The 60,948-nt window shown below is 42.7% G+C and overlaps 1 protein-coding gene and 3 non-coding genes across 53 annotated transcripts; all 4 read left to right on the top strand.

The window, feature by feature from the left end:
• Positions 1 to 2,372: 2,372 nt before the first annotated feature.
• Positions 2,373 to 31,307, top strand: KANSL2 (KAT8 regulatory NSL complex subunit 2). 50 transcript variants are annotated; one of them, XR_013401012.1, is made up of 13 exons: positions 2,373 to 2,432; positions 2,554 to 2,729; positions 2,984 to 3,243; positions 4,809 to 4,987; positions 5,483 to 5,597; positions 12,740 to 12,903; positions 15,150 to 15,503; positions 16,639 to 16,735; positions 21,456 to 21,550; positions 23,806 to 24,059; positions 29,146 to 29,266; positions 29,653 to 29,772; positions 30,543 to 31,307. XR_013401012.1 is itself a non-coding variant. In XM_015151580.3 (11 exons), the coding sequence occupies exons 2-11, from the start codon at positions 2,607 to 2,609 to the stop codon at positions 30,672 to 30,674; spliced, it is 1,611 nt and encodes a 536-aa protein (XP_015007066.2). In that variant the 5' UTR covers positions 2,373 to 2,432; positions 2,554 to 2,606; the 3' UTR covers positions 30,675 to 31,307. The 50 variants fall into 50 exon arrangements, 13 of the variants coding, with proteins under 13 accessions (XP_015007066.2, XP_077810161.1, XP_077810157.1 ...); XR_013401010.1 differs by lacking the exon at positions 29,146 to 29,266 and adding an exon at positions 25,681 to 25,778; XR_013401007.1 differs by having other exon boundaries at positions 12,740 to 12,907; positions 15,154 to 15,503.
• Positions 16,833 to 16,969, top strand: LOC114671192 (small nucleolar RNA SNORA2/SNORA34 family). Its single transcript, XR_003721079.2, has one exon. It is a non-coding gene; the product is annotated as a small nucleolar RNA SNORA2/SNORA34 family (small nucleolar RNA).
• LOC114671193 (small nucleolar RNA SNORA2/SNORA34 family) lies at positions 27,616 to 27,750 on the top strand. Its single transcript, XR_003721080.1, has one exon. It is a non-coding gene; the product is annotated as a small nucleolar RNA SNORA2/SNORA34 family (small nucleolar RNA).
• On the top strand, positions 30,195 to 30,331 carry LOC114671194 (small nucleolar RNA SNORA2/SNORA34 family). The gene has a single exon (XR_003721081.1). It is a non-coding gene; the product is annotated as a small nucleolar RNA SNORA2/SNORA34 family (small nucleolar RNA).
• Positions 31,308 to 60,948: the final 29,641 nt, after the last annotated feature.

Below are 60,948 nucleotides of genomic sequence, written 5' to 3'. Positions count from 1 at the left end.
CACCTGTTGTCCCAGTTACTGGGGGGAGGCTGAGGAAGAAGAATCACTTGAACCCCGGAGGCGGAGGTTGCAGCGAGCGGAGATTATGCCACTGCACCCCAGCCTGGGCGACAGAGCAAGACTCGGTCACAAGAAAAAAAGAAAAAAAAAAAAAAAAAGGAAGTGGTTCTAAATAGTAATATTTTGTCTGTCTTGGACTTACAAGAAGGATTCTTTTTTCAACTAAGACCTTCAGTAAATTCATTAAAAGAAAGTCTTTGTTTCTTCCCCATCTATTCCTGTGTCTCTTCATATTGTTCACTACGGTAGTTTTAATGTTGCTTTTTGATATTACTACATTTGGTTGCAGATTCGGATTCCCAAGTTTTCTGTGACATGATTGCCTCTGGCTATTTTTTAATTATAGGGTGTTTGTAACAAAACATCTTTTTTGTACTCCTGAGGGTTGGTCTGTTTGCTTATGTATATAAATCATTGTTGTTAATATTATGTTTGTATTGCATCCATAATCCCAAACTATCCTAGAATGTTCACTCCAAGAGAGCAGGGTTATCTTCCTTGTTCTCTCCTGGCACTTAGGTGCTCAATAAATATTTGTTGAATGAATGAATTTCAAGCCTTCTGAGATCGAACTCCTGAGCTCAGGCGATCTTCCCACCTCAGCTTCTCGAAGTGCTGGGATTACAGGGGTGAACCATGACGCTCAGCCTGAGTGTTTTTCTTGAGGGCTGTAGAATCTTTATGCTCACTTCCACTGTGACTTATGCTCACTTGCTTATTAGGCATGGATAAAACATCTTTCTTAAACTGACAGCAGATAAGGGATGCTGGAAGGCAAAAAATGTCTAGAAGGGTTATGGGAAGAAAGCGAGGAATCATTTCTACAAGTGGCAGAGATGACAGAAAGATGCTTTGAAACTAAAAATCCTTAAAGGATGGTATGATTGGTATTGTGTCTGTCGTTATGATACCTGCATTATTTAGCATGGAATTTTAAAGACAGGGTACACAGTTATGAGAAGCAGCCCTAAACTAGAACAAATATTTCCTTATTCTCAGTCCAATGCTCTTTACTATATAAGCGGCAATAAGGGATGAAGGATGTTGAGTTCAAATTCGTCTTCTTTTCCCATTTACTAGCTATGTCCCATTCTGTTCCTCAGTCCTCTTATCTGTAAAATTGACATAATACTAACCTCTACCTCTTAGGGTTGCTTTGAAAAATTCAATGAATTTATATATGTAATTCCCAGAATCAGTAAACACCCAAAAAATGTTTCTCAGGGTTCTCCACACCAAATGTTCGGTACATGTATTGAACTGTTCACAAAAGAAAACTAAAGACGTTTTATATGCAAACAGTGATCCTGGCCGGGCGCGGTGGCTCACGCCTGTAATTCCAGCACTTTGGGAGGCCGAGGCGGGCGGATCACCTGAGGTCGGGAGTTCGAGACCAGCCTGACCAACATGGAGAAACCCCGTCTCTACTAAAAAATACAAAATTAGCCGGACGTGGTGGCACATGCCTATAATCCCAGCCACTAGGGAGGCTGAGGCAGGAGAATCGCTTGAACCTGGGAGGCGGAGGTTGCAGTGAGCCGAGATTGTGCCATTGCACTCCAGCCTGGGCAAAAAGAGTGAAACTCCATCTCAAAAACAAAACAAAAAACAAAAAACAAAAACAGTGATCCTCCAGCCTCTGTCTATGTCTGATTTAAAAAAAAAAATTTTATTTTTTTCGAGACGGAGTTTCGCTCTTGTTGCCCACGCTGGAGTGCAATGGCGCGATCTCGGCTCACCGCAATCTCCGCCTCCCGGATTCAAGCGATTCTCCTGCCTCAGCCTCCCGAGTAGCTGGGATTACAGGCATGCACCACCACGCCCTGCTAATTTCGTAGTTTTAGTAGAGACGGGGTTTCTCCATGTTGGTCAGGCTGGTCTCGAGCTCCCGACCTCCGGTGATCCGCCCGCCTCAGCCTCCCAAAGTGCTGGGATTACAGGCGTGAGCCACCGCGCCCGGCTTGTCTGATTTTATGCTAGCTGTGTACAGTGGTGAGGGAACAGCAGCCTAGGACCACAGACTGAGGGTTCAAAAGTAGCCGGAAAACGAGCCACGCTGCAAGTTGGAAAAATATGACTAGCTGGCAACCCGCCCCACAGCCCGCTCTCCGCCCCCTTCCCCAGCTCACTCTCCTCGGGGCGGAGTTGCTGACAGTCATAGCCACCCCAACCGCGCATTTTCTCAGCGCTCCGCCCTTCCAGACACGATAGGTAGTGGGCCTCGGCCAATGGCAACACCCCGTCATAGGCGCGGTAGCCAATCAGTAGCCAGGAGTCCGGAAAGGAGCGAGGCCAATCTAGGAGCCGCGGCCGCCACCAGAGTAGGGCTAGCGGCGCGGCAGAGCGCGGCGGAGCGCGGCGCAGCGCCTGAGGTAAGATGGCGGCGTTCCTTGCTCTAAGCTCTTGCAGTTGGGCTGCTATTTCGCCTTTTTTGTCAACTCAGAGCTGCTGTTTCGCCTCAAAGCAGTGTCAGAGTCAGTCTTCTTCCTACAGGCTTCAAGGAGCCAGGATCTCTGGTGACCGGAGTAGGACAAAATGGCGCTCGCATGGACTTCCGAGGCCGGGCCCAGTCGTGTGCTCTGAGGCAGGCCGGGACAAAGGCGGTGTGCAGGGAGGCAGCGTGGCCGTCGCGTGGGCCTGGCGTTGTCGCTTCCCTTCATGCTGCAGCTGTGCGAGTCCTGAAGATACATTCAGCGTGGTGGGGTTCGGGGTGGGGCCGGGCATGGAGGGACAAGCTAAAGAGAGGGAAAGCCACAAATGCCTGTGGAGACCTGGGGAGGGCGGCGGGCAGTTAGGGAGCGTACCTTACGGGGCCGACTTCTGCCTCTCTTTTGGAAACTGCCCGCGGCATCTGTCCAGATACGGTGGAGCAGGAATTTTCGGGAAGGGTAAAGGCTTTCTGATTTTTATTTTGACCCCGCAGGTTTTGGTTATGAACAGGATTCGGATTCACGTCCTGCCAACCAATCGGGGGAGGATCACTCCAGTGCCCAGGTCTCAGGAACCTCTGTCTTGTGCATTCACTCATCGTCCATGCTCTCAGCCTCGTCTGGAGGGGCAGGAGTTTTGCATTAAGCATATCCTTGAAGACAAGAATGCACCCTTCAAGCAGTGTAGTTATATATCGACGAAGAATGGAAAAAGATGTCCCAGTGCTGCCCCAAAGCCAGAGAAGAAAGATGGGTATGTATGTATAGATATATATGTCGTTTGTCTTAAAGCGAGGGGGTGTGTGATATGATGTGGGCTTCAGCATAGCTGCCGCGTTTGAGATCACGTCCTTGTAAATTTGGGGTTATGGTTGTATCCTTGGAAAATTGAAAAAACGGTGAAGACTGGAAGGACCCTTGAATTGGATTACTTAGTTCACCTCTTTGGTTCTTTTCCCTTATCTGTAGTAAAATAAAGGCATATTCTAAATTACTTTTTTTTTTTTTTTTTTTAAGAGAGATGGAGTCTTGCTGTTTTAACCAGGCTGGTCTCAAACTCCTGGCCTCAAGGTGTCCTCCCATCTCGGTCTCCCAGAGTGCTGGGATTACAGGCGTGAACCACCGTGCCCGACCCTAAAATTAATCTTTTTTTCTTTCTTTTTTTTTTTTTTTTTTTTTTGAGACAGAGTCTCCCTTTATTCCCCAGGCTGGAGTGCGGTGGTGATCTCGGCTCACTGCAACCTCCGCCTCCCAGGTTCAAGCGATTCTCCTGCCTCCCAAGTAGCTGGGACTTAAGGCGTGCGCCACCACGCCTGGCTAATTTTTGTACTTTTTAGTAGAGACGGGTTTTCACCATGTTGGCCAGGCTGATTTTGAACTCCTGACCTCAGGTGATCCATCCGCTTCGGCCCTCCAGAGTGTTGGGATTACTGGCGTGAGCCAGGGCACCCAGCCCCTAAAATTATTCTTAATGGAGGGATGTGTGGCTCTATTTGGCTGTCCATGAATTTTGTTAAATAACATGCAAAGTTGTATATGTGTGAATTCTTCTGTAAGAGGGTTCATAGTTTTCATCATGTATGCAAAGGTATCTATGCAAAAACATAACCTGACTAGATAATTTTGTACATATCTTGTAGTTTTAAAATTGTGTCCCTGGCTGGTCGCAGTGGCTCATGCCTGTAGTCCCAGTACTTTGGGAGGCCACAGCAGGAGGATCACTTGAGGCCAGGAGTTGGAGACCAACCCGAGCAATATAGTGAGACCACGTCTCTACAAAAGATTAAAAAATTCGCTGGGCATAATGTCTTGGGCATGTAGTCCCAGCTTCTTGGGTGTATCAAGAGATGGGAGGATCACTTGAGCCTGGGAGTTCCAGACCAGACTTGGCAACATAGACTTTGTTTCTACAAAAAACTAAAAAAAATTTGCCGGTACAGTGGTGCATGCCTATAGTTCTAGCTATTTTGAAGCTGAGGCAGGAGGATCACTTGAACCAAGCAGTTTAAGGCTACAGTGAGCTATGATTGCATGACTGCACTTTAGTCTGGGCAACAGAGCAAGACCCAATCCCTTGCCTCAGCCTCCTAAAGTGCTGGGATTACAGGGGTGAACCGCTTCATCCGGCCTGTTACTTTCCTTTAATAAAAAGTCAATGAGTTGACCTTGGGCCAGTTAAATTCCTCTGACTTGCATTTTTAGAAATGAATGTAATAATCATTTTAATTCCCTGAAAATGATTTAAAGATTAGGGACTATGAAAATTATTGAATGCTTTCAAGAAGGGACTTATAAAATATTAATGTTTTGTCTCTTTAGGGTGTCCTTCTGTGCTGAACATGTCCGTAGGAATGCCCTGGCACTTCATGCTCAAATGAAGAAGACCAACCCAGGGCCTATGGGTGAAACACTCCTGTGCCAGCTCAGCTCATATGCTAAGACAGAGCTGGGGTCTCAGACTCCAGAAAGTAGTCGCAGTGAAGCCAGCCGAATACTAGGTAAGGATCTTCTCTCCTGGAATGAAAAAGGAGGAAGAAAGTTAAGGGGGAACTGTTTTGGGTTAGCACAATGCCTTGAACTATTTGGCAATATTGTTAATTCATCAGGAATTTGTTGAGAATTCCGGGATTGCTTTGTTGTTTACCAATTCTTTTGAATTTGAAGTAGTGTTTGCCTAGGTTTACTCTCCTGAGTTGGTGACCATTTCTTTCATTGCTTTTTTAATGCTCAGCAGCTTTGTTACGTAATTTCAGGAAACAATAATTTTAAGTTGATTTTTCTGTTTAAGAGGGCATGGTGTACTCATTTGTGTTGTAAGTAATCATACTGGGTTGTATTTTGTTAAAGCGTTTTTATTTCCCAGTGCCTTTGTACAAAGTTTTTTTTTTTTTTTTTTTTAATTTCAAGGTTTGGGTTGATAAGTAATCTAGTTTTGTGTGGTGGAGTTACAGAGGTGGGAAGTCTTAATGGCTGCTCTCCCTTCCTTGCCTCAGATGAAGACAGCTGGAGTGATGGGGAGCAGGAACCCATTACTGTGGATCAGACATGGAGAGGTGACCCTGACAGTGAAGCTGATAGCATAGACAGTGATCAAGAAGATCCCTTAAAGTAAGTTGTAACTCCACATAAGGCATTTGAAATGTAGTTAGTATGTGGAATGTGGCGCTGCATGCTGTTAATAAATTAATAACCTAGGAGGGTTGAAGACAGCCATTTGTCAGCAGTAAGAGATTCTGTATATAAAAGCGGCATGGTTCGTTGTCATCTTGCTTCAAGGCAGGATGATTCTTTTTTAGAAGTCTTGTAATTTAGAAAAAGTTTGAACACCACATTCTACATATGAGAAAGTATAGGGGAGAAAACAGGAAATTTAGACATGGGAGTGTGGGAGGTGGATTGAGAAACGGTCACACCAGTTTAGAGAAGAGAAAATGGTTGTGAATGGGTACTTGGCCTAAAACTCAGAAATAATGTGATTGTAGTTGAATACTTCTGTAAAATGTTGTATTTATGGATTTACAAGTTTTTAAAAGTTTTATATTGTTTTAAATTGACAATTTTACATATTTATGGGGTACAGTGTGATGTTTGGATACTTGTAAACCTTGTGTCATGATCAAATCAGGGTAATTAGCATATTCATCACCTCAAACATTTAGTGTTTTTAGTGTGTGGATTTTTTTTAAAAAGAAGAAGGAAAGGGTATTCAAGAGTTTGGTTTTGTGCCTAAGAAAGAGAAACCGATTTAGAAACCCAAAAGTGATTATGTCTTAGTCAGTTTTATATCGTAGTAAGCTTCTGCTCTTCTCTTAACCCATCATCACCGTAGGAGTTATAGAAGCATAAAAACATTACCACTCTGAAGTCTCTTATTTCTGTGTCTCAAGGTCTGGGTTTAGTGTTTTAAAATTTTTGCCTGCTGACTTCTGTGTCTTAACACTTAGTACTGATAGTTTATGTAGAGGGACTGTAAATAGTGGAAGGGGTAATTTCTAGGTTGACTATTGGGCTTTTGTTCTTGGAATAGTATTTTCTTCATTACTTTAGATTCTTTGGTTTATAAGAAGTCATTTAGGGTTACATTTTGTCCTGTCCAACTACTAACCAGGCCTGACCCTGCTTAGCTTCTGATATCAGAGGAGGTTGGGCATACTCAGGATAGTATGGCCATATATTAAGTTTTCTGAGTAGAATAATTTCATCCATTTCTATTGAGTAATGTCACTGTGGTCAACTATTCAGGAAGTACTACTTTAGAAAGCCCATCTAAGTAGTTTGAAAGGGAATGTCTGTTCTCTTGCAGGATTCTCTCACAAATAGTAACCTAAACCAACATATTCATTTTTTTTTTTTTTTTTTGAGATGGAGCCTTGCACTGTCACCCAGGCTGGAGTGCAGTGGCACGATCTCAGCTCACTACAACTTCTGCCTTCCAGGTTCAAGTGATTCTCCTGCCTCAGCCTCCCAAGTAGCTGGGATTATAGGCACCCACCACCACACTCAGCTCATTTTTTGTAATTTTAGTAGAGATGGGGTTTCACATGTTGGCCAGGCTGGTCTTGAACCCCTGACCTCGTGATTCACCTGCCTCAGCCTCCCAAAGTGCTGGGATTACAGGCATGAGCCATCAGGCCCAGCTTCATTCCTTTTTTTTCCATTGTGGTTCTAGATGATCAAACTTGCTGCTTTGAAGAGATGTATGCTCTCTAGGGTTACAAAGGGAGTGTCATTTGGTGTGGTAAACACTCAGCTTAAGGTCGAGAAACTTGATTTTGTTGGTAATAATCTAGAGTGGATCAGTCTCTAGGAGGCGCATCCATGCTGATTTAACGTGCAAGAGACTGCTGTATAAACCAAAATACCAGGTAATTTTATGAGAAATATAAATGTGGAAAGGACTAGGCAGTTGATGTCACTCTCTCCTAGAAGAAACATGTTCAGAAGAGAAAATAAAGCCCCAAATATGGCCAACTATTAGGCAACTAAGTATAAGGCTTTTGTTAATTTTCCCAATGAGATTATTTTTTAAAAATAATTTAGGCCCACTAAATTTATGCGTTTTTAGGCGTGTAAATAGAGATGTTCAATGTTTTCTTATAATATGATTACATATTACTATCTTGTTATATTTAATAATATAGTAATTTAGTAGTATGTCCACTGAGTGAAATGCTTTTCATTAAGAATTTTCATCTTAGGGCACCGGTGTCTTTGTCATTCATAGTATCACTTTTTGAATCATCTAATAATTTAACCACATTTATCTTGAATTGCTTGTTACAGAAAAGACACCTTTTGTATTGTTTATGATGTTGCTAGAGACTTTATTCTAACTAGAATATTCTTGGCATAGATTTTTTAAACTTCCTGTTAGTATATATGTGATTTCTCTCAAAAGTAACCACTTACTTAATTGTTTTGTTAAAAGTAATCTTTTTTTTTTTTTTTTTTTTTTGAGACGGAGTCTCGCTCTGTCGCCCAGGCTGGAGTGCAGTGGCCGGATCTCAGCTCACTGCAAGCTCCGCCTCCTGGGTTCACGCCATTCTCCTGCCTCAGCCTCCCAAGTAGCTGGGACTACAGGCGCCCGCCACTTCGCCCGGCTAGTTTTTTGTATTTTTTAGTAGAGACGGGGTTTCACCGTGTTAGCCAGGATGGTCTCGATCTCCTGACGTCGTGATCCGCCCGTCTCGGCCTCCCAAAGTGCTGGGATTACAGGCTTGAGCCACCGCGCCCGGCCGTTAAAAGTAATCTTTAAGAGCTTGTTTATGGCCAGGCACAGTGACTTACGCATGTAATCCCGGCACTTTTTTTTTTGTTTGTTTTGATATAAGAGTTTCACTCTTGTCGCCCAGGCTGGAGTGCAATGGTGCGTTCTCAGCTCACTGCAACCTCTGCCTCCCGGGTTCAAATTATTTTCCTGCCTCAGCCTCCTGAGTAGCTGGGATTTCGGGTGCCTGCCACTATGCCCAGCTGATTTTTGTGTTTTTTAGTAGAGACAGGGTTTCTCCATGTTGGCAGGCTGGTCTCGAACTCCTGACCTGAGGTGATCCGCCCACTTTGGGAGGTCGAGGTGGTAGGATTGCCTGAGTCCAGGAGTTCGAGATCAGCCTCAACAACATAGGGAGACCCCGTCTCTACAAAATATTTAAAAATTAGCCATACATGGTAGTGCACGTGGTCTGTAGTCTTAGCTACTCAAGAGGCTCAGGTGGGAGGATCACTTGAGCCTGGGAGGTCGAGGCTCTGTGATCGTGCCACTGCATTCCAGCCTGGGCAGCAGAGGGAGACCCTATCTCACGCACACAGAAAAAATAAATAAAAGCTTATCTACAACATCTAATACTTAACGAAGTTTTATCCTAAAGGTAATTGTTAAGTCTTCATTTCCCTTTTTTAATAATAATTGTATCATATGACCTCTATAAACATCCAAAACTTGTTTGGCTGAAGGTTATTTCACATTATTGTCATCATTGTTTTCCAAATAAAGAAATTCGGAAAATGCCCTTTATAAGAGAGACTGTTTGGTAGAATGTAAGGTGAGACCCTGTTTTTTGAAGATGAATTTTAATAATAAAACCTTGACTTTCATTTGCACATACCAGAGCAAGGGGAATTAGTACATAATTTTAATGTCCAGCTCTGAAAGTCTGGCGCATTCATCTTTAAGTAAATGAGCCATCTGTTACATGAACCAGCAGGCATTCATTTAGTAGGTTGTTTACTGCCCCCACCAAATGATTTCTAATAGTAATGACTTCAGATTAATACATTTCAGTCGCAGGCTGTTGGTTAAATTCTCTTCTGACAGGGTGCAGTGAAATTAATTTTTTAAAACAATTTTTATTTTTCTCTTTCAGTATTCAAAAAGTGAATTTCATTTTAACAAACTCTACATTAAGTTAAGGCCTCAGTATTTTAGGTTAGAGACAGGTTAATGCAGGCATAACCCATTTTTCTGAAGATATAACTTAGTCACATTGTGAAACTGTTATATATTTATTCTTGAGACGGATTCTTGCTCTGTTGCCAGGCTGGAGCACAGTGGCACGATCTCAGCTCACTGCAACCTGTGCCTCCTGGGTTCAAGCAATTCTTCTGCCTCAGCCTCCCTAGTAGCTGGGACTACAGGCACATGCCGCCACGCCCAGCTGATTTTTTTTTTTTTTTTTTTTGTATTTTAGTAGAGACGGGATTTCACCATGTTTCCCAGGCTGGTCTCAAACTCCTGAGCTCAGGCAGTATGCCCGCCTCGGTCTCCCAAAGTGCTAGAATTACAGGCTTGAGCCACCACGCCCAGCCAACCGTTATGTATTTTTAAAGCCTTTTCACATTTTCTGATAGTCTGTTAGCTTTTGTCATTTCTGTTATTTGCTGGTTTAATTTATTTTTTATTTTATTTTATTTTATTTTTAATTTTTAATGTATTATTTTTATTTATTTAATTTGTTTATTTATTTTATTTATTTAATTTTTTAATTTTGGAGACAGAGTCTTGTTCTGTCGCACAGGCTAGAGTGCAGCGATCTTGGCTCACTGTAATCTCCGCCTTCCAGGGTTAAGTGATTCTCATGCCTCAGCCTCCTGAGTAGCTGGGATTATAGGCGCTTGCCGCCATACCTGATTAATTTTTGTATTTTTAGTAGAGAGGGGGTTTCGCCCTCTTGGCCAGGCTGGTCTCGAACTCCTGACCTCAAGTGATCCACCCACCTTGGCCTCGTAAAGTGCTGGGATTACAGGCGTGAGCTTCCACTCCCGGCCCTTTGCTGGTTTTATTAACCATGTTTTGATTTTTCTTAATTTCTGTTCACTTTTACTTCAGAATATAGTTAAGTACCTCTTACACACAGGTAATATTGGCTCTTGTTTATATTTAGAAGAAATTTTGGCAGAAATTACTTGCTTTCAGTCCTAAGGTTAATTTTATATGTTTATTCTATGTTTTTCAGTGACTTAACAAGCTAGTTTTTAAAAATAAAGCATAGGCTGGTCACAGTGGCTCACACCTGTAATCCTAGCACTTTGGGAGGCCTTGTCAGGTGGATTGCCTGAACTCAGGAGGAGTTTGAGACCAGCCTGCGCAACATGGTGAAACCCCATCTCTACTAAAAATACAAAAAATAAAAAAATTAGCCGAGCGTGGCAGCACACGCCTGCAATCCCAACCAACTACTGCGGAGGCTGAGGCACGAGAGTTGCTTGAACCTGGGAGGTGGAGGTTGCAGTGAGCCAACATTGTGCCACTTCAGTGAAGCCTGGGAAACAGAGCAAGACTCTTGCTTAAAAAAAAAAATAAATAAAAGTAATAAAATATAATTTTAGACTTAAAATTAGTGTATGTGTTTTGCCTTTTCAATAAAATTTTTACTCAAAGTATGAAACTTAAGGTATGTAGCTTGTTCTTTGTATTTATGTAATGATCAGACAAGATGAATGAAACAAAATTTTTAAAATTCAAAGTTATTCTCTTATTTATTTATTTTTTGAGACATGGTCTTGCTCTGTCACCCAGGTTGGAGTGCAGTGGCGCGATTTCAGCTCACTGCAGCCTCCCACTCCCAAGCTCAAATGATCCTTTCACCTCAGCCTCCTGAGTATCTGGGATTACAGCTATACACCACGGTGCCAAGCTAACTTTTATATTTTTTGTATTGTCAGGGTTTTACCATATTACAGCCCAGGCTGGTCTTGAACCCCCAGGCTCAAGCAATCTGCCTGCCTCAGCCTCCCAAAGTGCTATGATTACAGGCGTGAGCTACCACACCTGCCCTCATCTCTTAATTTTGGTTGCATAAATCAGAGCCAGGGAACAGTGTTCCACACATTAATCACTAGCATAATTTTTAGAAGTTTTTTTTTTTTTTTTTTTTTTTCCTTTTTTTGAGATGGAGTCTCACTGTCAACCAGGCTGGAATGCAGTGGCGCAATCCGAAAGTTCTTTTAGTTTATAATTGACAGCAAAGCTTAATCAAGTTGACATGGATACGTGCCAGATCTTTGGCAATTAAGGGTTAACCTAGGGTACTGAATTTTGAGAATATTGTCAAGAAAATTAGCTGAAGACAGTGTGTAGCCCATTTTGACTAGTTATTTGAGGGTCCATATGAGCTCCAATATAGGACTATATTTTTTAAAAAATCACAAGTTTTGGCCGCGCACAGTGGCTCATGCCTGTAATCCCAGCGCTTTGGAAGGCTGAGGCTGGAAGATGGATCTGAGGTCAGGAGTTAAGACCAGCCTGACCAACATGGAGAAACCCTGTCTCTACTTAAAATACAAAAATTAGCTGGGTGTGGTGGTAGGTGCCTGTAATGCCAGCTACTTGGGAGGCTGAGACAGGAGAATTGCTTGAACCTGGGAAGCGGAGATTGCAGTGAGCTAAGGTTGTTGTGCCACTGCACTGCAGCCTGGGAGACACAGCAAGACTCTGTCTCAAAAAAAAAAAATTATTTGATGTTGGTATCTTTAGTGTTTTAATTAAAATATATTGCCAGATGCAGTAGCTTATGCCTTTAATTCCAGCACTTTGTGAGGCTGAGGTGGGAGGTTCGCTTAAACCCAGGGGTTCAAGCCTGGACAACATGGTGTAATCCCATCTCTACAGAAAATACAAAAATTAGCCAAGTGGGGTGGTGCACACCTGTAATCCCAGTTACTTGGCAGGCTGACATGGGAGGATCGCTTGAGCCCAGCAAGCAGAGGTTGTAGTGAGCTGTGATCGATTGTACCACTGCACTCCATCCTGGATGACAAGAGTGAGACCCTATCTCGAAAAAAAAAAAAAAAATGTGTGTGTGTGTGTGTGTGTGTGTGTGTATATATATATATATATATATGAGAATATGTATATGTGAGAGATACACGTTAATGAATTTAACACTTTAAAGCTGTCCTGACTGGTTAAGTGATTTCATATCAAAACATTAAGAATGTAGGTTAATAAAAGTTTAAAGTGTTCCACATTTTCACTTTCTTTTCAATGTAATGCAAATAGCTGGAAAAAAATAAGACATTTCTCCTTCCCCCATTTTGGGAAATCACAGATTAGTGTTCTTTCTTGGAGATTTTCTCTCTTGTTTTATTTAGGAACAACTTGAATGGTACGATGTTTTGTGAAAACATTACTATTAAGGTGATTATCTCACCACTTGTTAAATAACAAACTTAGTCTGACATCTCTACTACTCTTTTAAACTTGGGTTTTATTATTATTGTTTTCTTATGCTTTGCTGAATTCTGTTTTATTCCAGACATGCTGGTGTCTACACGGCAGAAGAAGTGGCCCTGATTATGCGTGAGAAGCTAATTCGTTTGCAGTCTTTGTATATTGATCAGTTTAAACGACTTCAGCATCTGCTCAAGGAGAAGAAGCGCCGGTACTTACATAATCGCAAAGTGGAACATGAAGCTCTAGGCAAGTTTTATGCTAGTTCCAATAAGCTGTTGTGGGTTTAACTTGTGAATTTGCTAGTACAGTCATGTGTCGCTTAATGACGGGGATACATACGTTGTTAGGCGATTTTTGTCATTCAAACTTCATAGAGTAACGCTAACATAGGTGGTATAGCCTACAATGTACCTAGGCTGCAAACCTGTACAAGCATGTTACTGTACTGAATACTGTGAGCAGTTGTAATAGTGGTATTTGTGTACCTAAACACATCTAAACATAGAAAAGGTACAGTTAAATTATGGCATAAAAGATTTTAAAAATGGGAACTTAGCATGAATGGAGCTTGTGGGACCGGAAGTTATTTTGGGCGAGTGAGTGGTGAGTCGTGAGTCAACGGGAAGGCCTAGCACATTATTATTTACTACTGTAGACGTTGTAAGTCCTGTACACTTAAGATGTACTAAATTTATAAAAAAAATTTTTTTTTTCAATAATAAATTAACCTTAGCTTATTGTAACTTTTTTAGTTTATAAACTCTTTTTTTTTTTTTTTTTAAATTGAGACAGATGCGGAGTCTTACTCTGTTGCCCAGGCTGGAGTGCAAGTGGTATGATCTCAGCTCACTGCAACCTCTGCCTCCTAGGTTCAAGCAATTCTCCCACCTCAGCCTCCCGAGTAGCTGGGATTACAGGCACATTCCACCATGCCCGGCTAATTTTTTTATTTTTAGTAGAGATTGGGTTTTGCCATGTTGGCCAGGCTAGTCTCAGAACTCCTGACCTCAAGTGATCTGCCTACCTTGGCCTCCCAGAGTGCTAGGATTACAGGCATGAGCCACCGCGCCTGGCCTATAAGCTTTTTTTTTTTTTGAAGAGACAGAATCTTGCTGTGTCACTCAGGCTGGAGTGCAGTAGCGTGGTCCTTACTCACTGCAGCCTTCAACTCCTGGACTCAAGCTATCCTGCCTCAGCCTCCTGAGTAGCTAGGACTACAGATGCACCAGCACACTCAGCTAATTTTTAAATTTTTGTAGAGACAGGGTCTCGCTATGTTGCTCAGGTTAGTCTTGAACTCCTGGGCTCAAGTGATCTTCCTACCTCGGTTTTCCAAAGTGCTGGGATTGATTACAGGCATGAACCACTGCACCTGGCCTTTATAGACTTAAAAATTTTTTTTAGAAAAACTTCTGGACTCTGTAATAACACTTAGCTTAAAACACAAACACACTGTATAGCTGTACGAAAATATTTTTTTATATCCCTATAAGCTTTTCTAGTTTAATTAAAAAAAAAAAAACCTTTTAAACTTTTGTTAAAAACTAAGATGCAAACACGTACATTAGCCTAGGCCTACACGGGCCTAGTGTCACTGTCTTTTGCTTCCACATCTTGTCCCAGCGAAAGGTCTTCAGGGACAGTCTCATGCAGCGAGCTGTCATCTCATGATAACAGTGTCTTCTGCAATACTTTCTGAGAGACCTGCCTGAGGCTGTTTTACATTTAAATTTTTTTTTAAAAAATAAATAGAGTGGAGTACATTCTAAGGATAAATACAGTAAATACATAAACCAGTAACATAGTTGTTTATTATCAAGTATTATGTACTGTGCATAATTATATGTGCTAGATTTTTTTTTGTGTGTGTGATGTAGTCTTACTGTGTCACGGGGCTGGAGTGCAGTGGTGTGATCTCAGCTCACTGCAACCTCCACTTCCTGGGTTCAAGCAATTCTCCTACCTCAGCCTTCCGAGTAACTGGGACTACAGGCTTATGCCACCACGCCCAGCTAATTTTTGTGTTTTTAGTAGAGATGGGGTTTCACCATGTTGGCCAGGATAGTCTCAATCTCCTCATCTGGTGATCCACCCGCCTTGGGCTCCCAAAGTGCTGGGATTACAGGTGTGAGCCACCATGTCCAAACTGTGCTAGACTTTTATACAACTGGCAGTACAGTAGGTTTGGCTACCAGCATCGCCACAAATGTGTGGGTTGAACTATGATGTCACTAGGCAATAAGAATTTTTCAGTTTTGTTATAATCTTATGGGACCACTGTAGTATATATAGTCCATGATTGATTAAAAAGTGGTTTATGTAGTACATGACTATAATTAGATTTATTTCTGTCTTGGTACCTGGGGTGGGGGCTAATTTGCTTTTGAAACTGCCTATCTTATGCCCAAAGATTTTCCTGTTTACTTGTTTACTTGGAGAAGTAAATTTGATGGATTGCTTGGCAAATAACATCTTGACTCTTGTAACTCTAGGCAGTAGTCTCCTGACTGGCCCAGAGGGACTTTTGGCCAAAGAACGAGAGAACTTAAAGCGATTAAAATGTCTGCGTCGATACCGCCAGCGCTATGGAGTGGAAGCCTTACTGCATAGGCAGTTGAAGGAACGGAGAATGCTGGCCACAGATGGTGCCGCCCAACAGGTAATTTGTGTGTATACCTTTAAGGTATATATGTTCACTTTATTTATTGTTTTTATGTTTTTGAGATGGAGTCTCGCACTGTCACCTGAACTGGAGTGCAGTGGTGCAATCTCGGCTCACCGCAACCTCTACCTCCCAGTTTCAAGTGATTCTCCTGCCTCAGCCTCCCGAGCAGCTGGGATTACAGGTGCCCGCCACCACACGCCTGGCTAATTTTTTGTATTTTTAGTAGAGACAGGGTTTCACTATGTTGGCCAGGCTGGTCTCCTAATCCTTGATCTCGTGATCTACCCACCTTGGCCTCCCAAAGTTTTGGAATTGCAGACATGAGCCACTGTGCCTGGCCACGTTCGCATTATTTACAAAGTTAGCGTAATTGTCAAAACATTATGTCCAGTTTTTTTTTTTTTTTTTTGAGACAGAGTTTCACTCTTGTTGCCCAGGCTGGAGTGCAGTGGCGAGATCTTGGCTCACCGCAGCATCCACCTCCCGGGTTCAAGTGATTCTGCTGCCTCAGCTTCCCGAGTAGCTGGGATTACAGGCAGGCGCCACCATGTCTGGCAATTTTGTATTTTTAGTAGATACGAGGTTTCTCCATGTTTGTCAGGCTGGTCTCGAATTCCCTATGTCCAGTCCTGGATCTGAAATCTGACTTTTTGCACTTGGGTTGTAGTAAAAGCACTTAGCTTGAAGTCAGGAGACATGGATTCTAGTCTGAGTCCCCACTGACCAGCTCTGTGTCTGCACAGTTAACTTTTATGGGCCTCAGTATTCTCATTTGCATATTGAGTAGTTGGGAAGAGTTTCTAAGTCCTTTGGTTCAGATATTCTTCAGTTCAGAAATAAGCACAGGTTAAGCCTAAATTGCTTGGGAATCTTGTTTTAAAAGGTGGGAAGGTAGAGTAGGAGCAATTGAATGTAGGAAGTAAGGTTAATAGGAAGAAGGGTTAAGTGATCATTCTTAAATTTGTTTTTCAAACCCTTGGTCTCCGTTTCAGTAAGAGTAATTTTATTTGTTTCATTTGTTGAGATTCCACTTAAGGCTACAATTTCAAAGAGTTCTGTTGGTAAAAGACAAAATTTATCTTAATTAGGCTGTATCACACTTTTAGAATATGGAGAGGTGTATTTGGTATTAAGGTTGACTCCTTCTTTATACACTAGGTTTTAAAGTTTTTTGTCTTTTGCATAATATTGGTAAATCTGTTTTTGTTAAATGTTGAATTTTCTAGCCTTTAGGATGCGCTTTTCTTATATAACTATTTTCATCATAGTTTTATGTTCTTTCGTGGGTGTATTTTATCTGTCTTTTTCCATTTTAGGCCCATACCACTCGTTCCAGTCAGAGGTGCTTGGCCTTTGTGGATGATGTTCGTTGTTCCAATCAGTCTCTTCCAATGACCAGACACTGCCTTACCCGTATCTTTTTACTCTGCCTGTTAAGGCTGTGATTTGCTAGTTTGAAGACTAGTGGGAATCTCTGCTACTTTGCTTAATTGAAGGATTTTGTTTTCCTTTGGCCCTGAATCAAGGCCAGCAGTTTGCTGAAGCTGTTGGTTTCAAGCAGGAGCCTAAAGAATTGTCTTTCTGTGGTCTGTTGGCCATTTCATAAGTTCGGAAATGTAATGGTCAATTCATTAGAAAGAAACATGGGTCATTTTTCATAGATGTGGGCTAATATTTATTTATAGTCTTAATACTTGGGTTCCAAAATATCTGTAAAATATTTATAATTATCTCAAGGTTTCTGATTTAACTTGCTTATTAGAATCGTAATACTGTTAAATCTAATTATAAACTTAAAAAATTTGTGTGGGTTTTCCACCCCAATTGAAAGGATGATTTTGCACTGTGAACTTCTAGTATTATCCTTTTGTGTGGTTAGGGCCCTCACTTCTATATTTTATTTTATTTTTTATTTTTTGGAGATGGAGTTTTGCTCTTGTCTCCCAGGCTGGAGTACAATGGTGTGATCTCGGCTCACTGCAACCTCCGCCTCACTGCAACTTCTGCCTCCCAAGTTCAAGTGATTCTCCTGCCTCAGTGTCCCGAGTAGCTGGGATTACAGACACGTGCCACCGCAACCAGCTGATTTTTGTATTATTAGTAGAGTTGGGGTTTCACCATGTTGGCCAGGCTGGTTTCGAACTCCTGACCTCAGTCAATCCACCAGCCTTGGCTTCCCAAAATGCTGGGATTACAGCAGTGAGCCACCGTGTCCAGCTTTTATCTTTTTATTTTTGTTTTTTTGAGACAGGATTTTGCACTCTTACCCAGATTGGAGTGCAGTGGCTCAGTCCTAGCTCACTGCAGCCTTGAACTCCTAGGTCAAGCAATTCTCTCACCTCAGCCTTCTGAATAGCTAGGACTATGTATGTGTGCCACCATGCCTGGCTAATTATTTATTTTATTTTATTATTAATTATATTTTTTTGAGACAGTCTCACTCTGTTGCCCAGGCTGTAGTGCAGTGGTGTGATCTCGGCTCGCTGCAGCCTCCGCCTCCCAGGTTCAAGCAATTCTTGTGCGTCAGCCTCCTGAGTAGCTGGGATTACAGGTGTGTGCCACCGTGCCCAGCTGATTTTTGTATTTTTAGTAGAGATGGGGTTTCACCATGTTGGCCAGGTTGATCTCAAATTCTTGACCTCAAGTGATCTGCCTTCTTTGGCCTCCCAAAGTGTTGGGATTACAGGCGTGAGCCACTGCACCTGGCCTATTTTTTAAAAAAATTTTTTGTAGAGACAATTTTATGTTGCCCAGGCTGGGCTTAAGCAATCCTCCAGTCTTGTCCTCCCCAAATGCTGGGCTTACAGGCATAAGCCACTGTTCCTGGCCTTTAGAAACTTAAAAAAAAATACCTGACTCTTTAAAAAATTAAAAAAAAAATTTTTTTTGAGACAGATTCTCAGTCTGTTTCCCTGGTTGGGGTGCAGTGGCATGATGATGGCTCACTGCCATGATCTGCTGGACTTAAGCAATCTTCCCACGAACTCATTCACCAGAGTAGCTGGGATTATGGGCATGTGCTACTATGTCCAGCTAATTTTGTTTAATTTTTGTAGAGGGGATGTGTCACTATGTTGCCCAGGCGGGTCTCGAACTTCTGAGCTCATGTGATCTTCCCGCCTCAGCCTCCCAAAGTGCTAGGATTACAGGTGTGAGCCACCATGCCCAGTCTCTTGACTCTTTTGTAATAACACTTAGTCACTGTGCCTGGCCTCTAACTTGCATACTTCAAATTAGAAGTTTACTATTTCCAAAAATGAGATGCTTTTTTTTCTTTTTTCAATTAATTTGCCTTTGAACCATCGTAAATGTCTCTTGATTCTGTTAAAGGACTACATTTGGCATTGGGCCTTCAAACCTTTTTGAGTTGTTGATTGATTTGTGAAAATGCTTGTTATTGACATTGAGAAAAATTTCACAGTAAAAGCACTTGTTAATTAAATAGGATTGCTGGATTTCATTTGCTTGGCAAGAAATGCCAAATATTTGGAAATTAAAACTTATTTTCTTTAATAGGAAGAGGAGAAGGAGAACCTCCTCTTAGTCTTTTGACAGGAAGCTGAGTTTTTATTTTGCTTATTAAATATTTTACTAATTTATTAATTACAACATGTCTGATAAGATATTATTGTTCTTAATATATAGAATGCTTGTGCAAAGTAATGAAAAACTCTAAAGATAAATACTTACATCCTGGACAACACAGTGAGACCTCATCTCTAAAGATAAAAAGGAAGAAAGAAAAATTATCTGGGCATGATGGCATGTATCTGTAGTTCTGGCTACTTGGGAGGATTTTTTGAGCCTAGGAGTTTGAAGCTGCAGTGAGTTAGGATCATGCCACTGCATTCTACCCTGGGTGACAGAGCAAGACCCTGTCTCTTAAAAAAAGAAAAAAAAGGCTGGGCGAGGTGACTCACGCCTGTAATTCCAGCACTTTGGGAGGCCGAGACGGGTGGATCACCGATGTCAGGAGTTCAAGACCAGCCTGGCCAAGATGGTGAAACCCCATATCTACTAAAAATACAAAACAAAATTAGCCAGGCATGGTGACAGGTGCCTGTAATCCCAGCTACTTGGGAGGCTGAGGCAGAGAATTGCTTGAACCCAGGAGGCGGAGGTTGCAGTGAGTGGAGATCACGCCACTGCACTTGTCTGGGTGACAGAGTGAGACTCTGTCTCAAAAAAAAAAAAAAATAGGCTGGGTACAGTGGCTCACGCCTGTAATCCCAGCACTTTGGGAGGCTGAGGTGGGCAGATCATGAGGTCAGGAGGTCGAGACCATCCTGGCTAACATGGTGAAACCCCGCCTCTACGGAGAATACAAAAATTAGCCGGATGTGGTGGCGGGCGCCTGTAGTCCCAGCTACTCAGGAGGCTGAGGCAGGAGAATGACATGAACCCGGGAGGTGGAGCTTGCAGTGAGCTGAGATTTTGCGCCACTGCACTCCAGCCTGGGCGACAGAGTGAGACTGTGTTTCAAAAAAAAAATTTTGCCTAAAACATAATTGGGCAAATGCTATGGACAGATTTAAAAGAAGATAGAAAAGGCTAATAGGGCTGGGCAGAGTGGCTCTCACCTGTAATCCCAGCACTTTGGGAGGCTGAGGCGGGTGGATCACCTGAGGTCAGGGGTTTGAGACCAGCTTTGCCAATATGGTGAAACCCTGTCTCTACTAAATATACAAAAATTAGCTAGGCGTGGTGATGGGCGCCTGTAATTCCAGCTACTCGGGAGGCTGAGGCAGGGGAATCCCTTGAACCCGGGAGGCAGAAGTTGTGGTGAGCCGAGTTTGCGCCATTGCACTCCAGCCTGGGCGACAGAGCGAGACTCCGTCTCACGCAAAAAAACAAAAACAAAAACAAAAAAAACACTAATAGTTGACAAGTGTGTATCTTCACTATAAATACAGCTGGCCTTTGAACAATTCAGAGGGTTGGGGTGCTGACCCCCTACACAGTTGAAAATTTGTGTATAATTTTTGATTCCTCCAAAATTTAACTGCTGGTAGCCTTATGGCTTACTGTTGATCAGAAGCCTTAACAACATAGCTGCCTAAGACATATTTTATATGTCTTATATATTGTATTCTTAAAATAATCTAGGAAAAAGTGTTACTAAGAAAATCATAAGGAAGAGAAAATACATTTACTGTTTATTAAATGGAAGTGGATTATCATAGAGGTCCTTATTCTTGTGGTCTTTTTGTTAAATGGAGGGGGAAGTGTTATTGTCTGTGGGATGGCAGAGGCAGAAGAAAATGCACGTGGAAGTGGACCCGTGCAATTCAAACTTGTGTTGTTCAAAGGTTAACTCTAAATAGGAAATAAAACAAGGAAAATTTAAAATCTATAAAATTGTTATTTGTACATATATTTGTTTTAAAATTAAAAATACGCAGTTTTTCAAAAATGAGTCGGTGAATTTCAAAAGTAGGTGAGAGTATGGTGAAATGGATGGACCTTTCTAAATATTGCTAGTGGGAATATAAATTGATATAAGCTTTTTGGAAAGCAATTTGACAATAATTCATATTTCCTCATATGAAGATTTTTACTTCTGGGAATTTATTTTAAGGAGATAATCAAATGCAGACCAATATTTTTACATGAAATATTCTTCCAACTTGAGACAGCCTTAAAATTTTTAGAGCCGGAGAATAGGGAGATAAATTATGGCACAACATAGTGTGGAATATTTTCAGGCATTAAATATATTTAACAAAATTTGTGAATGACAGCAAAATGATAGTGACATTCCAGGATATGGAATTCTGTACTGTGTCTAAATTGCATGAAACCAAATACTGGGAGGGAACAATACAGAAATGTGATGGTTTGTGCATGGTGTGGTTATGAATGCCCTTTTTTCACTGTTCTTTTATTTTTTGGTTTTTTAAAGCGAGCTTGAATTACTTTTATAAGGGAAAAAACTCAGTTTACAGATACTAAGGACTATTTTAGATATTTCTTATAATACTGTACTCAAATAGCTTATTAAAATATAAATATAAAGCAAAATTGAAAATGTATTTGAAAAGAGAAGGGAAGTATTTTCTTTTCCTTTTATGCTCTTTCCTTTCCACTCCATAGTTGCCTAAGTCACTTACCCTTCCTTAAGTCCTTATCCCAGAGAAAGATGCGACTGCCATTGGTGACCTGTTAACTCTTTACTGTGGTCTAATGGAGACAGCACTCGACTGAAAGTGAAGGACCCAGACTCTAGTTGTAGGTTAACCATTCCCTTCTTTTTACCTCTTTTGCCCCATGTGAAAGGAAAGCGGGTGGAAGATGACGGGGGGAGTCCTTTTTAAGGATATTGTGGTATTAAATACATAAGAGACTTGTGAAAGTCCTTTGAATTCAAATGAAAAAAAGTTCTTGGCTGGTCATGGTAGCTTACGCCTGTAATCCTAGCACTTTGGGAGGCTGAGGCAGGCGGATCACCTGAGGTCAGGAGTTCGAGACGAGCCTGGCCAACATGGCAAAACCCTGTCTCTACTAGAAGTATAAAAATTAGCTGGGTGCCTGTAATCCCAGCTACTTGGGAGTCTGCGGCAGGAGAATCTCGAACCCAGGAGGCAGAGGTTGCAGTGAGCCAAGATCGCACCACTGCATTCTAGCCTGGGTGACAGAGCGAGACTTCTAAAAAAAGTTTGGTTGAAATATTTAATGGTAACATTTTAAATATTAATAATTTAAATAAGAGTGGGCTTCTTAAGCACATTAGATATTGCTTAGATTTTCTTAAGCGCATAGTGCAGATCTGATGATTCCCATTAGATTCATGTGTTTATTCATTTGATCATTCAATAAATACTCGTTTGCCTTGTACTATCTTCTGTTTCTTTAGAGTAGTGGTTTTCAGCTGGGGGCCATTTTGTTTTCCAGTTGGCAATGTGTGGAGAAATTTTTGGTTGTTATAATTCAGAGATGGAGGTGCTGCTGACAGCTAGTGGTTAGAGGCCAGGAATGCTGCTATACATCCTCGTCCAACAAAGATGTACCTGGCCCACAATGTTGGTAGTGCCACAGTTGTCACACCCTGCTTGAGAGTTTAGTTATTTCCAAGTATGCATTGAAAGAAATAGCTTTATTCTTTTTTTTTTTTTTTTTTTTTTTTTGAGACGGAGTCTCGCTCTGTTGCCCAGGCTGGAGTGCAGTGGCCGGATCTCAGCTCACTGCAAGCTCCGCCTCCCAGGTTCACGCCATTCTCCTGCCTCAGCCTCCCGAGTAGCTGGGACTACAGGCGCCCGCCACCTCGCCCGGCTAGTTTTTTGTATTTTTTAGTGGAGATGGGGTTTCACCATGTTAGCCCATGTTGGGATGGTCTCGATCTCCTGACCTCGTGATCCGCCCGTCTTGGCCTCCCAAAGTGCTGGGATTACAGGCTTGAGCCACCGCGCCCGGCCTAGAAATAGCTTTATTCAAGGAAGTTTATATGGTTTAAAAAATTACAAAGTATGTTAGATTTTTTTTTTAATTTAAAAAATTACCATAAAAGTTTTGAGTTGAAAATTATAATTCCATAATTCAGGTACTATCAGTTTATAGAAAAATTGTGTTTTCTGGTTAAAAATAAGTCAAATTTTAAAATAACATTTATTAATCTAGGAAAATAACCAGGTAGTTAAGATTTCAAGAAATGGTAGCACTTGCATAAAATGTGTTTTGTAGAGTAACTTGAATTTTATTGTATCTAATCATCTCGATTTTGATTCATTCTACAGTGCTTCTTTGCTAACTTGGAAATATAGCCCTTCTACCTTTAACAAAAGTTGTTAATAGAGTCCTTGGAGTGTTTCTGGAATACTTTTTTTTTGTTTTTTTCAATGGGCCTTCATAAGCAACATTTTCTTCTTTAGGATCATAAAAGGATTCTTCTGTACTACCACACTCCCCTAAAAAAAAAAAAAGCGTGAATATTTAATTTCTTGTCAGAATATGATACCTAGTGACTTTTACTAGAGCTCTGTTTCCCCCTATTCCAGTGGTGCTTTAAATGAATTTATCATGTAATCATCTTTGGAAACAAGGTCCAAGAAATTGTTGCAAACTTTGCCAGTCTGCTAAGGGAGCAGACACATTGTATCTCCTGGAAGGGCTGTTGAGGGGCATTTTCAAGGCTATTTGCATTTGCCACTACATGTTTCTTCTGAATAGGTATGTGTTCCTGGGAGTGTTACTGCTACTTACTTAAGGGAGAATGGGATTAGTGTCTAGTTTAAATGACCAGGATCCTGAAAAGGAGGTTGGGGACAAGTTTTAAATTACTGGTAGAGCTAGAATTTGATGCTAGTAAATGACATTTATTTTGAGAAGTAACTTTAAAAATTGCTAACTGCATTTGGTATTCTGTATCAAATGTAATTGTAATTTATCTTGTATAGTCCAGACCTTGAGTTTTATGTGGCAGACAATGTTATTTGTATTTTATGCTTTCGATAGATTGTGTTTTATTTCCCTTGACCATTTTTCTACAGATATTTGTCAGGATACGAATCAGGTTCTCTTCAAGTGCTGCCAGGGATCTGAAGAGGTACCCTGCAACAAACCTGTTCCTGTAAGCCTCTCTGAGGATCCCTGCTGCCCACTGCATTTCCAGTTGCCTCCTCAGATGTATAAGCCCGAGCAGGTACTGTCTGTGCCAGACGATCTGGAAGCCGGCCCCATGGATCTGTACTTGAGTGCTGCTGAGCTTCAGCCCACTGAGAGTTTACCTCTGGAGTTCAGTGATGTAAGTTAGAGAAGCTCTGCTCTGGGTCAGGCCCTTGAGACAAAGCCTTACTTATTAATGGTGAGAATAGGTTAGTCTTTGTGGTTAGGAAGATCGACAAAGTGATATATATGTATGGTTGTGTTTGTATGTTAGTGTATTCATTTGGAGAAATCTACCCTACCTAATTTTTTTTCCAGACTCTTTTCCCATACCTTTTTAGGGATACAATTTACATGCTATAAATTGCACTCTTTGAAAGTGTGTAATTGAGTGATTTTTAGCATATTCACAAAGTTAATGCAATTATCACCACTATCTAATTTCAGAAGGTTTTCACTGTCTCCAAAAGAAACTCAGTACCTATTATGACACTTCATTTTTTTCTCCCCCCAGCCCCTGGCCACCACGAATCTACTTTTTGTCTCTAAATTTGCTTATTTGGGACATTTCATATCAATGTAATAGTATATGTATCCTTTTGTGTCTGGCTTGTTTCACTTAGCATAATGTTTTCTAATGTTTTCAAGGTTTACCCATACTATGGTATGTATCAATACTTCATTCCTTTTTGTGACTGAATTAATATTCCATTGTTTGGAAATACCATCCTTTGAAAATCTATCAGTTGATGGATATATTTGTGCTGTTTCTACTTTCTGGCTGTTATGGAATATACTGTTAAGAACTTTTGAGATAGGGTTTCTGTCGGCATGAACCACCACGCCCAGCTTAGGTATCATTTTTGTAATTTTTTTTTTTTTTTTAATTGGGGTCTTGCTCTGTTGCTCAGGCTGGAGTGCAGTGGCATGATCATGGCTCACTGCAGCCTCGAACTCCTGGGCTTAAGTGATCCTCCTGCCTCAGCCTCCCAAGTAGCTGGGACTATAGGTTTATGCCACCATGCCCAGCCAGTTTTTTATTTTTTGCATAGATGAGGTCTCCCTATGTTGCCTAGACTGGTTTTCAACTCCTGGGCTCAAGTGATCCTCTTACCTTGGCCTCCCAAAGTGCTGGGATTACAAGCGTGAATCACTGTGCCCGGCCACTATAACTTGGCTTTTTTTTTAAAGACTGAATCTTGTTCTGTTGTTCAAGCTGGAGTGCAGTGGTGTGATCTCAGCTCACTGCAACCTCTGCCGCCAAGATTCAAGTGATTCTTGTGCTTCACCCTCTCGAGTAGCTGGGACTTTGGGTGCGTGCCAGCAGGACTTGCTAATTTTTGTATTTTTTGTAGAGACAGGGTTTCGCCATGTTGGCTAGGCTGGTCTCTTAACTCCTGGCCTCAAGTGATCCGCCCACCTTGGCCTCCCGAAGTGCTGGGATTATAGGCATGATTCACCATTCCTGGCCTATAACTGTTAATGATAACTTTGGTGATTTTACTTGTGGGAAGACCAGGCATCAGATATTAATATGAGTAAAAACACAGCTGTTCATTCTGGATATTTGCTTGCTTTCTGTGCTTTGATGCAAGGGTGGTTGGCAAGTAGTAACTTAACACCTTAATCTTACTACTTTTGAGTTCCTTCTCTCTCATTCTCTATTGGTGGTTTTGGAGATAGTAACAAAACGTGGATTCTCTTATTTTATCTTTATTGATTTATGTGTTTTTGAGATGGAATCTTGGTCTGTCGCCTAGACTGGAGTGCAGTGGCACGATCTTGGCTCACTGCAACCTTCACCTCCTGGGTTCAAGCAATTCTCCTGTTCCTGCCTCCCTAGTAGCTGGGATTACAGGTGTGTGCCACCATGTCTGCCTTATTTTTTTATTTTTCAGTAGAGATGGGATTTTGCCATGTTGGCCAGGCTGGTCTCGATCTCCTGACCTCAGGTGATCCACTCGCCTCAGCCTCCCCAAAGTGCTGGGATTACAGACATGAGACGCCGTGCCCGGCCGAAAACATGGATTCTCTTTATATCCTGATACTTCAGTTTTTAAAACACTCCTGTTTTAATAGGCATTTTTGCTGATTTTCTTATTTTAGGTTCCTTTTCCCAATTTATAATCTTATAAAAGACAACACTTTGTATATATGAGAAAAGCTTTTTCTGAAAACGTATCCATTCCATTATTATCTTGAGACTTGGATGTCTTTTGCTTCAGTATTTAAATAATTCCAAGCTAATTATTATTATTTTTTTTGACAGAGTCTGTCTCTGCTACCCAGGCTGGAGTGCAGTGGCGTGATCTCGGCTCACTGCAACCTCTGCCTCCTGGGTTCAAGTGATCCGGTCTAAGCCTTCCAAGTAGTTGGGATTACAGGCGCGCACCACCATGCCTGGCTAATTTTTGTATTTTTAGTAGAGACAGGGTTTTGCCATGTTGGCCAGGCTGGTCTCAAACTCCGGGCCTCAAGTGATTCTCCCACCTTGGCCTCCTAAAGTGCTAGGATTATAGGCATGAGCCACCACACCCATTCCAAGCGAATTATTTATATAAGAATTGCACGTGGGCCAGGCGTGGTGACTCACGCTTGTAATACCAGCACTTTGGGAGTCCGAGGCAGGTGGATCACCTGAGGTCAGGAGTTTGAGACTAGCCTGGCAAACATGGTGAAACTCCCTCTACAAAAAATACAAAAATTAGCTGGATGTGGTGGCACACACCTGTAATCGCAGCTACTGGGGAGGCTGAGGCAGGAGAATTGCTTGAACCTGGGAGATGGAGGTTGCAGTGAGCCAAGATCTTGCCATTGCACTCCAGCCTGGGTAACAAGAGCGAAACTGTGTCTCACCACACGCATATACACACAAAAATTGCACATGGTAAAAGAATGGGAGAAAACAGATTTATAGTCTTCATGGTGTGAGAACACTGGTTTCTGTGGGTACTACAGAAGTTTCCAACTCACCTGAAATGGATGGTAGGTTAGTGTATCCTATACCCTATGTTTCTGCTTAAATTGAGCAGCTTTATTTTATTGTTTTTTTTGAGACAGTCTTGCTCTGTCACCCAGGCTGGAGTGCAGTGGCGCAGTCTCGGCTCACTGCAACCTCTGCCTCCTGGGTTTAAGCAATTCTCCTGCCTCAGCCTGCTGAGTAGCTAGGACTACAGGTGCGTGCCACGACGCCTGGCTAATTTTTGTATTTTTAGTAGAGATGGGGTTTCACCATGTTGGCCAGGCTGGTAATTTTTTGTATTTTATTGGAGACGGGGTTTCACCATATTAGCCAGGATGGTTTCTTGACCTCGTGATCCTCCCGCCTCGGCCTCCCAAAGTGTTGGGATTACAGGCCTGAGCCACTGTGCCCGGCCTGAGCAACTTTAAGTAGATTTTTAAATTACATAAATTCTTTAATGTGAAGATGTTGTGATTCTCATTTTTGGTGATTAGCACACCAAAAAATGAGAAAGGATTGCAAATTCTTAGATTTATTTAAAAGCGTAGAACTAAGCTTCTCGTGAAGCTAGATGAATAGAAACATAGAGCGTCTATAAACTGGATTAGGTATAGAGGGGTACAGACCTCCTGGATATTTTTAACTCTTAGGAAAGAGGAGTTTAGCACCAGACTCTTGAAAAGCAGTGGCATGAAAGTTAGTTTGATATATTGTTTGAGCCTTTGTAATGCCTTAGGCCCTGAATCAAGACCAATGGTTTGCTGTAGCTGTTGGTTTCAAACAGGAGCTAAGAGTGATGTCTTCCTTGTGGTCTGTTGGCTATTCAGTATTCCAGTGCGAAGTGCCAATTCAGTTGGAAGAAACATAGTCTAGAATGTAATGTCATTTTTTTTTAACAAAGCAAAACTGTGTTAGCCTTAAGAACCAGGGAGTTGGCTGGACGTGGTGGCTCATGCCTGTAATCCCAGCACTTTGGGAGGCTGAGGCGGGTGGATCACTGGATCAGGAGATTGAAGGCCATCCTGGCTAACACGGTGAAACACCGTCTCTACTAAAAATACAAAAAATTAGCTGGGCGGCCGGGCGCGGTGGCTCAAGCCTGTAATCCCAGCACTTTGGGAGGCCGAGACGGGCGGATCACGAGGTCAGGAGATCGAGACCATCCTGGCTAACACAATGAAACCCCGTCTCTACTAAAAATACAAAAAAAAATTAGCCGGGCGAGGTGGCGGGCGCCTGTAGTCCCAGCTACTCGGGAGGCTGAGGCAGGAGAATGGCGTAAACCCGGGAGGCGGAGCTTGCAGTGAGCCGAGATAGCGCCACTGCACTCCAGCCTGGGCGACAGAGCGAGACTCCGTCTCAAAAAAAAAAAAAAAAAAAAAAAAAATTAGCTGGGCATGGTGGCACATGCCAGTAGTCCCAGCTACTCGAGAGGGCTGAGGCAGGAGAATCGCTTGAACCCAGGAGGCGGAGGTTGCAGTGAGCCGAGATCACGTTGCTGCACTCCAGCCTGGGTGACAGAGCGAGACTCTGTCTCAAAAAACAAAAAAACAAGAAAAAAAAACAGGTTGTTGCTCTGTGGGGATAGGGACTTAACCAAAATAATATTTCCTAGCCATTCAGAGGAACTGTGAGTTTTCTGTCATCCTTCCTTTCTTCCTACCTTCTCCCTTTCCCCTGTTGGGGCTTGTTTGCTTGTTTCGTGGCTGTTAGGATGTTAATCAGGCAATCTTGTATTGTCCAGCAGTATTTAATTTTAATATAGCATTGTTCATATTTAATCACTGGTGAACTTGCATGTTGATTACAGGTAGCCTCAGAGAGAATATGCTTTTTTAAAAAATATTTTTTTAATTGTAGTAAAACATACATAACAAAATTTTACTCTTTTAACCTATGTATGTATGTGTGTATGTAGGTGGGTAACTAGAGATGGGGTCTTGCTGTATCACCCAGGCTGGTCTTGAATTCCTGGCCTCAAGTGATCCTCCCACTTCGGCTTCCCAAAGTGTTGGGATCACAGGCATGAGCCACTGTACCTGGCCATTTTTAAGTGTACAAGTCAGTGGTGGTACGAACATTTACCATGTTATACAGCTATCAATGTTTTCTGTTTCAGAACTTTTTCATCAGTCCAAACAGAAACTTTGTATTTTTTAAACAGTAACTCTCTCCTTTCCCTTTCCCCTGTTCCCTACTATTCTCCGTTCCTACTTCGTGTTTCTGTGAATTTTCCTGGACATTTTTTTTCTTTCCGAGACAGGGTCTGACTCTGCCACCCAGGTTGGAGTGCAGAGGCTCAATCTCGGCTCACTGCAGCCACTGTGTTCCGGGCTCAAGGGATCTTCCCACCTCAGCAGCCTCTGGAGTAGCTGGGACTACAGGTGTGTGCTGCTGCGCCTGGCTGATTTTTGCAGTTTTTGTAGAGACAGGATTTCACCATGTTGCCCAGGCTGGTCTTGAACTCCTGGGCTCAAGCGATCTGCCTACCTCGGCCTCCCAAAGTGCTGGGATTACAGGTGTGGTGGCCAGAATTGTGTTTTTTAATCCACTATATTGGTCTATGTTTTACACTTGGCAGCAAAAGCTCTCAGTGCTCTTGGATCTTGTTTCATTTGTTGGACGTTCTGGTAAAATTTTTTTTTGATCAAAGGTAGGCTAGGGTTGAGGGAGACAGCAGAGTATTGCTTTAAAGTTTGCTGAAAAACATACCACCTTTATTATTGTTTCCCTTGGTATTGCTGATGGGCTTTTCTCTCTTGTTTTCTAGGACTTGGATGTTGTGGGTGATGGTATGCAGTGTCCTCCTTCACCTTTGCTTTTTGATCCTTCACTAACCCTTGAAGATCATTTAGTCAAAGAAATTGCTGAAGACCCAGTGGATATTTTGGCAAGTGAAGAACAATCCCACCTGTTTCCCGCATGTAGAGACCTGGCCAGGCAGAGGGTTCCCTGCTGGATAGCATGTACTCCTGGAGGGGAGTGGGGTGTCATCACTAGTATAAAGACGCTCCACATGTCTCTCGCTCATTGAATACCATATAAGCAAAGCACTTTTAAAAATGCCCTACTTTGCTCCTGTATACCCTTGTTGCTGTAGTTCTCCAGATAGACTCTTAGAACACCTAATGGCCCCTGATCCTCATATCCCAGAGTAGGACATAAATTTATTTAAATAAAAGCTTGAGATAAGGAATCTAGGTAAACTGTACCTTCTGAGGGAGAGTTCAGCACTGAAATTGTTCTCATTATAGAATGACCAGTAAAGTAGTGTGATTTGAGTTCTGTCTGTGAACCTTGGGTAGAATTCCAGTGGCCCTGACTGAAAACCAGCAGTTGTACTGTAGCTGTTGGTTTCAAGCAGAGGCCTAAAGGACTGTCTTCCTATGGTCTGTTGGCTGTTCTGGGACCTCAGCAGGGAATGGCTGTTTCATTTGGAAGAAACAACCTACAGCTCTCCAACCCATTGGAAGAGGCTCAGGAGTAGGCTCTTCCAAGGGACAGGGATAGCTAATATAGGGAGGAGCATCTGTCCAGAATTAATTAATTTCTGTTGTATTTTTCTTATTGCTAGTATAAATGGCCACTGATAAGTCAGATTCATACTTCAGACCACAGTGAATGAATTTCTAACTGAAGTGCCTTTATTTCTTTTAACAGGGCCAGATGCAGATGGCTGGAGATGGGTGCAGATCCCAGGGATCTCGAAATTCTGAGAAAGCCTCTGCACCATTGTCTCAGAGTGGATTGGCTACTGCAAATGGGAAGCCAGAACCCACTTCTATTAGTTGATAGTTTGGGGAACCATTTTACTTTGGTGGATTTAAATTTCTCATTCTTCAAAGAAATATTTCTGATCATCTCTCACAAAACACAGGCAACCCAGACTATCTTGTTTTTCTTCTGGATTGAGTATTATAGTCAAAAGTAAAGCCAAATTTTGAGGACATGGACCAATACTTCTTAAGAGTTGTGGGTTTCTTCCCACTCAGGGCAAGGAAGAGAGATAATCCCTATCAAAGCTTCTGGGATTATTTGGTACTATACCTAAAAGGAAAGTGACATCTTTGTAATGGGATTTCCAAAGTCATGGATAGAAATCCACTTAAGTAGCTAGGTGGGAGCTGTCTTTGTGAGTAGTGTCTTTTAGATACTGATGGCCCTAATATCTGGTTATCTCTATCTAAAGACCTGCAGTTTAACTTTTCTTCACCTCTACTTAATTGGGCAATCTTTAACCTGTTTCCGTGGTGAACTCTGGCTTTTATCCTCTGAGAAAACAGCCCACAGGACTGGGTCCTCCTTATCCATCTTGCTTTTAACCTATGTAAATTTCTGTGGTTGCTATCTTATGTAAAATATAGTACAAATTTATTGTATATAGTTTCTATTAAATGTTAAAGAAAATGTTATGAAAATATCAAACAGTCACCTGAATTGAATGCATGTTTTGTTTGAGAATATAGTCTCTCTTTCGCGGTTTTAGGGACCTGTCTCTGATGGGAAAGGGAAGTTGGGGCAGATAATACTTCCATCCCAGGAAAAAATAAATCTTCAGTAGCTCATTTTGGTTTTGCTTTTAAGGAAGAAGTAAATGAAAAGGGGCAGGACTTATTAAAGCCAATCAGTTCCAAATATCTTCTTTCTACCCTTCCACTCTGTGTCCCCTACTCCCACTCCCATTTCTCACGATTAATGCCAATGTCATCTCTGCTAGGTGTGGTGGCTTACACCTGTAATCCCAGCACTTTGGGAGGCTGAGATAGGTGGATCACTTGAGCTCAGTACTTCCAGACCAGTCTGGGCAACATGGTGAGACCCTGTGTCTATATTTTCAAATTTTAAATAATTATTTAAAAAAACAATAATGCTCATGCCATCTCAAAATTCTCTAATGGTAGGAATATACTTAAAACATAAGAGAAATTGGGCCTGATGCTGGATCACTAAGATAGTAAGGTATTGTCAAGATTGTTTTGACACTGAATCTTAGAGCAGGGTTAAAATAGAAGTTCAGTTGGGGTTGAGGTACCTACACTAGAAATTGTCTATTTCTGTACTGCATTATGACAAGGAGGGCAAAAAATTACTTTAAGAACTGAAATGGGCACAGAATGGCTTACAGTTACACCATCATCTTAACTTTAATCATTTACATTCAGAGCATGGTCAGAAGTAACTCATAAAAGGTCCATCAGATGAACCCCTAGGGAGATTGCCTTTACTAGGTCTTCCAGTGATACTGTTTTTAAGTTTGTAGTTCCCACTGCTTTTTTGATTCCCTAGTTTAGTACTTTTTTTTTTTGAGACAGAGTCTGGCTCTGTCGCCTAGACGGGAGTGCAGTGGCTCAATCTTGGCTCACTGCAACCTCCATCTCCTACATTCAAATGATCCTCCTGCCTCAGCCTCCTGAGTAGCTGGGATTACAGGCATGCGCCACCGTGCCTGGTTAAATTTTGTATTTTTAGTAGAGATGGGGTTTTGCTATGTTGGCTGGGCTGGTCTCGAACTCCTCACCTCAGGTGATCTGCCTGCCTCAGCCTCCCAAAGTGCTAGAATTATAGGTGTGAGCCACCATGCCCAGCCTAGTGTAGTGCATTTTATACTTTATCCACAAAGACAAACATTTTATTTATGTGTTTCTTTATATTTGAGATGGGATCTCACTATGTCACCTGGCCTGGAGAACAGTGTCATGATTATAGTTCATTACGGTCTTGAACTGGGCTCAAGCCATTCCCCTGCCTCTCAGCCTCTTAAATCTGGGACTTGTGTGCCATCATGCCTAGCTAAGACAAACGTTACTTACACGGCTATGAGCTTGAACACGACTGCTCAGATATCCTCCTCCTGGTTAAAAAAATGTAATTTACAGACCACTAGCATATATATCACCCAGCATGATTGCTAAAAAGTAAATTAATAGGCCCATCAACACTTTCTGGGGAATGAGGGCCGGGGAATCTACTCTTAGAACCTCAGAAATTCTGATAGCTACGCATGCTTGCAGACTCAGCTGTGGTAAGTTTTGGGAAGGCTATGTTTGGCTACCATTCTCCAAGGTTCTGGCTCTCATTAGGTGCAGAGAAAACAGGAAGATGGGATAGGAGGGGCCTCAGGCTGCACCATATTACTGAGAAAGTTTTGGCCTTGGTAATGGAGTCTCTAAACAAAGGTCTGTTAGAAGAAATGGCTTAATACCCTTGCTGTGCTCAGTCACTAGCAGCAACCTGAGGGAAGTGTGATATCTTGGTCAATCCAAAGGTGAGGATGCTGGAGGCTCTCAGTTAACTGCACTCTTGAAATCTGGGCGGCATACCTCCATGGCTACAGCTTTTTGTCAGATCCACTTCTCCCGTGCATGTTCATGATTCCTGGGGGCCTTTTAAAGGAGAAACTTAGGGGTACAAATTAGAACCCTCATAGCTACAGTTTGTCTTGGGGCTGCAACTGGTAATCATCTCCCCTCTCTACTATACATTCTAAATTCCCTCAGTTATTATGATGGTAGGTCTTGGTTTGCCTGGTGGTATGAACCTACCTTCTTTCCTGGAAAGTCTTGAGCCTTTGGTAATCATACCCTTCTCAGGCCAGGGTTGCTGCACGTGTTAATTTAGTTACAGTTGTGTGAGGGAGTACCAACTGTATAGGCAGAATAATCATCTCAAAGATGTCCACATCCTAATCCCTGGGATCTGTGAATATGCTATTGTAAAATGGCAAAAAGAACTTTAGATGTGGTCAAGGTTAAGGGTTTTGAGATGGAGAATAGCCTGGATTATCTGGGTGGGCCCAATATAATCATGAATCTTTAAAAGCAGAGAACCTTTCCCAGCTGTGTTGAGAAGCTATAGTGTGAGAAGGTTTCAATGACCTGTTTGTTCTGGATGTGTGCAAAGACTGGGGAGAGGTCTCTAGTTGTTAAGGATGACCCCTCTACCAAAACTGACAGCCAGCAAGGAACTGTCTTTTTTTTTTTTTTTTTTTTTTTTGAGACGGAGTCTCGCTCTGTCACCCAGGCTGGAGTGCAGTGGCCGGATCTCAGCTCACTGCAAGCTCCGCCTCCCGGGTTTACGCCATTCTCCTGCCTCAGCCTCCCGAGTAGCTGGGACTACAGGCGCCTGCCACCTCGCCCGGCTAAGTTTTTGTATTTTTAGTAGAGACGGGGTTTCACCGTGTTAGCCAGGATGGTCTCGATCTCCTGACCTCGTGATCCGCCCGTCTCGGCCTCCCAAAGTGCTGGGATTACAGGCTTAAGCCACCGCTCCCGGCCGGAACTGTCTTAGAAAACCTGCCTGCTTCACTCCTTTATGCTTCATGTGTGACTCCTGGTTTAGGCCCTCATCCTTTCTCTTGAGAAAGGCAGTCGTCTCCTAGTTGGTCTCTCAGCCTCAAGTCTTATACTCTTTCAATCCATACTGCAGCCAGAATGATCTTAAAAACTTTATCCTGTCTCTTCTTTTTTTTTTTTTTTTTGAGATGGAGTCTTGCTCTGTCGCCCAGGCTGGAGTGCAGTGGCCGGATCTCAGCTCACTGCAAGCCCCGCCTCCCGGGTTCACGCCATTCTCCTGCCTCAGCCTCCCGAGTAGCTGGGACTACAGGCGCCCGCCACCTCGCCCGGCTAATTTTTTGTATTTTTTAGTAGAGACGGGGTTTCACCGTGTTAGCCAGGATGGTCTCGATCTTCTGACCTCGTGATCCACCCGTCTCGGCCTCCCAAAGTGCTGGGATTACAGGCTTGAGCCACCGCGCCCGGCCTATCCTGTCTCTTCACTGCTTATGGCAACCCCCTAGCCTTCAGTTACACCTCATTGTTGTCAGGAAAAAAAACAACCAGCTGCTTTAACATGGCATTTAAGACTTCATAATCTGATCTTATTTATCTATAGACAGTCATCTTGAAATGTTCTTTCTCTTACAGGCTATTCTCCAGCCATTCTTGGATTTATTTGAAAAGGAAACATTGAAATGTAGCCAAGTACATGGGGTTTGAATTCAGAAGGACCTGGATTGAATCCTGGTTTTGCCACTTTGAGAACTTTGTGACTTTAAGATAATCACTATCTCTCTGAACTTCAGTTTTCTCGACTGTGTAAATAGGGTGACACTGACCTAGAAGTGTTGTGAGATAAAGTGGAAAACACAGAATTAGAAGCTCTCAGAAACATGTAAACCCTCAGAAAATGGTAACTTATTATTTTAAAAGTGTAAGTTCTCTTCAGCTCAGGCATCACTTCATCCAAGTTTTTCAATGATTAGTTAATGCTGACATTGAATAAATACAAGCAAAATAGCAAATCCAGCCATGTCTATAGGTTCATTCATTTGTAAGGGAAAAGTACAAATCTGTATTCAAGATAGTAACTCAGTCTTCATGTTTACAGTTAAATATTTAATCTGACTTACAAGTAGCAGTGCTTATACTGCTTGTATTATTTTGCCTTGCTCCCCTCTCAGCGAAGTTGTAAGATTCATCCTGTTTGTCTACATCAAGATGTTTTCATTTATTTTCATTACTATATATAGAAATTTCCTACTTTTTTTTTTTTTTTTTAATTGAGACAGAGTCTTGCTGTGTCGCCAGGCTGGAGTGCAATGGTGCAATCTTGGCTCACTGCAACGTCCGCCTCCTGGGTTCAAGTGATTCCCCTGCCTCAGCCTCCCGAGTAGCTGGGATTTACTACACTATTATTATTCTACTATGGATAGAATTTTACTACATGACTCCATCACTATTCACTGTAATGTTGAGAGATAATTGTTTCCAGTTTTGGATATTTCAAAAATTAGTCATTAATATTTTTGTATATTAAGGGCCGGGCACAGTGGCTTACACCTATAATCCCAGTGCTTTGAGAAGCTGAGGTGGGAAGATTGCTTGAGTCCAGGAGTTCCAGATTAGCTCAGGCAACATAGTGAGACCCTGTCTCTATAAAAATAAGAAATAAGCTGGACATGGTGGTGTGTGCCTGTAGTCCCAGCTACTTAGGAGATGAGGGGATCTCTTGAGCCCAGGAGTTTGAGGTTACAATGAGCTGTGATCTTACACTCCAGCTTGGGTGATAGCAACACCCTGTCTCTTTAAAAAAAAAAAACCGAACATGTATATAGCTGTTGCACATGTGCCTACATATCTCTGTGGTATGCCCAGCAGTGTAATTTGGGTCATAGAGTAGACGTATTTATGGCTTTACTAGATAATGTAAAGCTAGTTCTCCATAGTGGTTTAACCAATTTATTTTATTTTTTGAGGTGGGGAATCTTGCTTCTAGGCTGACCTGGAACTCCTGGGCGCAAGTGATCCTTCTGCCTCAACCTCCCAAGAAGCTGGGAATACAGCTTCTTGTGTGCCTTGATGCCCAGTTGGAGTTTGTTTTTGTGTATAAGGGAGGTAGCGATCCAATTCTTTTTTTTCCATGTGACTGTCATGTGGGTTTTCTCTGCTCCCATGCCGTGCCAGTTTTGTCAAATGGTCTGATTTTGGGCTCTGTTGGGTTCCATTGGTCTGTTTTTGTATCTCTGTTAACATTACACTGTTAGAATTACTTTTGTTTTATAATAAGTAATGATTTCTGTCTGGTATAGCAGATTATCCTACGTGGTTCTTTTAGAGGAATGTTGCGCTGGTTTTTACACTGTTTGCTGGGGCTAGAACTCTGCAAATCACATTTCTCCTTTGCCAGCTGGCTGGCCTGTAGGGACTACTAAAGGCAGGTTCTAGGGCTAGAAGAGACATTTTCCTTTTTCTTTTTTTTCTCTTCAAGATGGGTCCCACTTTGTTGCCCAGGCTGGAGTGCAGTGGTGTCATCTCGGCATCACTACAACCCCTGCCTCCCAGGTTCAAGCTACTGTCCTGCCTCAGCCTCCCGAGTAGCTGGGATTACGGTGTCTGCCATCACACCCAGCTAATTTTTGTCATTTTAGTAGAGAATGGGTTTCACCATGTTGGCTAGGCTGGTCTTGAATTCCTGGCCTCAAGTGATCCACCCGCCTTGACCTCCCAAAGTGCTGGGATTACAGGCGTGAGCCACTGCACCTGGCCTGGGACACTTTTCTTCTCTTTGCTTTCTGTCTCTGTCAACATTCTCTCAGTAACAACTCCTCATTCTGACAATATCACTTGGTTCCAGTTTGCAGTTTTTTTCTGCACTCCCATAACCACCCTCATTGTGCCTCTTCAGATGTACAGTACTGGCCAACCAGCATTCCCTTCTCAGGTCAGAGTCCCACATGTGTGGGGTCTCTCCTTCCAGCTCCTCTTCTGAGATCCTGAGGTACCTTTAGCAGCGGAGCAGCAACCGTTTCTCAAAATTTGAGTCTCAGGTCTGCAGGGCCCTTTCTTTCAAACTTTTCCTTTTGTTTCCCCTGCCCTAGGGTGGTAGCTGCTTCCTTTAGTTAATCTGTGATACTGCAGTGTTCCTTTTGTAATTTTTCAGATCTCTAATACAGTATAGCAATTCTTTATATTAAATAAACATTTTATATAGCTGTGTTTCAACACATTAGCGATTAAAGAAGAAAAATAATCTCAATAGATGCAGGGTTTTAAAAATAATATTTAATAACCATATGTGATTTTTTTTTAACTTAGAGAAGCTAGGAGTAGAAAAGGTTTGTTAGCTTGATAGTATTTACAAAAAATACTCCAGCAAGTTTTTTTGACATTCTCTTCGAAATTAGGATTAAGAGAAGTTTGCCCACTATTACATTTCTATTTAGTATTGTTCTGGAGGTCCAAGCCAGAATCTTCTGTCTCCCTCTGAGATTCCGATTAAATCTCTGCTAAAAATCTTCTCACTCTATACCTCTTGCATTGAAAGTTTTCATCAAAAAGATAAAAAATTGCCTTCTTGGATGGTTTCTTCTGACATCAACTCATGGCCATCCATTTTCTTCCTGTATGTATAATTTTGAAGCAAATCTCAGATGTATCATTTAATCTGTAAATATTTTGTTATGTATCTTTAAAAGATACACAAATATCATACTTTTAAAAATTAGCAATAGTTCTTTAATATCAAGTATTGAGTCAGTTTTCCAATTTCTAGTTGTCATATTTTTGTGTGTATATATGTAAGTATGTATGTAGGTTGATGATTTAAGTTATAATTCAAATGAAGTTCACACAGTATGGTGACTTGATGATAATGTCTTATAAGTTTCTTTTAATCTATAGGTTACTCTCTTTCTCCTAATTTTGTTTTGGAGAAAATGGGTGGTTGTTCCTGTGTAGTTTTCATAGTCTGGATTTAGCAGATTGCATCTCCGTACTGTAGTTTAACATGTTATTCTGTTGGTGTTTCCTGCAAGTTGGCAGTTGGGTCGAGAGGTGTGGTCTTCATAGGTGGTGGTGTCTTCTATCAGGAGGCATGTAATGTCTGGTTGTCTCTTTTTTTGCTGGTAGCAACCTTTTGATGCTCATTGCTGAGATCTATTGATTAATTAGGTGTTGTAAAATGGTGATATTGTGAATTTCTTTCTTTTTCATCTATTATTTGGAAAACTGAAGAAGTTTCTCTTTATCTATTATTTGGACACCCATTGGTATAGTTTGCATAGGAAAAGCAGGATAAATACTTGTCTTACTCTGTTCAGGCTGCTGTAACAAAATGATATAAACTAGGTGGTTTACAAACAGCAGAAGTTTATTTCTCACAGTTCTTAAGACTGGGAAATCCAAGATCAAGGCGTTAGCAGATTTGGTGTCTGGCAAGGGGGTCTACTTTCTTAAGGCAGCATCTTCTTTTTTTTTTTTTGTGACAGTGTCTTGCACCGTTGCCCAGGCTGGAGTGTAGTGGTACGATCTCTGCTCACTGCAACCTCCGCCTCCTGGGTTCAACGATTCTCCTGCCTCAGCGTCCCAAGTAGCTGGGATTACAGGCACCCGCCACCATGTCTGGCTAATTTTTAGTAGAGACGGGGTTTCACTATGTTGACCAGGCCAGTCTTGAACTCCTGACCTCATGATCCACCTGCCTCAGCCTTCCACAGTGCTGGGATTATAGGCTTGAGCCACCGAGCCTCGCCAGCAGCATCTTCTTACTCTGTCCTCACATGGTGGAAGAGGCTAGTTAGCTAGCTCTCTGGGGTCTCTATAATGGCAACTAATCCCATTCATGAGGGCAAAGCCTTCATGACTAATCACCTCAAACGCCCCACCTCTTAGTACTGTCGCCTTGTGGGTTAGGATTTCAACATAAGAATTTTGGGTGCTTGCTTTGGCAGCACATGTACTGAAATTGGAATGATAAAGAGAAGATTAGCAAACAAATTAATTTTTAAAAAGATTAAGGAATTTCTGGGGTCACAAACATTCAAACCATAATAATACTTAACTCTTTTTCTTTATTTACTATTTTTCAAAATAATGAATTGGGTCATTAGCAACCTTCAAAAGTAATCAGAGTTTTTTTTTTTTTTTTTTTTTTTTTTTTTTTGAGACGGAGTCTCGCTCTGCCGCCCAGGCTGGAGTGCAGTGGCCGGATCTCAGCTCACTGCAAGCTCTGCCTCCCCGGTTCACGCCATTCTCCTGCCTCAGCCTCCCGAGTAGTTGGGACTACAGGCGCCCGCCACCGCGCCCGGCTAGTCAGAGTTTTAAAAATTATAATGAAAGGCCAGGCGCGATGGCTCACGCCTGTAATCCCAGCACTTTGGGAGGCTGAGGTGGGCAGATTACCTGAGGTTAGGAGTTCGAGACCAGCCTGGCCAATATGGTGAAACCCCATCTCTACTAAAAATACAAAAATTAGCTGGGCATGGTGGTGTATGCCTGTAATCCTAGCTACTTGGGAGTCTGAAGCAGGAGAATCGCTTGAACCTGGGAAGCGGAGGTTGCAGTGAACTGAGATCATGCCATTACACTCCAACCTGGGTGTCGCAGCAAGACTTAGCTGCAGCAAGACTTAGTCTCAAAAAAAAAAAAAAATTATAATGAGGAACTTAGGGATTTAAGCATATTTGATTTTTAGTCTCTTACAGTTAAAAAATCCTGGCTGGGCATGGTGGCTCACGCCTATAATCCTAGCACTTCGGGAGGCTGTGGCGGGTGGATCACCTGAGGTCAGGAGTTTGAGACTAGCCTGGCCAACGTGGTGAAACCCCGTCTCTACTAAAAATACAAAAATTAGCTGGATGTGCTGGCACGCGCCTGTAGTCCCAGTTACTTGGGAAGCTGAGGCAGGAGAATCGCTTGAACCCAGGAGGCGGAAGTTACAGTGAGCCGAGATTGTACCATTGCACTCCAGCCTGGGTGACAAGAGTGAAACTCCATCTCAAAACAAAAAACCAAAAAACCAAAAAACTTACGGGTACCTACGTTGTCCTATTTTTGCCCAAGGAGATGTTCTTCAGTTGGCTTCTGAGTCCTTTTGATGTGGCCTCAGTAGGGTTTGCTATTTATATGTCAATATGTTTTAGGCTTGTTCATTTCCTACTCCAAAGCCAGAATCACCCATTTCTACAAGGAGTTGTGGTTTCCTTTTTTTATTTGAGATGGAGTCTCGCTTTCTTCCCCAGGCTGGAGTGCGGTGGTGTGCTCTTGGCTCACTGCAAGCTCTGCCTCCTGGGTTCATGCCATTCTCCTGCCTCAGCCTCCCAAGTTGCTGCGACTACAGGCGCCCGCCACCCCACCTGGCAATTTTTTTGTATTTTTAGTAGAGACTGAGTTTCACTGTGTTAGCCAGGATAGTCTCAATCTCCTGACCTTGTGATCCACCTGCCTCAGCCTCCCAAAGGGCTGGGATTACAGGCGTGAGCCACCATGCCCAGTCAAGAGCTCTGGTTTCTTTTTAATAGGAAATGATGGTTTACAATCTCAGTGCTAGGGATGTCCATTGCAGATATAATCGTCATTGTTTCTACACTTTTTCAGTGAACAGAGATAGATATAATGCCTCATAATTTCATAATGACACTTCACATTCAGAAGTAGGGACCTTAACCTCTTCTGTCTTATATCTTTACATCATTTTTTTCATGCTGACCATCTCCATTCTCAAGAACAGTAGGATGATGGAATTAAAATATAACCTCAGTACTCATTTGTTTTAAAGAATAACTTCTATCCCTTGTGTTTATAGTCTGTTCTCTCCCTTACCTTGTAGGTAGCCATTTATATAAATTTTATGATTTATTCTTCTATTTACAAAAATATAAGCCTATAGATTTTCATTATCTCAAACATTTTACCTAGTAACAGTTTGTACTCCTTTGTTTTAGAATGCTCATCCCCTTACCTTTCACTTGTTGATAGGTCATCTCTATGATATTCTTTTGATTTGTTGATGACAGGCATGGAGGGAATTCCCACATGCGAACTTGTGGAGCAAAATGTCTTAGGATGCCCAGGTGACAAGAAACAGGTAGGGAAGTGACTTTGGCAAGAGGCTCTGAATGAGGTATAAGGTTGCAGTGTCAGGCTTCTTCCCTTATTACCCTTGAATGTCATGGTAATAGCAAAAGGGTGGAAATGATGTAATGGGAATGTTGTTTTATGCAACCAGTGTCTTAAAAAATGGATCCTTTGGGGCCAGGTGTGGTGGCTCACACTTGTAATCCCAGCACTTTGGAATGCCAAGGCAGGCAGATCACTTGAGGTCAAGAGTTCGAGACCAGCCTGGCTAACATGGTGAAACCTTGTCTCTACTAATAATACAAAAATTAGCTGGGTGTGGTGGTGTGCACCTGTAATCCCAGCTACTTGGGAGGCTTAGGCATGATAATTGCTTAAACCTGGGAGTCAGAGGTTGCAGTGAGCCAAGCTCATGCCACTGCAATCCAGCCTGGGTGACAGAGCCAGACTCCATCTCAAAAAAAAAAAAAAAAAAAAAAAAAGGGCGGCAGTAGGGGGCACTTTGGACCGTGTCCTATTTTTCATGGTGTCCAGCAGCTATTATACACCAATATACTATCCTGAGATTTTGTGAGCCAGAATTGTCTGACTCTTAGCTGCATTACTCTAGGAAACCAAAAGGTTATGCTAGGGCTATCAAAAATACACAAACTGGCTGTGGATTTTTGGGTGTGGAGGCTCACACCTATAATCACAGCACTGTGGGAGGCCAGAGTATCACTTGAGGCCAGGAGTTCAGGACCAGGTTGGGCATCATAGAGAGACCCCCATCTCTTAAAACAAAAGAAAAAAAAATTAACCTGGTATGGTGGTGTGCACCTGTAGTGCTAGCTACTCAAGAGGCCGAGGTGGGAGGATTGCCTGAGCCCAGAAGTTTTGAGGTTGCAGTGAGCCATGCATGATCATGCCACTATACTCCAGTCTGGGCCACAGAGCGAGGCCCTGCCTCTTAAGAAAGAAAAAAACACACAAACCAAAACAAAATGTTAATATCAATAAATGTTTCAGTCAAATCTTGGCCTAGGGCTGTTTTATATTTTTAAAGTAACTTTGCATGTGTTTTGTACAAGTCTTAGTGTGGAGTAACTCATTTTGCTTTTCCACATGCTACCTAAAGCATATAGTCATGCACCACATAACATTGTGGTCACGGATGGACTACATATGTGATGGTGGTGCCATAAGATTATAATATGGTATTTTTACTGTACCTTTTCTATGTTCTGCTATGTTTACATACACAAATACCATTGTGTCACATTGTGTTGCCTATAGTATTCAGTAGAGTCACATGCTGTACAAATTTGTAAATTAGGAGCAATATGCTATACCATAGATTGTAGGTGGGTGGTAGGCTATACCATCTAGGTTTGTATAGGTGTACTCTATGATGTTTGCACAATGATGAAATTGCCTAATGATGTATGTCTTAAGAAGGTATCCCTGTTAAGCGTATATCCTATTCATGACTTTTCTTTCTTTAGTCCACCACTTGCTTCTCACTTGCCTTGTATTTGAGCATTTATTGACATATAGATGAACCTGATATGAATGAATGTATTAAGCTAGTAGTGTTCTAAGTATGCTAGGTATTATTGCCTATGGTGTGCCAGAACTGTGATGGCATTGGTCTTATCTTTAGTAAATAATGAATTCCTGGTAGCTATATATTGCCAATGCTCATAAATATTTGTTGAGTTAAATTTTTAGCACTATTAGCTTGTTGTCACTGTCTTTTCACCTGCAGAAAAAATGCTGGACACAAAGCTGAAGAATGGTGCAACCGTCAGTTTAACTATAGTCTGGGGAAAAGTCTGCCTTCAGACCAGGATCTGTCTGTCCCCTCTGGCCCAAGTCTGCGTAGGCCACCATGGCTGCAGTGAGTAGTTATGACCACAAGAGGGGACTAGGGAGACAGTGCCCATCTTGTCAATATTGAGGGGACCTCTAAGGTTGGGGAAATCTCTCCACTCTGAGGGAGACAGTGGGGGGAAGATGAGAAGCAGGGGAAGTGAAGTGAGAGTAGAAAGGGGAGATGAGAGGGAAGGAAAGCAAAGAGGTGGAAAGGTGGAGGAGAAACAACCTGTGATGGATGAGGCACGGTAAAAGGGCAGGGGTTACTCCTCACCCAGCTCAGTTGGGCCCCAATAACCTGCTGAAGAAGGAAAAGTGACAAAAAGAAGACTGGAGAATAATCACATACCTTTCCAAGAACCTATTTTCTATCTTGCCCTGCTCCCAGTCCCTAGTCATTTATCAGTGACACATCGTCTATTGTTAGGGGTGTCTGTAGCCTTTAGATCTGCTCAAAAAAGCATCATGAAGTACAGAAACTCAGGTTCTCTCTAGATGACACAGATTGTGAAGCAGCCTTCTGCTCCAGGTTCTCCTGGCTAACATGTCTGGCTCTTGTTCTCCAGACTAATTCTGTTCAGCAGAATTTCAGTGGTGGGGTTTTGAGCTGCTGGAAGCAGCATCCCAAGGTCCCTGACACCAATCAAATTTTACCAATGCATTTCTCTAACCATTTCTTTCCAAGTCTACAATGATCCTAATCTATGACATTGAATTGTCTCATCTGAAAGGCTACAGTAGCACTCCGTTATATCCTTATAGCCACACCTACCCCTCTTACCTGTTTTTTACACTGCTGCCAGAGTGATCTTTGGAAAATGCAAGTCTTATATTACTCCTTTGCTTAAAAACCCTTCAGTAACTCCCCCTTGAACTTAGGGTGAAGATCAAACTCCTTGCTATGGGCTCTGATGGCCACGCAATCTTTCTGCAGCCTACCTCTCCAGCCTCATCTCTCATGACTTGTTTATGTACCACAAATGTGGAAAGCTTTGCTTTAGAGCTTTTGCACATACCTTCTTCCCTCTGCCTGTTTCCTCGAACTTATCTTTGACACTTATTCCTGGTTAACTTCTACTTATCCTACAGGTTTCATCTTAAAATTCATTTTCTCAGGGAAGTGTCCTCTGACCCCTGACATGGATGTGCTCTCTGTCCTTTGTCTTCATAGTACCCTCACGTTTGTAATATGTGAGTATTTGTAAAATTATTTGTTTAATGTTTGTTTCCCCTTTTAGACTCTAGAACTGTAATAAGGGACTTACTGTTTTACTCCCTGCTGTATCCCTTCTCCTATGTAGTACCTGGTATATATATTTGCATTGAATAATTAGTGGAAAAACCTACTAAAAGTGGTACCATGATCAGCCTGGGTGAGCCACTTAGCAGCAGGAACCTGTATGGGAGAGAGTGTTCTCACTCCTGGAGGGACTCAGGTAAAAGTTGGGATGGGCTTACCATGAAATGTAAAGCAGTGGAGGAAGTGGGAGGACCGACTGCTATGAGAATGCCTTCCTTCCTGTGTCTCACCCTTTGTCACAGCTATTTAGGACTTCTTTCTGGTTGTTCGACTCCTTATTTTGCCCTCATTCAAAAACTGTAGGGTATTTTTCTTCCTGTTGAGTTATTGTTTCTAGAATTCACTGGACATATAAACTTCATATCCTTTGGGATTGGTTCTAGACTATAGATTGCCAGAACTGAAAGAGTCACTACTGCTATTACTGGTATGTGTAAGTATCAGCTTACATTTAGTGCTTGCCTGTGCCAGGCATTATTATATAATTATCTCCATTTTACAGATGAGGCAGTCAAGTCGTAAGAGACTAATGAATTTTCCCAAGGAATTTTATATATAATCTGGTCCAACCCTCTTATGTAAAAGTGAGGAAATTGAGGCCTAGAAATATTAACGACTTACCAGTAACACCAAGTGTATTAGTTTCCCAAGGCTTCCATAACAAACAGCAAACTGGATGGCTTAAAACAACAGAAATTTGTCTCAGTTCTGGAGACTAGATGGCTGAAAGTATTGGCAGGGCCATGTTTTCTGAAAACTGTAGGAAAGAAAAAATCCTTCTTTGCCTATTCCTAGCTTCTGGTGGTTTGTGGGCTGTTTTTGATATTCCTTGGCTTGAAGCTTCATAACTTCAATTTCTGTCTTCATTGTCACAAGGAGTTATCTTTGTTTGTCTGTCTTCACATGGCCATCTTTTTTTTTTTTTTTTTTTTCTGAGACGGAGTCTCGCTCTGTCGCCCAGGCTGGAGTGCAGTGGCCGGATCTCAGCTCACTGCAAGCTCTGCCTCCCGGGTTCATGCCATTCTCCTGCCTCAGCCTCCCGAGTAGCTGGGACTACAGGCGTCCGCCACATCGCCCGGCTAGTTTTTTGTATTTTTTTTTAGTAGAGACGGGGTTTCACCGTGTTAGCCAGGATGGTCTCGATCTCCTGACCTCGTGATCCACTCATCTCGGCCTCCCAAAGTGCTGGGATTACAGGCTTGAGCCACCACGCCCGGCCTCACGTGGCCATCTTATAAGGACACTAGTTATATTGGATTAGGGGCCCACCCTACTTCAGTATGACTTCATCTTAACTAATTAAAAATGGCAAAAACCATAATTACTTTTGCGCCAACCTAATACATCTGTAATGACACTATTTCCAGAAGGTCGTATTCTTGAGATACTGGGGGTTAGGACTTCAACATATCATTCTTTGGGGGACACAATTCAACTCATAGCACTAAGTAAGTAATGGAAGAGCTGGCATAAGAATCCAAATAGATTCGTCGATGAGATAATTTTTACATTGTGCCCCATATGAGTTCATATTCTTGTAATGTATTTATTCCTCATTCATTGGATATAACTCAAAGTTTTAGTCAAACCTCTTTTTAGCCATAGAGCAATTTTGAGATTTATATTTTATTGTCTTATTTGTGGTTGACTGTTATCAATTTTATTTTTTAACAGCTTTATTGAGTCATAATTGTCAAACAGTAAATTGCACCTATTTAAAGTGTACAACTTGATAAATTTTGGCACATATATACACTTATGAAACCATCGCCACAATAAAGATAGTAAAGATATCCATCACTCCAAAACTTTCCTTGAGTTCCTCTCTCCCATTCCTATTCCTCATCCCAAAGTAATCACTACTCTGCTTTTTGTCACTGTAGATTAGTTTACATCTTCTGAGTTTTATATAAATGGAATTATATCATATGTATTTTTTTTTTGGTCTTGTCTCAGTCTAGTGTGCTGCTATATAACAAAATACCTTTAGGGTAATTTATTTATTTATTTATTTGAGATGGAGTCTCACTCTGTCACCCAGGCTGGAGTGCAATGTCATGATCTCGGCTCACTGCTACCTCCGCCTGCCGGGTTCAAGCAATTCTCCTGCCTCAGTCTCCTGAGTAGCTGGGACCACAGGCGTGTGCCACCATGCCCAGCTAATTTTTGTATTTTTAATAGAGACAAGGTTTCACCATGCTGGCCAGGCTGGTCTCGAACTCCTGATCTCGTGATATGCCCACCTCAGACTCCCAAAGTGCTGGGATTACAGGCGTGAGCCACCGTGCCCAGCCAGATAGGGTAATTTATAGATAAAAGAAATTATTTGTCACAGTTCTGGAGACTGGGAAGTCCAAGATCAAGATGATGGCAGGTTCAATGTCTGTTGAGGGCTGCTCTCTGCTTCCAAGTTGGTGCCTTTTTGTTGCATCCGCACACAGCAGAAGGTGGAAGGGCAAGAGGGGACTAATGCTGTGTCCTCACATGGAAGAGAAGGAAGGCCCAGACAGCTCTCTCAAGCCTCTTTTATAAAGGCACTAAGTGCTTTATGAGGGTGGAGCCCTCAAGACTTAATCACTTCCCCAAAGGCCCTCCTCTTAGTAATATCACATTAGATATTAGGTTCCAACATGTGAATTTTTTTTTTTTTTTTTTTTTTTGAGACGGAGTCTCGCTCTGTCGCCCAGGCTGGAGTGCAGTGGCGCAATCTCGGCTCACTGCAAGCTCCGCCTCCCGGGTTCACACCATTCTCCTGCCTCAGCCTCCCGAGTAGCTGGGACTACAGGCGCCCGCCCCTGCGCCCGGCTAATTTTTTCTATTTTTAGTAGAGACGGGGTTTCACCATGGTCTCGATCTCCTGACCTTGTGATCCGCCCACCTCGGCCTCCCAAAGTGCTGGGATTACAGGCGTGAGCCACCACGCCCGGCCCCAACATGTGAATTTTGGAGGGACACATGTATGGTCAGCCTTTTTAAATTTTTAACAATTCTAATGGGTGTGGTTATATTCCATTGTAGTTTTAATTAGCTCTTCCCTAATGATTAATGAGTTGTGCAGCTTTTCATCAGATACTTATTTGCCATCCATGTATCTTTCGTGAATTTTCTATTCAAAGCTCCCCTACTCTTGGCCATAGTCATCAGCAAAGGAATCAAGGATTTTCTTTTTTTCCCCTTTAACTGTGAGGTCTGTGTTGCTGGAACAAAAATTTCTGAAAATGAGAACAACAAGCCTAATCTTTCCTAATCTCCTTCCCTCTTCTTTTTCTTTTTCTTTTCCTTTTGAGACAGAGTCTCACTCTGTTGCCCAGGCTGGAGAGCAGTGGTGCGATATCGGCTCACTGCAAACTCCGCCTTCTGGGTTCACGCCATTCTCCTGCCTCAGCCTCACGAGTAGCTGGGACTATAGGCACTCATCACCACGCCCGGCTAATTTTTTTGTATTTTTGGTACAGATGGGATTTCACTTTGTTAGCCAGGATGGTCTCAATCTCCTGACCTCGTGATCTGCCTGCTTCTGCTTCCCAAAGTTCTGGGATTACAGGCGTGAGCTACCGTGCCTGGCATCTCCTTCCTCATAAAGAAAGTTTATTGGTTTTCAATAAAATAATACAGTGGAAGATCAAAGCATTACTTTTGTATGGAATGGCAGTATTTCCTGTCCAGAGAACTGCCGCTTCTACTGGTGGCCACTGTGCCCTGGGGTGGTCTCTACTGTGGGGCAAAATGATTGCTTGCTTTTCTTCTAGTGTAGCCCCCTTCCCTCTGCTGCTTGCTCCTTTGGATGCAGCATTAAAAAACGGTAGGTCAAGTTTTTAGGACGTGTGTGAATTTAGCAACTCTGAGGCAAACTGCTTCAAAGTCCAATTTACATCCAGATTTGGGGATGATCAAAAAAGTCCACTGTTTACTACTGCTTTTTGTTTTGTTTTTTTAAATGGGCAGAAAAGTTCATGTCTGGCTGACTAGAATCATAGACGTGTGTATGTTTCTTGCTCTTCTAATACCACAGAGAGCTTTGAGATAAGTAAAAGATAACAAAAGCAGCCATAGGTAGCCAGCCTAGGTATTTTCAGTATTTACTGAAAATACCATCCTCTCCTTACATCAGTACAGTGCCACCTTTGTCCTGTCAGGTGATCATATTTGTGAAAGTCACCATTCTGTTCCACTGATTTGTTCACCTGTCTTTTCACCAGTACTATGCTATCTTAATTACCATAGCTTTGTAATGGATCTTGATATTTGAAAGTGTGACATGTCTGGTTTTTTCTTCACAAAAGCTGCCTCAGCCACTCTTTTTTTATTTTTTGAGATGGAGTCTTGCTCTGTCTCCCAGGCTGGAATGCAGTGGCATGATCTCGGTTCACTGTAACCTCCGCCTCCCAGGTTCAAGCCATTCTCCTGCCTCAGCCTCCTGAGTAGCTGGGATTACAGGTATGTGCCACCATGCCTGGCTAATGTTTTGTATTTTTAGTAGAGATGGGGTTTCACCATGTTGGTCAGGTTGGTCTCGAACTCCTGATCTTGTGATCTGCCTGCCTTGGCCTCCCAAAGTGCTGAGATTACAGGTGTGAGCCACCGTGCCTGGCCCTTTTTTTTTTTTTTGAGACAATCTCACTCCATCATCCAGGCTGGAGTGCAGTGGAGCAATCTCAACTCTCTGCAGTCTCTGCCTCCTGGGTTTAAAATGCTTCCACCTCCCGAGTAACTGGGATTACAGGCATGCACCACCACGCTTGGCTAATTTTCGTATTTTTAGTAGAGACAGGGTTTCACCATGTTGTCCAGGCTGGTCTCGAGCTCCTGGCCTCAAGTAATCCGCCTGCCTCAGCCTCCCAAAGTGCTGGGATTATAGGCTTGAGCCACCGTGCCAGTCCTAGTTGATTTTTAAAAGACTAAAAAGAACAATGTTGTGCTTCTAGGACTGAATGAAAACACTCCACATCCAAAGCTCTGTTAAAAGAAGTGTCCCAAACAAAGAAATTAACTTTTCTTTCTTTCTTTTTTTTTTTTTGAGACGAAGTTTCGCTCTTATCACCCAGGCTGGAGTGCAATGGCATGATCTCAGCTCACTGCAACCTCCGCCTCCTGGGTCCAAGCAATTCTCCTGCCTCAGCCTCCCAAGTAGCTGGGATTGTAGGCGCCCGCCACTACGGCTAATTTTTTGTATTTTAGTAGAGATGGGGTTTCACCACATTGGCCAGGCTGGTCTCAAACTCTTGATCTTGGGTGATCTACCCGCCTCGGCCTCCTGAAGTGCTGGGATTACAGGCATGAGCCACTGTGCCCAGCCTTAACTTATTTCTTAAGTGCAGAGTAAACATCTACAAAAAAATATGTATGCACTCTCAACTTTGATGATTTTATGTAGGGAGCAGAAAGGAGTTGCATTAGATTTTGATTAAGAATCTGTTTATATTAGTTACTGGTTGGGTTATTCTGGGTCGGAACTTTAGATTCCCTCCCTGGGTTTGTAAGGGGACAAAGGATAGGACCTTACCTAAATCCCCTTTCTAGGCAACTAACCTTAAAGTAAGAGATCAGTAAACATATTTTAACCAAATGTAATGCAAATCACCAAAGGAGGTACAGAATCTGCATCCACACAATGAAGAATCTTGCTAATTAAGTGGGGGTTAGGGTTCGTGCTGGGAGAGTAAAGAGGACTCTCCGGAGAAGTACAGGAGTGAAGAAGAGTATTTGTCAGTGTCTGCTATGTCATAAGCCACCCAAAATCTCAGTGGCTTACAACAGCATTTATTTTTCTTGCTCCTGGGTCTGGTGGATTGCTGATGGGTTGGGGTGGGGAGGAGACTACTTCAGGAGCCAGGATTTGGGTTGGGATCAGGTCTGTTCCAAATGTTTCATTCTGGGATATAGGTAGATGGCGAGTGCAGCTCTCTTCTGGCAATCACAGGAGCACAAGAGGCCAAATGACACCAGGCAAGCACATTTTTCATTTCAACTTATGTCATATCTGCTAACATTTCATTGGCTAAAGCAGGTTGCATGGCCAAGTTCAACCTTGATATAGTGGGGAAATAATACTCTGTCCTATGTGTGGTCTGGAAGATCACATGACATAGGAGGTAAGGAATTGGGAATAATAATTCATTCTACCCAAGGAGGGGAGAGAATTATTTTATTTTATTTTATTATTATTTTTTTAAGGCAGCGTCTCGGCTGGGCGCGGTGGCTCAAGCCTGTAATCCCAGCACTTTGGGAGGCCGAGACGGGCGGATCACGAGGCCAGGAGATCGAGAGACTATCCCGGCTAACACGGTGAAACCCCGTCTCTACTAAAAAATACAAAAAAACTAGCCGGGCGAGGTGGTGGGCGCCTGTAGTCCCAGCTACTCGGGAGGCTGAGGCAGGAGAACGGCATAAACCCGGGAGGCGGAGCTTGCAGTGAGCTGAGATCCGGCCACTGCACTCCAGCCTGGGTGACAGAGCAAGACTCCGTCTCAAAAAAAAAAAAAAAAAAAAAAAAAGACAGCGTCTCACTCTGTTGCCCAAGCTGGAGTGCAGTGGTGTGATCTTGGCTCACTGCAGCCTCCGCCTCCTGGGTTCCAGCAATTCTCCTGCCTCAGCCTCCTGAGTAGCTGAGATTACAGGCCCACAGCACCATGCCTGGTTAATTTTTGTGTTTTTAGTAGAGTTGGGGTTTTGCCATGTTGGCCAGGCTGGTCTCGAACTCCTGATCTCTGGTGACCCTCCCACCTTGGCCTCCTAAAGTGCTGGGATTACAGGCGTGAGCCACTGTGCCCGGTCTGGACAGGATTACTGGATAGTTGTGAGAGCCCACCTTGCTGCTTCCTGGAATGTGGAGGTACAGAGAACTTCCTCTAGGAGATTTGGGAGATAATTAGTCCTAGTATAGAGCTGTGTAACACTAATGCTACAGTACAAGCCGGCCTCTCTTTATTTCTTCTTCAGTTTATTTTCCTGTTCTTTCACTCCTTCCTTCTCCTGGTTGGGAACCCTCAGCTGGGACTTAACCACGTGTGTTGCCAGCAAGACAAGGAAAGTATTTGAGCCAGCAGATGTAGCAGCAGCAGTGACAGCAACAGCAGCAGAAATGATGAAATCCAGTCAGAGAGCCAGCTACCTGGAAGGAGGCAGCTGCAGGAGCAGCAAGGCAGTGATAGTGCCAATTGGGAAATGATTTCTGTAATACAGAGGGTATGGCAAGGGTCAAATAAGATCTAGTGTCTGAAAGTGCTTTGTAAACTGTTAAAAGACAATGAATCAGGAGATTAAATGAGAAACTCTTCATTTTAGTTTCAGCTGATTCTTAAAGACAATAGATAGATGCCACATTCCAAAGTAAAACATAAAGTGGCCAGGCACGGTGGCTCATGTCTGTAATCTCAGCATTTTGGGAGGCCAAGGTGGGTGGATCGCTTGAGGTCAGGAGTTTGAGACCAGGCTGGCCAACATGGTTGAAACCCCATCTCTACTAAAAATACAAAAATTAGCCAGGTGCGATGATGTGTGCCTATAATCCCAGCTACATGGACGTCTGAGGCAGGAGAATTTCTTGAGCCTGGGAGGTAGAGGTTGCAGTGAGCTGATATCGCGCCACTGCACTCTAGCCTGGGTGACAGAGAGCAAGACTCCATCTAAAAATAAATAAATAAAATAAAACAAAATAAAAGATATTTTAATAGAGAGAGTGGTGGATATGCAAGATAGAAAGAACCTGGGTTTCTGAATGTCTTTGTGGTATAAAGGAGCCTGTCTACCCGTCTTAGACTCTTGTGAGAGACAAATAAATGTCTAGCACCATATCTTTGGGACTTTCTTACAGCAGTTTAGTTATTTCCCTAACCTAATCACCCTGATCTTCTGCCAATCTTTCCCTGTCTCTAAATCAAACCGCTCCCACAATTTCCTCCTGTTTCATCTTGAGCTCTCCTTCTGCTGATGGAGAATAAAATTAACCTTCTCCACTAAATGACTTTTATAAGAGCTGGCATTTTGAGAACTAGCATCTAGAATGCCATATTCAGCTGTCAATTTTAGCCCAATCTGGATGACCCTCAGGAATTTCTCAGGCAATAATTTTCCTTAATCATCTTTCCAGAGGAGATACAGGAAACTTCAGTGGTGGGCTTGGAGAGAATGGGATTTCCAGCTGTTTATATCATGTAGGAAAGGCTCCATCTTGACCCATTCTGCTTGACACAGGTGAACTTGAGTAACTTTTATTTTGGAGGCAGAGATGGGGGAAGATTCAGAACTTCAAAGAATCTTGAGGAATTGCCCCATCTTCTGGGCTACCTTCTCCAGGAGCCATGTTCAAAGACAGTCTCACAGCGTACAGCTGGTCAGGTATTTAGACAAATCTTTGGCTTTATAGTGTTTTACCCAGGCCACCTTAAGGATAGAGAAATAAAGTATAGATTGCAGGCAGGGGCAGAAGTCTGGGACCCAGCTGAGGGAAAGTTGGGCTTGTGGGCTGGAGCCAATTTATGCTGTTGGAGAGTCCCAGGTGAAGAGGACACATGTGGGTGCTGCCATGATGCCTGGGATGAATGCATCACATGATTACTCTGCCTCATTTTCTCATCGGGGGAACATTTTCAACCCTCTCCCAAAGCCCATGGCAAATCCTACAGCACAGATGCCACTAACATCAGTAGCCCAGATATTATCTGCCTCTCTCCCACCAAACCCCACTGGCAGAACAGCTGCTCTCTGCCCTTCACATTCCTCTTACCAGGCAGATACCACTTTAGGATCTTTCACAGTCCTCTTGGCACTTTGTCATCACCAATGTTATCATCAATAAACTCTGAAAGGAAAAGTGGATGAGCGGGGAGGGAAATCTTTCTTTCTCTATTTTGAATTATTGATCATTTTTAGAGGGGAATTCCCAGAGGAAACTGAACCCTGAGATTCAGAAATACTTTCTCTCTGGAGTCTCTCTCTGGGTTTGCCTTCCATTTTGCCTGGGTTTTCTTGTTTTTGCTTAGACTCCTTCTCAGAGCACTGGTCCTTCCAGAAGGCATCTAGGACATGATGGACTAGGGAGAGCTTTTGTTTTCAGGAAGCTGCTCAGGATGTCTGGAGTGTTGGTATGTGGGATGATGTGTGTACCAGGAGCAGAAAACATGTCTTGAAGGGTGGGAACCCATGAATGAGGAAGATGAAAAGGAGATTGGGAATCAGGGGGCTTAGCCAGGGGCCAGTGTGTCTTCCTTCTTTTTGTCAGGATGATCTCTGTGGGATCTTATTTCAGTGTGAGGACTGTTTATTCCCCATACTCAGCTTTCCCAGCACAGGCTGAGAGTCGGGTGATAGGGAGCAGTACATTCAGTTTTGCACCTATTTTACCTGCTCCCACTTCATCCAGCCCTCAGAGGGACAGAGTCCTTACTGCTGCACATTACGTTGCAGGCATTTTCTGACGAATGCTTGTGGTCTTTGCATCACAAGTTGTTCAGCTGCCGTCGTCACTACTGCCATCAGCAGTTTTTTTTCCATTAAAGGCCTGGGTGTTCAAGTTACTCTCACACTGAACCAAGCAGAGCCTTGTGTCAGAGAGAGCAAAAGGTATGGATAGAAAAGGGAGAGTGCTCCATGATGAGAGGTCGCTCAATAGGCCACGGGAAAGATGAGACATAACTTGTGCTGCACTAGTGCTACCAGAAATGAAAACCAATTTTTAAGACTGAGTTGAGGCCAGGTGCAGTGGCTCACGCCTGTAATCCCAGCACTTTGGGAGGCCGAGGCGGACAGATCACCTGAGGTCAGGAGTTCGAGACCAGCCTGGCCAACATGGTGAAACCCCATTTCTACTAAAAATACAAAAAATTAGCCGGGGGTGGTGGCGGGTGCCTGTAATCCCAGCTACTCTGGAGGGTGAGGCAGGAGAATGGCTTGAACTCGAGAGGCAGAGGTTGCAGTGAGCCGGATCGTGCCATTGCACTCCAGCCTGGGCAACAAGAGTGAAACTCCATCTCAAAAAAAAAAAAAAAAAAAAGAAAAGAAAAGAAAAAAAATACTGAGTTGAAAAAACTATGAGATCCTCAATGTCAGAAGTCATTTATAATTCATATGCACTCCCAGTCCTAAACAATAATTAACCCATGGAAAATATACAACAATTTATTAAATGCTTTTATTAATAAATTTAGAATTTTATTCCAAATAAAATAATAATTATAGTAAATTTATTAATTTAGAATTTTATTCCAAATCCAAAATTATTTGGAATCATTTTATGGAATTAAAATGGGAAGGCCCTGTAATCAATCAATCAATCAGTCAGTCACAGTCTGTTTCCCAATCAACATTTCCAGCCTCATCTCCTAGCCAAATACTCACTTGTATATATTCGCTTTTGTTCTATATCCCAAGGTACATGCAAGAGAAAAGGTGAAAAGGTAGTGGACGAAAATCCTCAGAAGGCAGCACAGAAAAACCATCCTTGGGGTTGATGAGAAAGAGTAGGTTTGGCATGGAGAAAAATGAAGAAAGATATTCAAGGGAAGTTGAAATAGTTTCACGTCTTCTAACTGATAAGATGGATGGCTGAGATTCTCAATCCCTCTTGTTACCCTCATCATCACTTCCCCTTCCTTCTTGCAATCCCAATCCAACTCTCTTGTGGCGCTAGTAGAACAACCCTGAGAAAAACTTAGCTGATGTTCACTTGATTTAGAACTTTTCTGATCAAATAAGAATTTAGTAGGTTTCTTATCTATTGCACTTCTAGAAACAGTATGCCATAGGTCTGTGTGAGTCAAGCTATTCTGACTGCTGATTTGACTCTGCTGTCCATTGTGGTGACCAGGTACACCTTGCCTTTGGAGGTTGAGTGCTGCCAATTGGCCTCTGCCACCTCAGGATGCAGTTACTCCCATTGAATTTAGGTTTCCCAATTCAGTGACTGCAGTCCTCACTGTAAGGTCTGGGCTACAGAGAAGAGAGATTACAGAGCTCTTCAAGGATGCCAGGGCTTCCCTATTTCTTAGTCATAGTGAAAAGTGTGTCTTCTGGGCCCTGTCATGTGGGTGAGTAGGTCTTAAGTAACAAATCCACTGTAACATTTCAATATCCTTAAGCCTTTGAATCCTTTCTCTACATTAAATCAAGGCGGATCCAGCATTTCTAATTCACTTACTGTGTCCCACCTTTTGGTTCATGTTTCAGTCAACCAACTAAGCAAACTGTTACAATCCTTCCTAGTTCCCCAAGCTGCAACATTAAATGCAGAATTTCTGCTTTAGTGAGCCTATATCAATACATTTGGCTTTATTCAACTTTATGTTCCTTCCATCATTATCCCACAACTTCAATATCTATTTCCATGCATGTTCACTGGATTTCTGTCTGTATAAATTAGAAAACCCAAGTAATTCTTTTGGAGTGTAGTGCATGTCCTCATGGGTCACACTTTGTGCCTCACCTTTAGAGGCCTGCAGGGACTTGGGTCTAGCTATAGTTTTAGAACCAAAGAGGAGTGATGGGTATGGATTCTGAGGAGAATCGGCATTGTCTGGCATGGGAACTGCCCCAGGGGAGGCAATTATAGTTTCTTTAGGCAATGTGGGGTTAATTCCCTCAGACAGGGACAGAGGCTGCTGTTGCTGGGGTTGGGGAAGCTGCTACAAATGGGGATTTATTTAGAATTTTATTCTAAATAAAGGCCAATTCCAATTGGAAAATACAGTTACCTCATTTTGTTAGACATCCACTTGCAATCCCACAGTCTCCATCTTTTTATTGCAATGGTCTCTAGTCCATCAGACTTTGAAGAAGGGGCTACGCTGAAATCAATCCAGGAAGAAGTCAAAAGCTGTCCTGTCCTTCTCAGTGAGTGTGTCCTGGGATGAGCTGTTCCCTGAGCCTATGCAGAGCCGCCTTCACCTCTTGGTTCTTGAGGTTGTGGATGATGGAGTTGACATGGGCGTGAACACTGTATAGAGGACAGAGAAGACCTTTAGAAGCAAGGGGGACATGTGTGCTATTGGGGCCACATAAACCACAATGAGGATGCCATAAAATACCCCAACTATGGTGAGGTGGGAGGAACAGGTGAAGAAGGCTTTTTGCCTCCCATGGCCTGAAGGTATTTGCAGTACAGCCCTCAATGAAGGCATAAGATGTCACAATCAGTAGGAAGGCGGCCAGTGTCAGGAAGACTGAGATGCTGATTTCAGCTCCTTACATGACTCCCACATTCCCACAGAATGGCCTGACTACTGGAGCAAACTCACAGAAATAGTGGTCAATCTCCCTGCTGCCAGGACAGAGGTGCTGCCAGGGCCATAGTGAAGGCAGAGGAGAAGAAGCCACTGAACCAAGTACCAGCGGCCAGGCAGTGACAAAACCAGGTGCTCATCAGGGGAGGACAGTGAGGGGGGCAGCAGATGGCCAAGTCACATAGGACATGGCAGAGAGCAGGAGGCACTCAGCTGTAGCAAGTGAGGAAAACACATAGAACTGAGCCAGACAGCTGACTAGTGAGATGACTTGCCTCCCCTCCAGGAAACTCTGCAACAGCCACAGTATGATGTTGGAGGTACAGCCAATCTCCAGCAGGGAGAAGTGGCAGAGGAAGAAGTACATTGGTGGGTGGAGTGTCCGACTAGAGGCCACGGCCAGCATGATGCGGGCATTGCCCCCGACTGTCACCACATAGATGGCCGGGAAGAGAGTGAAGGGAAGGAAGCTCAGGTATTGCAACTCCCCGAAGCCCACTAGGATCAGCCAGGTGGTCTGGTTCCCACTGTCGCCACTGGGCTGCTTTTTCTTCCAGCTCTGGGTCCAAGAGAAGAGAGAAAGGTAGTTAATATTAACCAAGATACTATTATGGCCACACTCCATGCTTGGCTTATCCATTTATTCATCACAGCACGCATTGGAGACAGGCCTTATTGTCTCCCAGATGTGGAAGAGAAACTAAGACCTGTTTATTCAAGTCAATTATTCAAGGTCATTATGATGGAGTCATGATGTGAACCCAGGTTTGCCTGACTCTAAGACTCCCGAATGGTCTACTGTTCTACAGTGCTTTCCCAACCTGCTCCACCCACCTCTTTTTTTTTTTTTTTGAGATAGGGTCTCACCCAGGCTGGAGTGTAGTGGTGTGATCACAGCTCGACTTCCTGGGCTCAAGCCATCCTCCCACGTCAGCCTCCCAAGTAGCTGGGACTAGGAGCACATGCCACCCTGCCTGGCTACTTAAAAAAAAATAATAGGCCGGGCGCGGTGGCTCAAGCCTGTAATCCCAGCACTTTGGGAGGCCGAGACGGGCGGATCACGAGGTCAGGAGATCGAGACCATCCTGGCTAACACGGTGAAACCCCGTCTCTACTAAAAAATACAAAAACCTAGCGGGGCGAGGTGGCAGGCGCCTGTAGTCCCAGCTACTCGGGAGGCTGAGGCAGGAGAATGGCGTAAACCCGGGAGGCGGAGCTTGCAGTGAGCTGAGATCTGGCCACTGCACTCCAGCCTGGGTGACAGAGCGAGACCCCGTCTCAAAAAAAAAAAAAAAAAAAAAAACGAAATGAGGTCTCCCTATATTGTCCAGGTTGGTCTCAAATTTCTGGGCTCAAGCAATCCTCCCAAAGTTCTAGGATTATAGGCGTGAGCCACTGCACCTGGCCCCAAACCCTCTTTAAGTGATAGAAATGTCAAAATTAGAGAGCAGCATAACGTTCTTCCAATCAGCAGGGAACTATTTATCTGGAGGTCCCGGCTGGGCACCAACAGGAGGACCACAGCTTGTGAGCTGTGGAAGGGTGGGAGCCGTGCCCATTGCCTCCAGGAGAGTTGGTCTTACTCTGAAGTCATGCACGTTCCTGAGGCTGCCACTCATCTCAGACTATTTTTTCTTTCCAAGAAAATGAGACTTGGAAATCCAGATGCGCAATCTGTATCATCTATTCAGGAAGATATGCGACACAGAAAGATCTGAATTAACCCAGATCTCACTCCCCTGGGAAACCACTCTTTCTCCTTGGACAGGTGGCCTGGTGACTTTTGGTAAAGCCATTTCCATACTTTGCCCAGTCTCTGATCAGTTTGTTGGAAACTGGAAACACTCTATATTTCTTGGTTCTCCTGCCTTATATTTTCCATACAGGTCAAATGCTCAGTTTATCTTAACTAACCGTGGGTTCTTTAGAAACCGCTCTTCTGGTATAGATTTTCTTCTCTCAGTTATTGCAGCACTACCTTTCCACTAAACGCATAGGAGGACCTTGTGGAATGAATAAATAAATGAATATATGAATTAGTTACGATAATTTTCCAACAGCAAAGTGCCATGAAAAAATTGCAGCATCTGACAGTTAATGCTAGAGTCAGACAAAGAGACATTTAAATGACTACTAAAAGAGAGGAGGAATCATTGGGTCATCCCCTATAGTTGAGGGAATATTGGAAGCTTGAGATGGAATCATAAATAAGAATGGATATGGAAGTCAAAAATATGTGTGTGTGTAGGAGGAAGAAACCAGAAAACACAATGTGATAGAGAGTTTTCTCACTTTTGAAATTAAGAAAGATGACATCTCACATTAGCTGATGACAGTGAGAACAGGGTTTTTCTGTTCCTGGCCTGATCCTACCTTTTCCTTTGGCTTTGGGCTTACATCATGCAGGCTCACATTCAGTCATATGGGAATACAGACACAGAACAAACCGAGTGCTTTCATATGTATTTGAACATATTCTGTCTTCTGTATACTAATGATTTCTTAAGAAGCCAAGGAATGACTTGAATTGAGAGTGAAATAGGACTGACTCTGGGTTTAGCAGAGAGAGGGAGCAAAGGAAGAAACTAGTTAAACTAACCAAATCAATCAACCAGTCAACTGACCCAAAACTTTTGAAGTCTACACTCTGAGACAATGCTTATGATTATAAAGTTAGAAGCACTGCCTTTGCCAACCAGTGAATTTGACCTTGGTCCCTGGTAAAATTCTTAAATAGATGCTTTATAGAATAGTTGGAAGTCCCATAAGGGATCACCAGGATCTTTGTAATACTGAACCTAATGTAAAACCTCATATAATATCTTTTATTGACAGTATTAATAATTTAACAATCAGGAGAAAGGAGCAGAGAAAGGGCATATTAATCTCTGTAAAGCTTCATAAAAAGATGATGACTGTGGCTTAGAGATAACGCTTTTGGTTTGGCTACCATACACCAAAATTATTCATTAATGACTAAAAATCTGGAGAAATCTGTCTAGTGAAAAGGAGAAGGTGTTGTAGATCTTATTTTCACCACCTAATTTAGCAATGACTTCAATAGACATAGTAAGCATGCATGGCTCATCAAACTTCAGATGATATGAAACAAAGAGGGAAAATCAATATTATAGGTGACAATTATAATTCAAAATAATCTTGCCTTTTGGAATGCCAAACTAAAAACAAGATGGAATTTAACAGAGGCACATATAAAATCTGCATGTAGATTTTAACAACCAGTTACACAAGTATAGGGAAGGGTAAGACCCAACTTAGTAGCCATTTATGTAAAAATAATTTGGGCTTTTTGTTGACTATCATGAATTTTTTTTTTTTTCTTTTTGAGAAGGAGTCTGGCTCTGTTGCCCAGGCTGGAGTGCAGTGGTATGATTTCAGCTCACTGCAACCTCCACTTCCTGGGTTCAAGCCTTAGCCTCAGCCTCCCAAGTAGCTGGGACTACAGGTGTCCACCACCACACCTGGCTAATTTTTTGTATTTTCAGTAGAGATGGAGTTTCACCATGTTAGCCAGGATGGTCTCGATCTCCTGACCTCGTCATCTGCCTGCCTCGGGCTCCCAGAGTGCTGGGATTACAGGCGTGAGCCACCATGCCTGGTCCGACTATCATGAATTAGGGCTTGAAAACTGAAATACAAGGAATATATGAATAATGTAGAGAATCTGGAAAAGACAAAATGAATGGAAGAGTATGATAACTTTTAAAATATTTGAGAGACTCTCATAAAGAAGAGGGATTATATTTAATCTACAGAACAAGGACTAAGGGTGTGGTGGTGCTGGAAAACCCATGACTACTCATCTGTGCTGCCTTCCTAGAGGTGATTCTTAAGGGGCTAACTATTGTTATTTACTGCATTTTTTGGGGGGTATGAAAATAAGATGAGGCTCGGGGGACAGGGTCAGTGCGGGTGAAATGGAATTTCTTCCTAGAGCCTCCAGAAGTTTGTTGGCAAATATGGGCCTCATCCACAGGAACCTCCCAGAGCAAACATAAGACATTTAAAAAATATGATGAGCTCTCTTCCATATATTTAGGTTGGGTCTGTGGTGGTCCTCTCTGTAGGCAGAGAGCAGTGTTGACCCAGATGAACTCCAGATACTCAGGCTCAGTGGAAATGGGGGTGGACCTGCTTTGGGCCTGGAGTCAACTTCTCTCCTGGATGTCTTTACACCTAGACTAAATTCTTCTGCCAGCTGACAGCTCTGTGGACTTTCTGCTTCTCTTCTGTGAAGTCTCCACATGTTATTGACTCCCTACACCCTAGGGTGCTCACAGAAGACAGTTGACCCTATTCCGTATGTGCTGCTATGGATGCAACTG

Source organism: Macaca mulatta, chromosome 11 (assembly GCF_049350105.2).
Source record: "Macaca mulatta isolate MMU2019108-1 chromosome 11, T2T-MMU8v2.0, whole genome shotgun sequence".
NCBI classification, from domain to species: Eukaryota; Metazoa; Chordata; class Mammalia; order Primates; family Cercopithecidae; genus Macaca; species Macaca mulatta.
Note: the sequence above shows the minus strand (reverse complement) of the source record. Positions and strands in the feature narration are given on the sequence as shown.

Bases quoted from the DNA above. Each gene is read 5' to 3' on its own strand.
- KANSL2 (XM_077954029.1), top strand. From the start codon at position 2,783: ATGGAGGGACAAGCTAAAGAGAGGGAAAGCCACAAATGCCTGTGGAGA. The intron at 12,908-15,153 runs GTTTTATGCTAG...AACTCTAGGCAG, and splicing joins GAACATGAAGCTCTAGGCAA to TAGTCTCCTGACTGGCCCAG. The intron at 16,736-23,805 runs GTATCTTTTTAC...ATTTTTCTACAG, and splicing joins GACCAGACACTGCCTTACCC to ATATTTGTCAGGATACGAAT.